The 70,311-nt window shown below is 46.9% G+C and overlaps 3 protein-coding genes and 2 long non-coding RNA genes across 8 annotated transcripts in view; 3 read left to right on the top strand and 2 right to left on the bottom strand.

Annotated features, from left to right (window-relative positions):
• LOC101934965 (NACHT, LRR and PYD domains-containing protein 12-like) overlaps positions 1–18,435 on the bottom strand; it is a 24,812-nt gene extending 6,377 nt beyond the window's left edge. For both annotated transcript variants that reach the window (XR_010600438.1, XM_065591857.1), the window contains exons 1-2: positions 16,992–18,435; positions 150–236 (exon numbers count right to left, since the gene is read on the bottom strand). Coding sequence is in view for 1 of the 2 variants with exons in the window: in XM_065591857.1 (XP_065447929.1) it covers positions 150–236; positions 16,992–18,406 (1,502 nt within the window). In the remaining variant the exon portion in view is untranslated. The remainder of the gene's footprint in view (positions 1–149; positions 237–16,991) is intronic.
• Positions 9,832–16,135, top strand: LOC135982943 (uncharacterized). Of its 2 annotated transcripts, none has more exons than XR_010600439.1 (3): positions 9,832–9,970; positions 12,095–12,175; positions 13,742–16,135. It is a non-coding gene; the product is annotated as an uncharacterized LOC135982943 (long non-coding RNA). The 2 variants fall into 2 exon arrangements; XR_010600440.1 differs by lacking the exon at positions 9,832–9,970 and adding an exon at positions 10,625–10,757.
• A 19,998-nt stretch (positions 18,436–38,433) lies between the features above and the next one.
• On the top strand, positions 38,434–41,638 carry LOC101934490 (uncharacterized). The gene is made up of 2 exons (XR_257314.5): positions 38,434–38,676; positions 41,413–41,638. It is a non-coding gene; the product is annotated as an uncharacterized LOC101934490 (long non-coding RNA).
• A 2,768-nt stretch (positions 41,639–44,406) lies between these two features.
• PSMD13 (proteasome 26S subunit, non-ATPase 13) lies at positions 44,407–56,589 on the bottom strand. The gene is made up of 13 exons (XM_005313128.5): positions 56,293–56,589; positions 54,750–54,828; positions 53,653–53,687; positions 53,515–53,570; positions 53,072–53,115; positions 52,692–52,778; positions 51,391–51,562; positions 50,678–50,757; positions 50,464–50,589; positions 49,647–49,709; positions 47,547–47,627; positions 46,965–47,081; positions 44,407–45,197 (listed from the first exon to the last, which is right to left on the bottom strand). Exons 1-13 carry the CDS (start codon positions 56,385–56,387, stop codon positions 45,102–45,104), a joined length of 1,131 nt encoding a protein of 376 aa, XP_005313185.1. The 5' UTR covers positions 56,388–56,589; the 3' UTR covers positions 44,407–45,101.
• A 2,042-nt stretch (positions 56,590–58,631) lies between these two features.
• On the top strand, positions 58,632–69,164 carry SIRT3 (sirtuin 3). 2 transcript variants are annotated; one of them, XM_005313124.4, is made up of 8 exons: positions 58,632–58,977; positions 59,786–59,966; positions 62,416–62,616; positions 63,425–63,657; positions 63,816–63,916; positions 64,165–64,326; positions 64,970–65,179; positions 67,063–69,164. In XM_005313124.4, the coding sequence occupies exons 1-8, from the start codon at positions 58,902–58,904 to the stop codon at positions 67,081–67,083; spliced, it is 1,185 nt and encodes a 394-aa protein (XP_005313181.2). In that variant the 5' UTR covers positions 58,632–58,901; the 3' UTR covers positions 67,084–69,164. The 2 variants fall into 2 exon arrangements, with proteins under 2 accessions (XP_005313181.2, XP_065447933.1); XM_065591861.1 differs by having other exon boundaries at positions 58,764–58,977; positions 62,416–62,690.
• The last annotated feature ends 1,147 nt before the right edge of the window (positions 69,165–70,311 follow it).

The raw sequence follows: 70,311 nt of genomic DNA, 5'->3' as shown, positions 1-70,311 counted from the left end.
AGAGATCATATGTTATGGCTGTTCTAACAAGTGACCTTCCCTGGTAGCCCCAACTCACTCACTAATTAGCATCTACACGGTTACTTAATTTCTGGGAAAATATAAGTAAAAAGAAGATTTTAAAACAGGGAAAGGAGAAAGTTTCTTACTTCAGTTTCTTTAACTTACAGTTTGGATCCTTCAGTGCTTGACACAGCAGGTAGACAGGTAAATTATTTGACTCAGCCTGTTCTTGCCTAGAAAAAAATGGAAAATAGATTTTTAATTTTTTTCCTGAACATGGCACTTTGAATGGGGCTTCTATATGAAGTATATGGATTTTGCTACATTTGCAGTTCATTGTAAGTTCCCCTGAACAAAAATGTATTTAGCTCAGAAAAATGCACTTTCAATATCACAGTCAAATTGTACAACCTGTTCTAAGTGCAACCCGTTCATTTTCTGACTTGCAGTACAGTGGTTATTTGGACATTCACATGTTGTATTAGGCATTCATGCAAGTTGTGGTCTCTGCAAAGATTATATGCTTTTGGGTTTGTGAATAAGGGTCTGGTTTTCACTGACACTGAGCAGCCGTAACTTCTATTGACATCAACTGGAGATGCTGACGCTTAGCACTTCTGAAACTCAGGCCCTAATTGCTTATCACTTTTAAAGATGCAATAAAAAAAATCAGAGGAATTTTGCTTAAAGTCTTATAGTGATTTAACTTGAAAAAGCACAACCCCAAGTACACTGTACTGAGTTTATCATCATTTCAGTTATCAGAAAGGGCAGCTATTTAGGTCCTGACACCAGAGAGCAGCATAGGTCACGGACATTTTATGACAGCACATGTATATAAGCAGTACAGTGGGACAAATTTTGATAAAAATATTTCTCAAAGTATGTGGAACAGTAACCCCCTCCCAGACATATGTAAGCGAAATATAGAAGTTATTTTCTTATTCTAATACTTTGTGTCTTATTGCCTTTATTTAATTCCAGCGTTCTGCCTTGTTGCATTTATTTAACGTATTTAGAAGCATACTAGCAGCTTTGCACAATTAAATTTTGTTTAGAATGTCTGCTAAATGCATTAGACTATTTCCCTCTGAAGAGGAAAATGCATAAAATATATTTGTAATGATTCTTGTAAGGTTTAATTAAATAGAAGAAAAAGATAGCATCTTTCAAAATGTCTGAATGGTGCCAAAAATGCACACCAGCCAATAAGTGATACCTAGGGGGTCCAGAAAGGGAGGAAAGAGTAAGAGGGACTTTGGATTCATATGACCACTGTAGGGAGCCGTATTGGCGAACCGGGAAGTGGGCGGGCTCAGCCGCCCACTACGAAAGGCCCCTCCCCCAGCCCAGCGGGAGGGACCACTGGACCCAGTACCAAATGATTACGGGGGACAACTAATAAAAAAACAGGGAGCAAGGTGACAATCATAGGTTCAAAATCAGGGAACCAGATGGGGACACCGAGCAGAGAACCCCGGACAGCGCCCACTGCTCCTCGAAAGTGGCAAGGGAGCCAGCGGACGCTGCCCAGTGAAACTCCGCCCGGAGACGTGAGACCAAAGAGGTACGGAAGTAGGCCCCACAGTCGCAGAGCACCCCCTCGTCCAACATCTTCTCCCTGGTATTATAGATGGTGAGTTTGGCCAGGGCCAGGAAGAGGTTGACGAGGAGGTCCCGCGACTTAGTGGGGCCACGAACAGGGTGCGCATAAATAAACAAGTGCGGGGAAAAGTGTAGCCAGAACCTCAACAAGAGGTTCTGGAGAAGCCGGAAAAGGGGCTGCAGCCTGGCGCACTCAAGGTAAGCGTGTGCCAGGGTCTCCCTAATGCCGCAAAACGGGCAGGCCTCTGGAATAGGGGTGAACCGCGCCAAGTACACGCCCGTGCTCACGGCCCCATGAAGGAGCCGCCAACCAATGTCCCCGGCGGGCCTCGGAACTAAGGTGGAATAAAGGCTGGCCCACCGGGGCTCCTCACCCTCCACAGGTAGCAGATAGTCCCTCCACTTGGTGTCGGGGCGGGACACGAGGGTGAGGTGATGCAACGTGTGGAGCACGAGCGTGTACAGGTGGTCTCTGGACGCGGTCCGAAACCGGACCGGCTGCAAAGTGTGCAGCCGGCTCGGATTATGGGAACGGGGGAGCCGGGGGGGCTCACGGAACAAGGGCCCGAGAAAAAGGTCCGGAGGGCCCGGGGTGAGGGGTGGGCGGGGAGCGCCCTCCCGCAGGGCCCGCCACAGGAAGCCGAGAGCAAGAGGTGACAATGCAGCGCCCACCTCCTGGAGTACACGCAGAGGGGTCGCGAGGGTGGAGAGCCCCATGCGCCGACCAAGCGCGCGGGGATCCACCCAGTCCCCTCTGGTGTAGTCCAGGAGGTCTCCGACCCTGGTGGTTTCCGCCAGGACCAACCTCCGGCTCACCGAGGGTGACTCCGCCACCTGCACACGGAGATCGGGATTGTGCAGCAGGGGCTCCGCGAGGAGATCCACACCCTCGGTGGCCACAGTGGACCTGGTCGCCGAGAAAAGCTTCCAGGTCCGGAGAAGGTCCTGGTAGAAGACCGGCAGCTCCGAGAGGTCTCGCGGAAGACCTCTTGGGTGAAGAAAAAGGAGCTGCCGGTCGTATCGGAGTCCTCGGAGGCGGCGGAGAAAGGCGTGCGCTAACGTGCCCCATGCCGGACTACCCGCACCGTAAAGGAGCCTCTGCAGGGCCTGGAGGCGGAAGACATGGACCTGGCTACGAAGGCAGACCAGGCCCTGTCCCCCCTCCTCCAGGGGAAGACTCAGAACCCCTGCATAGACCCAGTGCAGTCCAGGCCAGAAGAACTCCAGGGCTATCCTCTGGAGCCTGGCTAGGAGTTCCGGGGCCGGGCTCAGGGTGTTGAGCCGGTGCCAGAGCATGGACAGGACGAGCTGGTTCAGCACCAGCGCCCTCCCCCGCAGGGAGAGACACCGGAGTAGTCCCGTCCATCTCCGCAACCGCCCACGCACCCTGGCCTCCAAATCCAGCCAGTTCTCCGACGGAGAAGGATGCGTGGCAGAAAGATAAACGCCTAGATAGAGCAGCGGACCCGCGCTCCACCGAATGGCTTGAAGCGCGGGTGGGAGGGAGCCCGCCTGCCAACCGTCCCCGACCACCAGGCCAGAGCTCTTGACCCAGTTGACCCGGGCGGAGGAGGCGGCCGAATAAACGGCCTGGCAGGCCTCCACCCGCACCAGATCCGCTGGGTCCTGGACCACGAGGAGCACGTCGTCGGCGTACGCCGACAGGACCAGCCGCAGCTCCGGCTCTCGGAGCACCAACCCTGCCAACCTCCGACGGAGGAGGCAGAGGAAGGGCTCGATCGCCAGAGCGTACAGCTGGCCCGAGAGGGGGCACCCTTGCCGTACTCCCCGCCCGAAGCTGACCGGCTCGGTCAGGGTCCAGTTGAGCTTGACCAAACACTCCGCCTCAGCGTACAGCACCTGGAGAAAGCCCACAAACTGGGGCCCGAAACCGAACGCCCGCAGAGTGCCCAGGAGATACCCGTGGTCCATCCTGTCGAACGCCTTCTCCTGGTCCAGAGACAGGAGGGCAAACGACAGACCATCCCTACGTCCCAGCTCCAACAGGTCCCGGACCAAGTACAGGTTGTTAAAAATGCTCCGGCCCGGGACGGTGTAGGTCTGGTCGGGGTGGACCACGTCCGCCAACACGGACCCCAGCCGCAGCGAGATGGCCTTCGCTACGACCTTATAGTCCGTGCTGAGGAGCGAGACGGGACGCCAATTTCGTAAATCGCGGAGGTCCCCCTTCTTCGGCAACAGGGCGAGCACGGCTCGCCTGCACGAGAGAGGGAGGACCCCGCCCTGCAAGGACTCGGCCCAGACGGTGACGAGGTCTGGGCCGAGGACGTCCCAGAACACGCGGTAGAACTCCACGGTCAGCCCGTCCATGCCCGGAGATTTGTTAGTGGGCATGAGCCGGAGGGCTGCCGAGAACTCGGCCAGAGAAAGAGGCAGCTCCAGCCGGTCTCGGTCGCCCACGCTGACCGTCGGGAGCTCGGTCCAGAGCACCCTGCGGGCCTCGGCGTCGGTCGGATCCGGGGAGAAAAGAGCGGCGTAGAAGGCTCTGGCCCTGTTACGCATCTCCTCCGGATCCGTGAGGGGGACGCCGTCCTCCGCCAGGAGGCAGGTGACATGCTTTTTGGCCCCCCTCCGTTTCTCCAGGGCGTAGAAGAAGCGGGAGCCGCGATCCATCTCCCGAAGGAGACGGATGCGGGATCGAACAAACGCGCCCCGGGCCCGGTGGTCTTCCAGGGCCCGGAGCTCCTCCCGCTTCTCCCGGTACGCCGCGCAGAGGGGTGAATCCTTGGGGCCGGAGGCCAGACGCCTCTCCAGCTCCAAGACCTCCCGCTCCAACTGCCCTATCAGCGCATCTCGCCGCCGGCTGGCGCCCCGGGCGTAGTTCCGGCAGAAGAGCCGCACGCGGACCTTCCCCACGTCCCACCACCGCCGCGCCGAGGGAAAGGCGCGCCGCTGCCCCCGCCAGGCCAGCCAGAACTCCCGGAAGGATGCCACGAAGCCCACGTCCTCCAGCAAACTATTATTAAAATGCCAATAGGCCGGCCCCGGCCGCTCGGAACTGAGAGAAGCCGTCACGGTCACCAGATGGTGATCCGAGAACGGGGCCGGTCGGACGCTGGAGGCATGGGCCCGCGCCAGATGAAAGCGGGACAGATAGATCCGGTCCAACCGGGAGTGGCGCGACCGGTCGTCCTCCACCCGGACATAGGTGAAGGTGGTGTCGTCGTCCGGGTGGTGTTCGCGCCAGACGTCCACCAGGGAGTGATGGTCTACGATCTCCCTGAGGATGCCCGCGGCTGCCTGGGAATTTTCAAGCCCGGAGCGGTCCCGGTCCTCGAGGGTGGTGTTAAAGTCCCCGCCCAGGACCAGGCACTCGCGAGAATCCAGAGTGCCGAGGAAGGCCGCCGCCCGCTGATAGAAAGGCACTCGTTCCAGGCCCGCGTTCGGAGCATAAACGTTGACCAAGTTCAGAACCAGCCCCTCCACACGGGCCCGGACGTGCAGCAGGCGGCCCGGCACGACCTCGGCGACCCCCAGTACCTCAGGCCGCAGCCCCGGGGAGAACAGGGTGGCCACCCCAGCCGAATGGGCGCTGAGGTGGCTAAAATAAACCTCGTCTCCCCACTCCAGCCGCCAGCTAGCCTCGACGGCCGGAGCCGTGTGGGTCTCCTGCAGGAAAATCACAGAGTACCCCCCCTCCCGAAGGAAGGAGAGCACCTGGCTCCTGCGGAGACCCACCCTACAGCCCCGAGTGTTCAGCGATGCAAAGGTGGTAACTGTCATGCGGAGGGCTGGGGCAGATCCTCACGGGCGGAGGGACCATCGGCCCCCAGCGGGCCCCGCAAGATCCCGGTTTCGACTCCGAAGGTCAAAAGGGAGTCGCGGAATCTGCGGGCCCGCCGATAGGCCGCGATGTCCCACCGGCCGGACCCCCGCCCCTCCCCCAAAAGCGCCTGCACGGCCCGGAGGACGAGATGGAAGTCCCCCCAGCGCTGAAGGGCGAGCTGCACCTTACCCTGGGAACCACGGGAATCCGATAGAAAGAGGCGCAGCTCATCCCGCAGCGCGGAGGGGGAGGCAGCGGCCAAGCCGCCGCCATCCTCCGGCGGGGCCCCTGAAGGGTCCTCGCAGCCCACAGTGACGGACATACAAGGGGCCGAGTTCCGGCGCTGCTGCGCCGGACAGCCCGTCCCCATCCCCGGCAAAGGAGAGGGCGGCTGAGGGAACAACACAGCCCCCACAGTGGCAGGAAGGGGAGACACGAAAACCGCCCCCTGAGGGTTGTCTGCAGGCAACGGAAATGCGACAACCCCGGGGGCGGCAGTAACACCAGAGGTGGCAGAAAGAGACACCTCGGGGACAGGATCTGGGGCAAGGGCGGGAGTAGGGGCGGGGCTCGAGGCGGGAACAGGAACTTGGGCAGGAGAGGGGACAGGATCAGGGACGGGAGCGGGAACGGGCTCCTCATCTCCCGCTGCCAAGCCGCTAGACTGCGGCTCCCCTCGGCCAAGGTCAGCATCCGAGGGGACGGAGGCAGCAGGGACAGGGGAAGCCTCAGGGGCAGGAACGATGGAAGGGGCAGGATCGGGGGCAGGAACCGGCCGCTCAGCAACGGCTGTCGCCCCGAGGGGCTCGGCGGCCGTGCACGAGATGGTAGTCGCGGCCGGGCTGGCAGGTAGGGCTAAGGGTTCTCCCAGGACTAAGTCGGGAGCGGCAGAGTGGGGCGAGGAACCGGGAGCAGGAGAAGGGGGCGGGACTAAGCCAGCACCCGGATCAGGGCCCGCTGGCGGAGGGTCGTCCTCCCCCTGGGTAACCGGGGTCAGACCCAGGGCCTCGATCTCATCGAAAATGGAGGCGAAAGCGGTCCCCTCGGCCCCGGCCACCTCCCCGCCAGTCACAGGGACAAAGGCCGCCCCGGCATCGGCGGCGGCGGCGGGGGGCACAGACGGAGCAAGGGCCGGGAGAACCGCTGCTGAAGCCTCCTCAGGCGTGGGCCCAACAAAAGGGACAGAAGTTTCCCCAGCCGCTGCCACGGCATCCACGGTCTCCATGGCCGGCACCTCCTGCTGGGCATCGTCCGGGGGCGCGGAAACAGAACTAACAACGTCGGCCCCCCGCGGCATCTTTCGGGGGGCCTGCTCTCCCTCCTCATCAGAGGGGAGGGAGAGAGCCCGCGACCTGCGGGCGCCGCGCTTCCCCCGGACGGTCACCCAGCCCCCCAAGGTGGAAGAGGAGGTGGAGGGCCGGTCAGCAGGGGCGGGGCCAGAGGGCAAGGGCGATGGCTTCGGGGCTCGGGGCGGCAGGGGCGGAGGGACAGCAGGGGGGAGGGAAACCTCCCCCTGGGGCGGGCCCTTCCCCGCGGCCGGCGGAAGCCGCCCCGCCCCCTCCTCCACATGCCCCGCCGATCCAGGGTCGACGACGGCAAGGCCCGCCCGCTCGGCCGTCTCCGCGGCCAGAGCGGGAACCGCGGCAGAAGGAGGAGGGGCGGCGGCAGCAGCAGTGTCCGAACCGCTAGGGTTGCCGGCGATGACAGGGCCGGCACCCTCCCGGGCCCCGGGGGTCTCGGACGCCCCTCCAGGCCGGGCCAGGGGACAGTCCCTCCGGACATGCCCCTGCGCCCGGCAGAGGAAGCACCGGGCCTCCCCCGTCGAATAGTGGACCCGATAATGGGCCCCCCGGTAGGGCACCAGGAAGGACCCCTCGAGCGCCACTCTGGCACCCGCCGCCGGCGGCAGCTGGAGCTGGACCTGCCGGCGGAAAGACAGGATGTGCCGGAGGGCGGGGTCCTTACAGCCCAACGAGAGAGGGCTCAGAATGGAAATGGGCTTCCCCAGGGTGGAAAGGGCAGGCAACAGAGCGGCGTTGGGGAGGTAGGGCGGGACGGAGGTCAAGAGCACCCGTACGCCCAGGTCCTCCAGGGGCTCCAAGGGGACAAACACGCCCCCCACCGCCAGGCCTCTTTCCACCGCCTCCTGCGCGGCGGCCTCCGACGCCAGGAAGAACACGGCCTTCCCATACATTTTGGAGGCCGCCACGATGGCCGTAGGCCCCACCACCCTCGCCAACGCCCGCACATACGTTTCAATGTGGGGCGAGGCAGGCACCAAGTGGCAACGGACGCCGTGCCTCCTCGTCAGCGAGGGGAAGGGGCCGCGGTCACCAGGGATGGGTCCGGAGGCGGTGGTCGGGGCGGACGGCGTGGCGGCACGCAAAGAGGCGGCGGCCACCTGGGCGTATGCTCTGGGGGCCGGAGGTGGAGCGCCACCAGAGCTGGTGGAAGGGACGGCAGGAGAGGGAGGGGCCGCGGCCGGTGTCGGGGCCGCGGCCGGTGTCGGGGCCGCGGCGGGGATTGCAGCCCCGCCCGCAGGAGGCTTGGCTCCACGGGCGGGGCCCTTGCCCTTCTTCCTCCCTTGGCCCTTCCTGCCGGTGGAGGGGGCAGCAGCGGCAGCGGCGGTGTCCAGGACAGGGCCAGCCGAGGGGCCGGCCACTGGGGCGGACGGGGGTTCAGGGGCAGGGGCAGGAGCAGGGGCAGGGGCAGAGTCCCCCGCCATTACAACCTGCAGCCGCTCCTCCCCTCTAGGCAAAAGACAAAACGAGGGAAAGGCAACCACTCCCCCCCGCTAGGCTGCAGGCTGGGGAGGAGGGTGCCAATGGAGAGGGCACACAGGAGCGAAAAGAGAGGGGTGGGGCACAGGTACCAAAAAAAAGAAAGCCGGCTCCCCCGGCTACACTGGGGCGGGGGGGGGACTACAACAGTAAAAGGGGGGGTGAACAGTGCAAAAGGGGAGGGGGCAACAAAACGGGGGCACAAGCGCGCGCGGGGGGGGCGAAGGGGGAGAGGGTGCACCGGAGCAGCGGCTCGAAAACAGAATGGAATGTCCAGCCAGCTGCAGCCCAAGGACAAGGAGGGGTAGGAGGAAAAACTCCAGCCAGCCGCAGCCCAAGGACAGGGCCGGGAACACAGCCAGCAGGCTAGGAACCGAGGGGGGGGGGGAATGGGCACCAAAAAAATAAACCGAAGGGGCTCAAAAGGAGGGGGGTAAAGTAGGGCCAACTAATACAAAGGGGGCTACAGGGAGGGGACCCCACCAGCGAAACGTAGTTGGGGGGCAGGAGAAGTCCAGGGCGGGGGAAAAGGTGCACCCACAGCGTTCGCGAAGCGCAGGCTCTGCCGTTCACTGCTGCAAGTAAACAGTCCCGGAAGATGGAAATGGCGGGGGGAGCAAACAGCCCCGCCGAGGGGCGAAAAGCAGGTCCAGGTGGCACGCGGGGCGGTGGAGGGGTTGTCGGCAGCTGTCGGCGGTGGGGGTGGTGGTAGAGGGGGAGCAGATGGACGAAGGGGGGGGGGCACCGCACCCCCCCCCACACCCCCTTCAACAGTCCGCTACGGGGGACGGGATAGCAGGCTCCCAAGTCGACCTCGGAGCTTCCTGGCAAGCGACGGCTTCCAGTCCGAGGAATTACAAACGAGAGGCTCAGTACCGTCCACACTCCTAACGCGACCGGGGGCACCACCACCCCAGGAGCAAAGATGGCAAAGTCACTCAAAACACAGTCCTCAAACAACCTCCTCCACAATCTCCCGAACCAGGGACGCAGTCTCTTCGCACTCCGCGACGGAGGCAGCGGCTCCCACACAGGAACAGCAGCAGCAGCGAGCGGCAGTCAGCCGGCCGGGCAACCGGCCAGGCAGGCAAGCAAGCAGGCAGGTGGGCCCCCAGATGGTATCGGTGTTGGCGTTGGGGGGCCGATGCTTCTCCCTCCGGAGGCGAGGGCGAGGGGGGGGGGCAGGCCGGCAAGGCCCCCCCTCCGCACTCACTCACTCACTCACGCAGCAGCAGCGGCAGCAGCAGCAACAAGGAGAGCAGCAAGCAGCAGCTGGAGAGGGCCAGGGAAGGACGGAGGGAGAAGGGACCGTAGGGAGCCAGGGTGGCTTCCCTCCGAACCTGAGGGTAAAGTGCCTTTCCCTCAGCCTGAGTGGGCGGGGCCAGCCCAAGCTCGCTCCACCTCCCGGAAGGGGAGGGGTGGAACAGGAAGTATAAAGGGCGGGGCCCTTAGCTCAGTTAGGGCAGCACCAGGGAGGGAGGCAGACGCAGACCGCGGGCTGCTCCCTTCAGAGCCTGCTGCCACACCAGGGGAGGCCCTGGACCCGTGGAAACCTCACCTGGAGGACGGACTGGGGCTGCCAGGACTGCCTGCTGCCGAGTACCCAGAGGAACTGGAGGAGCCGGAGGGGGAGCGGGAGCTGCCAGCAGCCGAGTACCCAGAGGAGTTGGAGGAGCCTGAGCCTGAGGGGGAGCCGGAGCTGCCAGCAGCGGACTACCCCGACGCACTCACGGGACCAGAGGGATTCGGGCGAGCAATCGGGTAGGAAGTAGCCCAGGGACAGAGCTGCACAGTGGTGAGTCTATGTAGCGGGACGACCCCGCTGACCCAGTGGTGGGACCCTCGTTCTGCCACTGTCAGGGCCCTGGGCTGGAGCGCAGTGGTGTAGGGTGGGCCTGCGCTCCCCTACCCGGCAGAGCCACGCCGGGACCGTTGCCGGCGCTCCCCTGCCTGAGGGGCGCGCTACGGACCGTTGCCGGCGCTCCCCTGCCTGAGGGGCGCGCTACGGACCGTTGCCGGCGCTCCCCTGCCTGAGGGGCGCGCTACTGACCGTTGCCAGCGCTCCCCTGCCTGAGGGGCGCGCTACTGTCCTTTGCCGGCGCTCCCCTGCCTGAGGGGCGCGCTACTGACCGTTGCCGGCGCTCCCCTGCCTGAGGGGCGCGCTACTGACCGTTGCCGGCGCTCCCCTGCCTGAGGGGCGCGCTACTGACCGTTGCCGGCGCTCCCCTGCCTGAGGGGCGCGCTACTGACCGTTGCCGGCGCTCCCCTGCCTGAGGGGCGCGCTACTGACCGTTGCCGGCGCTCCCCTGCCTGAGGGGCGCGCTACTGACCGTTGCCGGCGCTCCCCTGCCTGAGGGGCGCGCTACTGACCTTTGCCGGCGCTCCCCTGCCTGAGGGGCGCGCTACAGACTCTGGCTGGCGGCCGCCCCGCCGCTAATTCCCCGCTGACGGTGGCGTGACCCAGGCCGGCCAGTGACCTCGTAGCTCCCCACCGCCCCCTAGCGGGTAGGTGGGCCGACACCGATCACACCACAAAAAGGAAGTGGGCAATAAGGCAGTCTAGTTGGTGCAATATTGAAAGGGTGAGGACACTTGTAAAAATATATATGGTGATGGAAGAGAACAGTATTATTATTAGCCAGATACTTGCAACACTGAGTCAATACTTAAAATCTTTCACTAGGATCAACTCCTGTTAAAAGACAGGGTTCTCAGGCAAACACTGCCGATCTTTTACATCCCAATATTTAAAAATGCATTGAGAGGGTTTTTAAGCTAGCTTTAGCACTGAAATAGCTGGGAGCTGAAAATTGATACAAGGCAAGAAAATACACCTCACTAACGAGAAACACCTTTACATAGTCCATAAAGGTAGGCTTTGATTGGATAGTCAATGACACCATGTCATATGACAGAGCTAGAGAATCACAGAAAGAATGAATTTCTTTTCACATTGAAAAAAGAACAAAACAAAACAATATTATTCCCATAGCTACTGTCTTTTTCTGCTTCACTGTAGATGTTCGCCTGGAACTTCCCCCAGTTCCCTGCAGCTGGCTTCCTATTACAGATTTAAAGAAACAATACATGTATACCAACATGCTAAAGCATTGTCAATTGTTTTTTAGATCTCTGTAGCCTAGGGAAATTGGTATGCTTTGGTGGGGAGTAATACTCCCCACCAACTTCTGTTGCCACCACCACCATGCCCTGACTTAGTCAGATCCTGGGTTTTCATTTGTGTTGTAAGAAAATATACTCATGCATCTTGATGACGTTTTTGGTGTAAAAATATAAAATGCTATATGTACATTTAATGTCATAGCTTTGTATCAGTTATTAGAGTTATAGATGGAAGAAACTAATCCTTAGACATTTTCAGGCATCTTTATAGCTTTTAAAAAAATACTTTTCTGGCTATAAAAGTTTGGGGTGTCAGCCAGCATGCCACATTTCAGAAAGTATTCTAAACCTGTTCTACTTTTATCAGACCTTTGGAGCGGAGCCCAGAGCTGGAGTGTGGAGCTGCAGGTTTTTGTCTGGAGCGGAGCCAGAGCACAGAAAATCTTGACTGCTCCACTGCTCCAGTTTTTTTTTTTTTTTTATCATTTTCAATCCAAAATGAATGATATTTAGTAAGAAAGTCCTAAGGGTGCCAAAAAGTTTCAGATTGATATTAACATCTACTTTATCACTTTACGTAATATGTGAGTTATTCTCACTTTGGCCAAAATCAAGATTTAATATACAGATACAAAATTACAAAGTTTTTTGGAGATATGTTTTATTAAAGAATCAGATAATTATCAGACATCCGGCAACACTGCAGACTGCTCCCACCCTTGTGCCAAGGTTAGGCGAGTACGTACTCACATAGATTAGTTAGATAGTTAATATGTGTTGATACTTCTTTTGTAAGGGTTGATCAACGAGACGCGCTGAGTGCTTCGATTACGGAAAAGTGTGACACAAGACGCAACATTTAAGATATCACAAACAGGTATATTGCAAAAAAAAATGTTTTTGTTTATTGATATATTAAGATATCGCAAGAAATATTAACCACTTAAGTTCATTTCTCACACGGGCTCCCATTACCGGTACATTTGTTCATTTGTACATGCTCCCGTATCACTCTGGTGGACTTATTTTATATGTCATCTGTTCAACGGTCTTTTGGTAGCGTTGTTTGTAATTTTAAACGCTTTAATATAAAGTAATGAAATTATGTCTGTGTCTTAGCGTTAGTATGTGCTACCATATTACATTATCCAAAATTATTTAAACCATAGGCGTCGACTGCCCCGGCTACAAGCGGTAATATTATGTTCCATAATAAGTTAATAATTTTTGGTTATTATTTATTATTACGTTTAAAATGTATAGTTCCAAAGTTGAAAAATAAGTAATAAGTAAAATTGTTTGTATCATTCTAAGCATGTAAGCAGATTAAAATTTTTAAACAATTTTCTCGGAAACAGTTAATTATACAAAATAAATTAAGAGTACCATTTTAATGCATGTTTTAGCATTAAATCATATTCCAGGGTCGTATCTGCAAAATAGTCGAAGATTTAAAAAATATTAAATAAAATTGGCCCAGTCCCCCCCCCCCATTTTCGACGTCTGTAGTTTAAATTATTTTATTTGAATGATTTTGTATGATAGAACGTTGGAAATAAACTTTATCACTTCAAAAGTTTTTTTTCTCTTAATTAATTGGCCTCTCAGAGTTGGTAAGACAACTCCCACCTGTTTATGCTCTCTGTATGTGTGTATATATATCTCCTCAATATTTATTCCACTCTATATGCATCCGAAGAAGTGGGCTGTAGTCCACGAAAGCTTATGCTCTAATAAATTTGTTAGTCTCTAAGGTGCCACAAGTACTCCTGTTCTTCTTTTAACAGGAAAGCAGATTCAAATTGCAAGCACAGTCCTTTTAGTAAAGAAAGCAAATTTTTAGAAATATGTTTTTCCTTCATCAGGCTGGAAACATTATACAAGATAGAACCTGTTATTTGCTGTATCTTGTATAATCTATTCAGGCTGATGAAGCAAAAACATATTTCCGAAAATTTGCTCTCTTTACTAAAAGGACTGTGCTTGCAATTTGAATCCACTTTCCTGTTAAAGTTTATTTTCAACCTTGTAATGTGTAGCCTCGTTACTTCCCAACAATTAATGTTGTAGAACAGCGATAGCACGTACTAACGCTATGGCACATACCAAATTTCATTGATATATCTATATTAAAGCGTTTTTGAGATATTAATTAAAAACTTGGAAAATATTTCAAATATTTTACTTCAAAATTTCATCAGAAAAACTAACTCGCAATTTATAATTAAAAAAATATATTAAAAATACTTCTTACTTGATTAAAACTGCAAGAAACATGTTAAAATATTAAAATATACTTTAATAATAATTTTGTGTAAAAAGAAAATGCGATCATTTTTGTCCAGAAAATCCAAAATAAATTTGAAGTACTTTAAGTGGTTAAGATATCACAAGCAGGTACATTATTAAAAAATGTAATACTTTTGTTCATTGCTTTTCGAAGATCATAACAAGAAACATGTGGATACAGTGGCAGCACAAGAAGATTTTGCCATGGCTTCAACAAAAAAATCAAATCTGCCCCCCATGATTGATAGCCGATTTACGGAAAAGGATCTCAACGACATCTTTACTTTTGAATTTGAAAAGCCCAAATTTGGGCTTTTGGGAAAAGCAAAGAAGAAGTCGGCAATGTGCAAGGTGGAAAAGGAAGTGAATGGCGAGCTCAAACCATGTAGCTTCAAGACAAGTGAAGCAAGTACCATGAAAAGTTTCAACTTTTGGCGGCAGGTAAAACATAACCATCCTGAAAACTATGCGGATCTGGTTACAAAAAGGGACCAGAAAGAAGAGGCAAAACAGAAAGCTGACGCAGCTAAACAATGTTCATCTGGCTCTTTGAAAACTCCTGGAGAAAAGATTTTTTGCGGCGCTTCATCTGAAAAGAAACCTAAAATTGAGTAAACAAAACTTGACTCATATTTTAAGTCCTCAAAGGTTACAGTCACCATGGATGCCAATACTTTCCGTGAAGGGCTGATGGAAATGGTTTGCTTGAGTTCAACACTGCTCACAACCTTCAGGCTAAAGAACAAAGGATTCCAAAAAATTGCAGGTGAAATGGGTTGGCAGCTTGGCGTTTCGATGGGGCACAATGCGGTTCGTCATTTAGTTGTCAGCACAGATGAGTCTGGTCGCGAAGAGCTTAAGAAAGCTTTGGAGCAAAAATTGTGCTATCTGAAAATGGATGCGGCAACCCATGGAAACAGAAATTTCCTTGCAATCAATGCTCAGTGCTACGAAGAAGGAAAAGATAAAGCTGTGGTAAAAACCTTGGCCATAATCGACACTGAAGGGCATCACAATTCTTCGTACGTGAAAAGTCAAGTAAAAGCTATTTTAGAAAAATTGGGGATCAGTGAAATGCAAGTGCTGAGCATCTGCATTGACAATGCAGCAAACATGACGTGTTCCGTCAAAAATTTCAGCAAGGACAATGAAACCATTTCTACCTCTGAGAACAGGGATGTGGACAGAACTGAAGCTATTTTGCCTGATGAAGGAACTAAAGGAATGGATGAAATCGAACTCAACATGGATGCTGCTGTGCAATGGGTTAATGACCCTAACCTCATACTTCCAATATGGCTTCATGACGATGACTCAAAAGTCCAACTGATGAGGTGTGGTATTCACACTCTTCAGGTGGCAATCTGGGATGGACTGAACAAAGAACATGCGAATTAATTTCTGGCAAAAATTCGACAAGTTGTTGTCAAACTACAAATCCCAAGTATTTGAAGTGTTCTGCTTGATCTACATGGGGTAACTCAATCATTGGATACTGTGACTCGCTGTGGTTCAACATTTGCGATGATTAATTGGCTTCTCGTTTTCAATCTTACTGTGAACAAGTGGCTCAAGTTAACAAAAGCTGAATGGGATGAAGTGAAGAACCTGTGAGACCTCTTGGCAAAGTGAAACCAAACAACCATGAATCTTCAAGCTGTCGATGTAACCCCGGAAGTTTTAATGAAGGAATGGCCAAAACTGTCACAATTCTTGCAATAAAATGGTGGACAATTTGCAGAAGGAATTTTATCCTCCATGCAGAAACATGAAGAGAAGCTTTTTGACAATATTCATTTCCTTGCTAGAGTTTATGTTGACCCATGGTATCGGATTCTTCTTACCTCAAAGGACATACCAAAGGCAAAGAAAGGTCTCCTTAATATTGCTCGACAACTCGAAAAACAAAATCTATTGCTACATTTGAACTCGGCGAAAGAGGTTGAAGAAAACAAAACACAACCAAAGGAGTCATCAACAATCAAATTTGCGGTTTTGGAAAGTTCACATCCTTCAGAAATAGCAGGCTGTTCTCAAACTTCCGTCTCCACTCTGAACTTGTTCGAGCGTCCATCCCTGAGACGTCTTCAACCATCACGGGGAAATGGAAATAATTCAAGCATCAATTCTTCAGAAGATGACAACTTCAAAAAGGAATTAGATAAACAAGAAAGATGCCGGCAAGTTTCTGCGATTCATAATTGTAATGAAGCATTATTCAAGAAAAACTTTCAGGAAGATTGTGAGGCGATGGAGTCTATTGGTAGGCTAAAAGTTAAGTCTGTTTTTGAGGCCATTCACAGCTACCCACACCGCATTCAGGCTGCTTGTAGAATTGCTTTGAGCATGCCAACAACTCAAGCTAGTGTAGAGTGACTGTTTTGGGCTTTAAAGTTAATTTTAAATGATTTGCGGCAGGCTATGAAAGACGACTTGATTGCTGCAATAATTTTTTACAGAATGAATTATGAATGATTCTAGTTTGTATCATTGTTGATGACATTTAAATTGTTTTAAGAATCTGAATAAAAATAATGTTTTTTCAAAATTACAGTATGCACTTTTTTATTTAGTTAAAAATTAATTTGAGTCAGAGTGCAGAGCAGAGCTGGAGCAGTCATTATTGGTGCAGGAGCAGAGCTGGACCGAAGCAATTCAAAAATTTGATTGTTCCAAACCCCTGACTTTTATTGTACAAAATTATATATCAAGCATACAGTGTACCTGAAACATTAGCTGAGAACTAGTTTATGCCTTTCAGCTAGCAAAAGTAACACTACTGTCAATATTAAAGCATAGAGAATAGGCCCCATTCCCATTTAAACTAAGTCCCCTCACTTTGAGTGTAAGGGTTGTGTATCCTTTACCACAGTGATGTAAAGTGGCCTTAATGTAAATAAGAATCAGGCTCAATAAATAAATCTCAGGGTTAATAGTCATATTTTTTTTTCTTTAGAATAGTACAACCTGCCCATTGCTCGCTATCTTATTTTATCAGGTACATGGTATGTATATGGAAAATGAAATAGTTACTAAGAGGGCAAAGACAAAAAAAAGTGTCAGGCAAAAGAATAAGGTAACTTTTTCCCCAGTGCTGCAAACTGGTCCATAGAAATGGACTCTTACACAGAGTGGTTGCCCCTTCTTCCCCCTTCCACCCTCCAATGCATTTAAAGGATGTTCTATGAGCACTGGGGTCTGCTTACAGGATCAGTGCGCTTTTGTTGATACTAACACCGAGGGAAGCCTCCACAAACATGTCACTAACTTTCTGAAATTAAAATTGAGGTTTTGCTTGTTGTGGGCCACTTAAGCCATTTGAGAGTTATTAAAACAAGAAAGAAACAGGTTTCCACTATTAAAGAAACTTTACAAACAATTGGTGGCACTCAGATAATACTTACAGACATAACCGCTTAGCTGGTGGTGGGGGTAATTCTTCATTCTTGTCTTCAACTCCAAATCTACATCCAGACAGCCAAAGTGACTTCAGTGTAGGAAAACTCTTTACAAAGAATGAAATAACCATTTGATCCATTTGGGTTAAGGAATAATTACTTATATCTATTTCAGTGAAATGATCCAAAGCACTTTTCACAAAACTTTCTTCTTGGATCTCGTACATACAGTGAAACTCTTCAAGTTTGTAAATCAGCTCATCGTGTGAAGAGGAAAACGACAAATTTTTTTGTTTTGTTTTTACCCTCTTCAGTAAATCTGGCTTTATATTAGGTGAAATCTTCAAGCCAATTTTTTTCTTCGTGTCCTTCATTGTCTTTTCATTTAAGAGACCAAACAGAAATCGCACTGTTAACATTAAATAATTTCCAGATTTTCCATAGTTTTCTAACAATAGTTTTGCATCTCTGTTGGGAGTCACTGAACATTTCATTTGTTCATCTTCCTCTAGTACATAAAACAAAGCAGCAAAAAACTCTTGGAAGCTTAAGTGAATGAAGCTGTAGACACTTACACAATCAATGTCTCTTTTAACAACACTCTCATTCAGAAAGAGGGGGAGAGAGTAGAATTCATCTAAACTGTACTCCTTTATTTCTTCCTCCCCAAACAGTATTTTCTGTTTCCAAATTCCATCTGCAGCCAAGGAACAAAGTTTCTTCAGATTATCTTGCATGTTTTGGTTTGGACTGTGGCTGTGTGGCTCTAATAAACTGTATAAGAAAAGCACATACACAGCAGTGAGTGTTTTTGAATTTTGTGCAAAATCTTTACCTGCCTCCAGCTGTTGTATCATAACAGTGCAGGTGATACAACACACAATGGGGACAAAGCACATGGTGAAAAGCATCTCATTTTGTTTCACAAAGTCAAAGGCTATTGTTGCATCAATATCCCCAAAGAACTTGTGGAAATATTCCTTCCTGTCCTCTTCAGAAAATCCCAGGATCTCTGCATAACGTGAACACTCCAAACACTGCCCAAGTTTCTCCAGAGCAGTGGGTCTCGTAGTGACCATTAAGTAGGATTTAGGAAGTAGCTTTTTCCTAAATAAACTGCTCAGTGCATCTTCCATTGGCATCTCCTTCCAGGGATCTGTGCACAGACTATCTTCCTTTCGATCAAAGGAAAACCTCAGTTCATCAAAACCATCAATCACGAAGAGAAGTTTTTCTTGATTTAACAAAATCTCATTAATTGGTACATTTTTGTCAGGGCAATTTTTCCTAATCCAGTCAACCACTGTTCCTTGCTTACTCCCATAGTTTATTTCTCTACAATTTATGTAGAAAATGTATGCAAATCTGTTCTCATAAACTTCTCCAGAAGCCCAGTATAACATGATCTTTTTTGCAGTCATTTTTCAGAGTAGCAGCCGTGTTAGTCTGTATCTGTAAAAACAAACAGGAGTACTTGTGGCACCTTAGAGACTAACAAATTTATTAGAGCATAAGCTTTCGTGGGCTAGAACCCACTTCTTCATATGCATCCGAAGAAGTGGCCCACGAAAGCTTATGCTCTAATAAATTTGTTAGTCTCTAAGGTGCCACAAGTACTCCTGTTCGTTTTTGCAGTCATTGTTTTCCCAATGCCTGCTGCTCCCTGCCGAACAACGATTTGTGGTGTTTGTCCATGTTCAGGATCAAATAAGGAGTTTATGGTTACAGAAGAGCGAGCTCGTTCAGTCATGATTTTTGCATGTCTCCATCTGGAGGCCATTATTTCATGTTCTCTCTCCTTTTTGCAATGAAGCTTGCTTATAATAGTCAGTTTTGTATACCTTTTGCTTAGATTCACAGTCTCACCAAGACGAGAGTTCCTTTCTTTTATTAACTGGTACTGTTTTTTAATATGTTCTTTATACTTCACCCTGTAATCTAAATCAGTGACAAGTAGTATTACAGACAATGAACTAAAAGCTGAGAGAAAAATATTAATTTGTTAAAATTAAGCTATTTAAACAATAACAATAATAGTATATAAAATGTATAAAGTACCTTTTATCCTAGAGGATCTCAAATCACTTAACTATGTTCCAGATTTTGCAGCCCTAATTTAAAACTATACATGTGCATATACAAGTGTTTTGCTGAATTGGGGCCATATACAAGAATCCTTTCAACTACAACTGAAATGCAGCCACCTCTAGGGTGAAACCTGTCAATCAGCAGTGTGTGTAACAACCCCCATATTATGCACCATCAGCAGGTTCTGAAACCTGAGCCTTTTGCACTGCAGCACAGATGCAAGTCATGTGATTAGGACTCCTTCTATGTGAACTCATTAAAACATAAGCTCCTGCCTTCACACTTTTTGGGGGTAGGAAAGGGAAAGTCTCACACACAAGCAAGCATAAGGGAAGGCCCATGGAGGTGCAAAATCAGGCCATTCTGAGTTCTAGTCCTCACTCTTCTACAGACTACTGTTAGTATGTCTATGCACTGCACAACCCAGGCTTCATATTGCTACCTTAGGGAAGGTATGAATCATTCCCCGACTTTACAGATAAGACACCCAAGAGCTTGCACAAGGCCACTTCAAGAAAGACTAGGCATAGAAACCAGCTATCCAATATCATAGATCCAAGTCTCATCCACTTTGTCACAGTGACTTCCAGAAGAATGTAGCCAAGTTATGTGTTTGCGTAACAGGATAGCTCTGTATCACCTTCATAGTGGTGAGACCATATGTAGAGATTTATGAGTACTACTACCGTCATGTAAAGAAGATTGACCCTTTAACTGAAGTGAGGAAGGTTCAGACATTTATCTATCTAAAGGTCTGGTGTTCAATCCCCACAGATGACCACCATGGTATTACACTTGGTGATGCTGTCTGTAACTATTAGGCAACACGGTACTCACAGAGCCAGGAAAAGAAACCAGGACCACAGATGCCCATCACTTCAATGCTGTCTCAAATTCTGTAACCAAGTGACAATGTGTGCATTTTCCTCCATGCATGGGCTTATCCACACAGAGGATAACAGCATGCTTTTCCACTGCCAGTTACTCCTAGGGCAAACGTTGAAGTACAGAAGCATAGGACTGGAAGGGACCTCAAGAGGTCATCTAGTCCAGTCCCCTGCACTCATGGCAGGACCAAGCACCATCTAGACCATCCCTGACAGGCATTTGTCTAACCTGCCCTTAAAGATATCCAATGATGAAGATTCCACCTCCTTAGGCAATTTATTGCAGTGCTTAACTACCCTGACAGTTAGGAAGTTTTTCCTAATGTCCAACCTAAACCTCCCTTGCTGCAGTTTAAGCCCACTGCTTCTTGTCCTATCATCAGAGGTTAAGGAGAATAATATTTCTCCTTCCTCCTTGTAACAACCTTTCAGGTACTTGAAGACTGTTATTATGTCCCCTCTCAGTCTTCTCTTCTCCAGTTCTTTCAATCTTTCCTCATAGGTCATGTTGTCTAGATCTTTAATCATTTTTGTTGCTCTTCGCTGGACTTTCTCCAATTTGTCCACGTCCTTCCTGAAATGTGGCACCTAGAACTGGACACAATACTCCAGCTGAGGCCTAATCAGCGTGGAGTAGAGCGGGAGAATTACTTCTTGTGTCTTGCTTACAACACTCCTGCTAATACATCCCAGAATGATGTTTGCTTTTTTTGCAACAGTGTTACACCGTTGACTCATATTTAGCTTGTGGTCCACTATGACCCCTAGATACCTTTCTGCAGTACTCCTTCCTAGGTAGTCATTTCCCATTTTGTATGTGTGTAACAGATTGTTCCTTCCTAAGTGGAGTACATTGCATTTGTCCTTATTGGATTTCATCCTATTTTCCTCAGACCATTTCTCAAGTTTGTCCAGATCATTTTGAATTTTCATCCTATCCTCCAAGGCACTTGCAACCCCTCCCAGCTTGCTATCATCTACAAACTTTACAAGGGTACTCTCTATGCCATCATCTAAATCATTGCTGAAGAAATTGAAAAGAACCAGACCCAGAACTGATCCCTGCGGAACCCCATTCGTTATGCCCTTCCAGCCTGACTGTGAACCATTGATAACGACTCTCTGGGAATGGTTATCTAACCAGTTATGCACCCACCTTATAGTAGCTCCATCCAGGTTGTATTTCCCTAGTTTGTTAATTAAAAGGTCATGTGATACCGTATCAAAAGCCTTACTAAAGTCCAGGTATACCACTTCTACCACTTCGCCCCTATCCACAAGGCTTGTTACCCTGTCAAAAAAAGCTATCAGGTTGGTTTGACATGATTTGTTTGTGACAAATCCATGCTGACTATTACTTATCACCTTATTATCTTCTAGATGTTTGCAAATTGATTCCTTAATTATTTGCTACATTATTTTTCCTGGTACAGAAGTTAAGCTGACTGGTCTATAATTTCCTGAGTTGCCTTATTTCCCTTCTTATAGATGGACACAATATATGCCCTTTTCCAGTCTTCTGGAATGTCTCCCATCTTCCATGACTTTTCAAAGATAATTGCTAATGGCTCACATATCTCCTCAGTCAGCTCCTTGAGTATTCTAGGATGCATTTCATCAGGCCCTGGTGACTTGAAGATTAACTTGTCTAAATAATTTTTAACTTGATCTTTCCCTATTTTTGCTTCTGATCCTACCCCGTTTCTACTGGCATTCCTTGTGTTAGGCATCCAGTTGCCACCAACATTCTTGATGAAAACCGAAACAAAGAAATCATTAAGCACCTCTGCCATTTCCAAATTTTCTGTTATTGTTTTTCCCTCTTCATTGAGTAACGGGCCTACCGTGTCCTTGGTCTTCCTCTTGCTTCTAATATATTTGTGGAATGTTTTCTTGTTGCCCTTTATGTATCCAGCAAGTTTGATCTCATTTTGCGCCTTGGCCTTTCTAATTTTGCCCCTACAGACTTGTGTTGTTTGTTTGTTTATATTCATCTTTTGTAATTTGACCTAGTTTCCACTTTTTGTAGGACTCTTTTTTGATTTTTAGATCATTCAAGATCTCCTGGTTAAGCCATGGTGGTCGCTTGCCATACTTCCTATCTTTTTCCTACGCAGTGGAATAGTTTGCTCTTGTGCCCTTAATAATGTTTCTTTGAAGAACTGCCAACTGTCTTCAATTGTTTTTCCCCTTAGAGTTGCTTCCTATGGGATCTTACCTACCAACTCCCTGAGTTTGTTGAAGTCTACCTTCTTGAAATCCATTTTCTTAATTTTGCTATTTTCCCTCCTACCTGTCCTTAGACTCATGAACTCTATCATTTCATGATCGCTTTCACCCAAGCTGCCTTCCACTTTCAAATTCTCAGCCAGTTCCTCTCTATTCATCAAAATCAAATCTAGAACAGACTCTCTCCTAGTAGCTTTCTCTACCTTCTGGAATAAAAAATTGTCTCCAATACATTCTAAGAACTTGTTGGATAATCTGTGCCCTGCTGTGTTATTTTCCCAATGGATGTCTGGGTAGTTGAAATCCCGCATCACCACCAAGTTCTGTGTTTTGGATGATTTTGTTAGTTGTTTAAAAAAAAAACTCATCCACCTCTTCTTCCTGGTTAGGTGGTCTGTAGTAGACCCCTACTGTGACATCACCTTTACTTTTTACCCCTTTTATCCTTACCCAGAGACTTTCAACAAGTCTGTCTCCTATTTCCATCTCAACCTCAGACCAAGTGTATACATTTTTAATATGTAAGGCAACACCTCTTCCCTTTTTTCCCTGCCTATCCTCCCTGAGCAAGCTGTACCCTTCTATGCCAATATTCCAGTCATGTGTACTATCCCATCAAGTCTCTGTGATGCCAACTATGTCATAGTTGTGTTTATTTACTAACATTTCATGTTCTTCCTGCTTATTCCCCATACTTCTCGCATTAGTATACAGACATTTTAGATACTGATTTGAATCCCCCCCCCCCAGTTCTGTCTTGTCTCTCCTTGATCCCTGCTATTACAGCCAATGCTCCCCCCAATTTCTGACCCTTCTCCCAGTTCTCCATATTTTTTACTTACTTCTGGACTTTGGTCTTTTGCCCCCGTCAAACCTAGTTTAAAGCCCTCCTCACTAGGTTAGCCAGTCTGTGTCCAAATATACTCTTCCCCTTACTCTTAAAAGTGAATTCTGGTGTTTTAATATTTGTGGTGATGTATTTTTAGTGCTTACATTTTGGTTAATGGGAGCAGTCCTATTAAAAATAGCCTGTGACTCTTGATTGTAGACTCTGTTTTCAGGAGACAGAGAGCTGTGCATGGGAGATTTTGCTTGTGTGTCCAGAGAATGGAAGACCCTGCCTGTGTAAGCTCCAAAGGAATCCATATTTGACTTAATAAATGTATATATCTAGAAAACAAGCTTTTATTTTCAAAGGTGTAACATTAGTTTATCTAGAAGTCTGGATGCTCTAGGGCATTGCTGATCAACTACAGAGTCTTTCCTCTTTAGGGCACCAGTTTAAGACTTGTCCAGCTCTATAGAGATTAAGTCACATTGAAGTAAATGGATTACATCTTAGTCTGTTTACATCAGTGTAACTGAGCAGGATTTGGCCTCACATCTCTCCCAGATGGGTTTCCACTTCTTCAGTGTGTGCATACATATTAGCCAAAGGGGAAAGACTCAGAAATTGCAGTAACTTTTGGTTTTCTTACCTTTCTCTGTAGCCTTTCTGGGTTTAGCAGCAGAATCTCTCACACAGATCTTATTAAAAAAACTCAGAGTTGCATTCACTGCATCTTCACTATAGAATTCTATCAAAAGTTGCACAAGATCTGTGACATGAACAGCCTCCTCCAGCTGATGTTTGGAGATAGTCCCTTTTTCTTCAAAGTTTGTATATAACAACATGAATTTAAATTTTGTAAGGTTTTCCGCTGAGAGATTCTCAAGAGCATTTAGAAGGAGTTCACCCATTTTCTTTGCTTGAGTTAAGGACACGAGAAATAATCTGGAAACATAGATAGAGGATGAGAATTAAATTACTTGAGGTTCACAAATTTTGTTGTTCACATAGGCCAACCTGTACACCCAGCCAGGACTTCAGCCCCACTATAGCTGGACCCCTCGCCCACCCATGCTGATCAGAACCCTATTGATTTGGGGGAAGGAGGAATCTGAAAATCCTGATTTCCACTAAAATCAGGCTTTCCTAGTTTTCAAATTTCTCCCCAAGCCAATAGAGTTCTGAGCAGAGCAGTAGGATAGGGGTCCCAGCTGGGGGCATGGGGGCACGTTGGCCAGAGTTAGGGAGTGACAAAGGAAAATGCTGAAATTAAAAAATTCAGTAACACAAAATAATGTCTATCACCAAAACCAAGCATTAGCAGAGTTGACCTAGGGCAGAAAGTTTGACTCAAGGTTTAAGATTAATCTAAATAGTTCTGAAGGAGATTAATTTTATTTTCTATTGTTGATTACTGGCTTGTATTCTTGGGTATGAGAAAGGTTTAAAATGACAAAGAAAGGGAGTTTTGGAGTTAAGTCATGCAGCTCTTGGTCATCCAGTTCCTAGACAAGGGGTATGTCTACACTACGGGATTAATCCGAATTTAGATAATTCGGATTTGAGAAACAGGTTGTATAAAGTCGAAATGAGTGCGGCCACACTAGCACAGTAATTCGGTGGTGTGCGTCCAAGTACCGGGGCTAGCGTCGATTTCTGCACCGTTGCACTGTGGGTAGCAATTCCATAGCTATCCCATAGTTCCCGCAGTCTCCCGCGCCCATTGGGATTGTGGGTTAAGATCCCAGTGCCTGATGGGACAAAAAACATCGTCGCAGGTGGTTCTGGGTACAGCCTCACTTCCTCCCTCCCTCCCTCCCTGCATGAAAGCAACGGACGGCAGACAACCATTTTCGCGCCTTTTTTCCTGGGTGGGTGAACACTGCAGACTCCATACCACGGCAAGCATGGAGCCCGCTGAGGTCAAGACAGCACTCATGAATATTGTAAACACCTCGCGCGTTCTCGTGGAGTTTATGCTCAGCCAGGACCAGAAAAACGAGGAGAGGAGGCAGCGGCGGCGGCAGCGCAGCGACAAGCATGATGAGGACCTGGACACGGACACGGACACAGAATTCAGTGAAACCACAGGCCCCGGTGCTTTGGAGATCATGTTGTTAATGGGGCAGATTCTATCCATGGAACGCCGATTCTGGGCAAGGGAAACAAGCACAGACTGGTGGGACCGCATAGTGTTGCAGGTCTGGGACGATTCCCAGTGGCTGCGGAACTTTCGCATGCGTAAGGGCACTTTCATGGAACTTTGTGACTTGCTGTCCCCTGCCCTGAAACGCCAGAATACCAAGATGAGAGCAGCCCTCACAGTTGAGAAGCGCGTGGCGATAGCCCTGTGGAAGTTTGCAACGCCAGACAGCTACCGGTCAGTCGGGAATCAATTTGGAGTGGGCAAATCTACTGTGGGGGCTGCTGTGATGCAAGTAGCCAAAGCAATCACTCAGGTGCTGCTACGAAAGTTAGTGACTCTGGGAAATGTGCAGGCTATAGTGGATGGTTTTGCTGCAATGGGATTCCCTAACTGTGGTGGGGCGATAGACGGAACCCATATCCCTATCTTGGCACCGGAGCACCAAGCCACCGAGTACATAAACCGCAAGGGGTACTTTTCAATGGTGCTGCAAGCACTTGTGGATCACAAGGGACGTTTCACCAACATCAACGCGGGCTGGGCGGGAAGGGTTCATGACGCTCGCGTCTTCAGGAACACTACTCTGTTTAAAGGGCTGCAGCAAGGGACTTACTTTCCGGACCAGAAAATAACCGTTGGGGATGTTGAAATGCCCATAGTTATTCTTGGGGACCCAGCCTACCCCTTAATGCCATGGCTTATGAAGCCATACACAGGCAGCCTGGACAGGAGTCAGGAGCTGTTTAACTACAGGCTAAGCAAGTGCAGAATGGTGGTAGAATGTGCATTTGGCCGTTTAAAAGGCCGCTGGAGATCATTATTGACTCGCTCTGACCTCAGCCAAAGAAATCTCCCCATTGTTATTTCTGCTTGCTGTGTGCTCCACAATCTCTGTGAAAGTAAGGGGGAGACCTTTATGGCGGGGTGGGAGGCTGAGGCAAATCGCCTGGCTGCTGATTACGCGCAGCCAGACACCAGGGCGATTAGAAGATCACACCAGGAAGTGCTGTGCATCAGAGAAGCTTTGAAAACCAGTTTCATGGCTGGCCAGGCTACCGTGTGAAATATCTGTTTGTTTCTCCTTCATGAAAACCCTCCCCCTTTACTGACTGATTTTCTGTAAGGAACCCACCCTGCCCCTTCCCCCAGCTTTCTTTCAAACCAAATAAAGTCACTATCATTTAAAAATCATTTATTCTTTATTAATAGATTAGAAAAAGAGGGAGGGAACCCGGGTGGTATTTGGGAGGAGGATTGCTGGGAAGGAAAAAGCCACAAAGAAAAGGTTAAAAAAATGACAGCCTTTTGCTTGGGCTGTCTACTGGGGTGGAATGGGAAGGTGTACGGAGCCTCCCCCCCCGCGTTCTTACACGTCTGGGTGAGGAGGATACGGAACATGGGGAGGGGGGAGGGTGGAACAGGGGCTGAAGCGGCAGTCTGTTTTCCAGCAGCCGTTCCTGAACCTCCACCAGACGCCGGAGCAGCCCCAGCGTTGCATCCTTCATCCTCTGGTCTTCCTGCCGCCATCTCTCATCTCGATCGTCTCTCCTCTCCTCACGTTGGTCCCTCCTCTCCTCACGTTGGTCCCTCCTGTCCTCACGTTCACTGACTTCTTTCCTATACTTTGAAACTGTTTCCTTCCACTCATTCAGATGAGCTCTGTCACTCCTGCTGGATTGCATAATTTCAGAAAACATCTCGTCTCGCGTCTTCTTCTTACGACGCCTTATCTGTGATAACCTTCGGGATGGAGGAGGGAGGCTTGAGGAATTTGCAGCTGCTGTAGGGAGGGGAAAAAAGAGAGAATTGTTTTAAAAGCTACATTTTGCAGAACAATGCTTATACTCTTTCACGGTGACCAACACTGTTCACATTACATAGCACATGTGATTTCTGTGCAAGGTCGCATTTTGCCTCTTAATGCTGAGTGCCTGTGGCTTTGCTGCTAGAGATCACAGGTCTGGGCAACAGAATTCGGCTTGCATGCGGCCATGGTAAGCTTCTGCGCCGTGCTTTCCCACATACCAAGCATAGCTTGTAGAGTGCTGCAGAAGCCTGGCCAATCTCAGCCAGTTGGGGGGGGGGCAGTGTGGTGGGGCTTGTCTGGGCCCCTTCAGGCAAGTAGAGTGCTGCGGTTTTTCTGTTAACATTCAGCAGCACCAGAAAACAAACTAACCCCCCCCCTCGCCATGAATTCTCTGGGATGATCACGGTACCCTTCCCCCCACCGCGTGGCTGGTATCAGGGAAGATCCCTGCAGGCACCAAACTACCCCCCCCCCCGCCGCCGACCCCCCCCCTCGCCATGAATTCTCTGGGATGATCACGGTACCCTCCCCCCACCGCGTGGCTGGTAACAGGGAAGATCCCTGCTAGCCAAACGCGAAAAACTCAGGGCCAATTTCCCATCTGCGCTTGGCTAACTGCAGGGAAGGATTTATTTTCCGCCACAGGCAAACAGCCCAGTAGGAACGGCCACCTCTGTCCCCTTAATTAAGTTCCCGTATTTCAACCAGGTTACCAGGAGTGATATCACTCTCCTGAGGATTACACAACAAGATAAAGAACGGATGTTGCTTGAATGCCAGCAAACACCGGGACCATACGCTGCCAGGCTTTGTCAGGCAATGATACCAGATTACTTGCTGCAAGCATGGCGTGGTCAAGTGTCCTACCATGGAGGAGGGAATAAAGATGCACTGCCCAGAAACCTTCTGGCAAGGCTTTCGGAGTACCTCCAGGAGAGCTTCATTGAGATGTCCCTGGAGGATTTCCGCTCCATCCCCAGACACGTTAACAGACTTTTCCAGTAGCTACAGACTTTTCCAGTAGCTGAACTGACCACGAATGCAAAGTCAGGCAAAGTAATCATTAAAAACCGTTTGCTTTTAAAACAAGTTTTATATTTTAAAAGGTAAACTCACCTGAGGTCCCTTCCATGGGGTCAGAGTCTTGGGTACTGGCTTGGGAGGCTTGGGAGGGTACTTCAGTCGGGGTGATAAAAAGATCCTGGCTGTTGGGGAGAAGGGAGTGCTGTGTGCTCTCTGCAAGCTCATCCTCCTCCTCCTCCTCCTCCTCTACCCCATCGGCAGAATCCTCAGGCGTCGAGACTATCCCCGACCCAGAATCCACGAACAAAGGTGGGGTAGTGGTGGCAGCCCCCCCTAGAATTGCATGCAGCTCGGCGTAGTAGCGACATGTCCGCGGCTCTGACCCGGAGCGACCGTTTGCCTCCTTTGTTTTTTGATAGGCTTGTCTGAGCTCCTTGACCTTCACGCGGCACTGCTCAGAGTCCCTATTGTGGCCTCTCTCCATCATGCCCTTGGAAATTTTTTCAAAAGTTTTTGCATTTCGTCTTTTAGAACGAAGTTCTGCAAGCACTGAATCCTCTCCCCATACAGCGATCAGATCCAGTACCTCCCTCACGGTCCATGCTGGTGCTCTTTTTCGATTATCAGCCTGCATGGTTACCTGTGCTGATGAGGTATCTGTGGTCACCTGTGCTCTCCACGCTGGGCAAACAGGAAATGAAGTTCAAATGTTCGCGGGGCTTTTCCTGTCTACCTGGCCAGTGCATCCGAGTTCAGATTGCTGTCCAGAGCGGTCACAATGATGCACTGTGGGATAGCTCCCGGAGGCCAATACCATCGAATTGCGGCCACACTAACCCTAATTCGAATTGCTAAAATCGATTTTGGCGCTACTCTGCTCGTTGGGGTGGAGTACAGAAATCGATTTAAAGGGCCCTTTACATCGAATTAAATAGCGTCGTTGTGTGGACGGTTACAGGGTTAATTCGAATTAAAGCTGATAAATCCGAATTAAAGTCGTAGTGTAGACCAGGCCAAGACCTGGCTGTGTTTGTGGGCAGCACTTCTGGGTGATCTTCAGTAAAACCCTTGTGCCTGTTTGTAGATGCACATCCATCTGTGTGCTGGTGGTGATAGGAAACCATTCCTTTTCAATCATTTCCCCTGCTGATCCACTATGCACAAGCAAAACTGATTTAGTTTGTGCCAAAAAATCAGGCCTTGTAATTAGGCTATAATATATGCTAAGACAAAGCTGTAATGAGACTCTCCTTTCCAATTGGGTTAGCCAGGCTATTAATTACTTCTTCCTTTCCACTCTGCTACTCAAACCAAAAAAGGAACAAATTAGGGTTTGAGCCTTTAGTCCCTATTCACACAGCATTCCATTGACATTAGTGGGACATCTGTCTGAATAAGGACTTCAAAACTGGGTCTTAAGTTTGGAAAATGTTTAAACACATTGACAGCATGCACACAGAACAAGAACAGAATCAGAACAAGAACAGTATGCACACAGAATCAGAACAAGAACAGTGATTTTAGGTGTAGATTCATGACTAGTTCATGATTATTAACAATCTCAACCTATTTAATGTATTTTCAGTAGAAAACTTCACAGCATATTGTCATTAATAACTTAAATGGCCCTGGCTAACCATTCCTCCCTCACATCAATTTTATACTGATAACATTGTCCTCAAAATATAAAACTAATATAAGTGTAGAAATACACCCGATATACTAATCACAATGATAAAGTACAGTATTGTATCCCATTTAGACGTCTGTTCTGAAAACAGTAGTTTTAACATATGCTCTGCTTTAAATAGAATCAAACTAGTTTTGTCCATCAAAGCCTTTATGTATTTGGAAGACCATAACATGAAAGTACATATTGCCTGTAGTAACAGTAGCAAATATTTATATCCAGATATTGCTCAAAAGTCCTGATAGGGATTGGTACCCCATTCGCTGAATTTTACAATTATAAGCCTGGATGCAACAAACTAATTAAGCATCTGCTTAACTTAAACCATACAAATAGTCCCACTGAAGCCAATCAGGCTATACGTGTGACTAAACATAAAGTATACGCTACATTTTAAGTACCAATTAAGTATGTTGCTGAATTTCAGCCTTAGAAAAGAGACAATCTCTGCCCCAGAGGACTTACAGTCTATAGGAAGGAAGTTGAGATAAAGTGAACACAATAGTTATAAATGTACCTCTTACTAATTTAACATTTCCCACAGTTATGGGGCACAATACTCCATGGGCACTCCCATCTCCAACAGATTCTGTAAAGTAATACATACCCCAACTTCATCGAATATGCACTGTCATGCAAAACAACAACTGTAGCCTCGAGTGTAAAAGCAGAATTACTTTCTAGTGACCTGACTGCTCGACAATCAGATGTGCCAGTCTGTCAGTACAAGAAAGTATGAACCAGCCCCCAGATCTGAGAGGATAAACATATCCTCACCTTAGATGGCCCTTGACTCCACAGCAAATGGCAGAGCTCGCAAATGTATCTTATTATGCTTTTGAGATTCCATATTCTCAAATGTAGTCACTATCTTCAGCATTGCTTTGCCAAGTCCCTTTTTGTGTGTTGTAATCAGTGGTTTGTGATCAGTTTCTGCTTTGAAGCAATGGTTAGCAAGTGGTAAAATCTTGTACATTTGTTATTCCTGACCTAATCATTTTTTCAGTCTGTGCATACATTATCTCTGCAGCAGTCATCACTCTATCTGCATTAGACTGGCACCATAATAGTCCTGCTGCCAGTGCCAGCCCTCCTTCTGAGGCATCTGTGGAGAGCTTGATGTCTTTCCATGGGTCAAAAAATTGCAGCACTGGAACGGATATCAGAAAGTGCTTTAAATTGCTCAACTCTTTTTCATGCTCTGGCCTCCATGCCCATTCAGTGCCCTCTGGAGGGGATGTCTTAGGTGAGTTGTGCGAGCTGTGTAGTTAGGTATGAACTTCAACATGCCTAGCAGCCTTTGAATTTCCTCTTTATCTTCAGGTCTTGGCATGTTCAGTATTGCCTGAATCTTTGATGCATCAGACCCTTTCAGGCCAGTCCGTCTCCCAAGCATGTTGTTTGAAGTTGACACTTGGCCTTACACAGTTTAAGGTCATCAGCTCTTACAATTTCTAATACTCCCCTCAGTCATGCCTGATGTTCAGTGGCAGTACTGCCCCCAATTTATGATGTTGTCAGTGCTCACTTTCATGCCTGCTAGATCTCCTCACATCTGGCTATTCTATAGTGAAACACTTCTGGGGCTGAACGTATTCCAAACAGCAGTCTTAGAAATACCAAATCACGTGCAGAAAGTGCAGATCTTGGTGCTCTCAGTGTCTAAAGGGATCTGCCAAAATCCTGCCAATGCATCTAATTTGCTGGAGAATTTTGCTCCTGCCTTCTCAGAGAATAGTTTGCTTCTTGAGAGCAAGTGGAAGCGTTTTCTTTTCATGGTTTTGTTCAGCTCCTTGGGGGTCCATACACAGATGTAGTCCCTGTTATTTCTTCTCTACAGTTATTAAGGAGTGAACCACGTGTGGTGGCTCTTCTATATGCCAAATTATACCATTTGCTGTCATGTGTCTTCTAGCTTCTTACGTCTTGTGGAACTTTTTCTTTAGCATCTACCACAGGTTCTACATCTGCTCTTAATTGTATCTTGTGTTACTGGAAGGTACCCATTTCCTGTGCACACATCTTTCTACGAGGCTATTGATACTTTCATATCTGGTTCTATGTAGTATTTCTGTAAGGTTACCATACATCTGGGTTTTCCCAGACATGACCTCTTTTTTGGTCCTCCGGTCTCCATCCAAGCAGATTTTTAAAATAACAAATGTCCATGATTTTTCCTTGCTCGTCCTTTTTCTAACGTCGATTCTTGTAGAACTGTGATTCCCGGTGTGCCATAATAGCAGTGTGCATGTTTACTGGCTTGCCACCCTTACTTCTGCGCTGCAGCTGGCTGTGGGGCTGACTTCAGAGCGGGGCTGCGAGAGAGCACTGTCTGGAGCGCTCTCAAATGTGCCTGGTGCTCTATGTCCCCACTGAAGTCTTAGCATAGCCGTGGAATAACATCATTTTACAGAGTCTTTCCACAGAGGAACAGAGGCAGCAACAGATCACAGCAGCTTAATAGAGACTGATCAATATGTGTACAACCACTCTGCTCTCCTTCCTTATGTTATTTTCCTTGTACTCTCCATCTCATACTGAACAAGCAGCTGATTAACAATCAAAGAAATATCCTATGACTAAATCCTGAGGAACCTGCTGTGATGGGTTCAGTTGGGGACCCCTTGGGGACTGTCACTTGATGTGCTGAGATACCACTGAGCCTACCTTTCTTCCTGTATGGGCACCCTTAAGTCTGTCTTGCTGAGCCAGGCCCTCCAGCACAGACCCAGAGATAGGGCCACACCCCTCTGCAGAATACAGATGCTGAGATCAGATCAGCTCTGGAAAAGCTCAGCTAAAGGGATTTGCCTCAGCACCCAAGTGCACAGCCCTTCTGGGAGCCTGAATCCTAGATAAATGTGTCTTATGCTGCATAGAAAACTATGCAGCATAAGCGCATAAGAATTCGTCCTTTCTCAAAGTAAACAGAGATATGCACAGACTCCTTGCCAACCCCCTTCCCTCCCACCCCCCAGTCACAATTACTTACACTGGGTTTATTAATAAACAAAAGTGATTTTATTAAGGATAAAAGGTAGGATTTAAGTGGTCATAAACAGACAGAACAAAGTAGGTTACTAAGCAAAATAAAACAGACCATGCAAACTAAGCTTAATACACTAAGGAAACTTGTTACATGTAGTATCTCACCCTCACAGTTGTTCCAAGAATCTTTGCACAGACTGGATACCCTTCCAGTCTGGGTCCAGGGCTTGTCCCCAGTTCAGTCTTTAGTTGTTTCCAGCAGTCATCTTGGGTGGGGTAGCCGGGGAGCACTGATGACCAGGATTACCTCATTCCTCTCCCTTAAATAGGATTAGCATAAGGCAGGAATCCTTTGTCTCCCAAACATAACCCCCTCCCTTCACTCCGAAAGTTACAAAAAGTCCCAGGTGGTGTTCAGTATCAGGTGACCAGACCATGTGACTGTAGTATCCCGGAGTCCATGAGTTAGCAGCATGGAACATCGGCAGGAAGGTAAGCCAAAATGTTTTCACAGCCTGTTGTACTAGCTGATGAGTCATTAGCACTGTCTGGCTTTTCCATTATTGTACCTGAAGTGTTAGCAGTGGGAGAGACCCAAAGCAGCAAATATGAAATACAGATACACAGGTCAATATTCCTAATTTCAGCTACAGAAATTATACATGCATACAAATAGGATAAACACATTCAGTAAATTATAACCTTTCCAATTATATGTTACATGAAGAATTTTGCATAAAGCATATTCCAGTTATGTCATATTCATATTCATAAGCATATTTCCACAAAGAATATGGAGTACAACATCACACCTGCTTTTATTATTTTACATTTATAGTGTGGTAGTGCCTAGAAACCAGACAGGCTTCAGCCCCATTGTGCTGAGCACGATGCAAACATATAGTAAATGAAAGTCCCTGCCCCTTACAGATAAGGACTATGACTTGACTCATGAGCATATTGTCACCTGAGTTCTAATTACAGGGGATGAGGGCTACGAGCCATGTATGTAAGTGAATTTAGTGGTGGTGAAAAGTGCCAGATTAACAAGCTGGGTGACTGAAGACCTATTGTTAATCTACAGAATTAGTACCACACCAGAACTGACCATACAATTTCCCCATGACACCATGTGTGTTCCCCAGCAATGACCTGGACATTACACCTTCAGGGGTTAAAGAACAGGTCATTCTGCATCCCCCGTTCCCTCCCTGTTCTTTCTATGGAGAGTGTTAAAAAGGGGGATAATTAATGACAGTTGTAATAATGGTCTGTGGCGTGGCCATCAGTCTGCTGGCCACGGAACAAGCCCCAACTAACTCATTTCATGTGTGCTGCTGATCAGCCATCCCACTGTAACAGTCAGTAACTGAGCCACTGTACGCCATATCCCTTCCATCGCCCGGGGTCAGGACTGAACACAGCCGCTATAACCACCACCCACTGAGGAATCACCTGGACGGGGAGACTGACAATCATCCACTTTGCCACTGTCAGGGAATCCATTTTCCCCCCAAAACAGAACTAATCTAAAACCCAGTGAAGTGAATGGAAAGACACCAACTGATTTCTATGGACTTTGGCTCAGGCCCTCACTGTACTAACTCACATGCCACAGAAATGAGCTCAGTCTAAGTAGACTAGACAGAAAGCCTAAATTTTCCATTTGGGTTCTTCCTCTTATCTATTGACAGGAAGGGCTCTGGCTTTTGTCTGCTCTTCTGGGAACTCCACCTCCAGTGACTGAGCTGCTGCTAACAAAACCCACAGACAGATCCGTACATTTCTGCGAGCACAAATCATTCCCATTTACAAGGGCCCAATGCTGTGAGATGCTGAGTATCCTCAACTCCAAATGAAGTCAGTGGGAGTAGAGAGGACTCAATGTGCTTCAGGATCAGGCCAAAAATACACATTATAAAATATTTGAATTAATCAAATATACAGCACCCTATGAGATAAATGGTAAAACTGGATTATTAGCCCTTCTACTACTATTATATGAAAGGGTTTTTTGATGTATTGTATTGAAAGGTATGTAGGAGGAGTGCATATCCAGGGAAGGAGGGTGGCTAGGAATAGATTAGCCAAGGATGCTGAGAGGCCAGAATGGAGATGAATTATCAATGTGGGTGGGTATAGAGAGGTTAACTGCAGTAGGAGTGAATCGTGAGAATTCAGATCAGCTCCCTGTGAATGGACAATCTCAGTAGCAAGGGTCAGATTTAAAAGTTCCTTTTGAATAAATAAAACATTTGAGCCCCATCTACAACCGTACTCACATGTACCACTCTTGGAAGTTCAAATATAATTACCCTAGTCACCATTAATGTTGTTTTTCTTCCCTTTGCACACACACATGCAGTCTTGGTAAATGGGGAACACAACCAGTGTTATTTTGGGTAACCAAACAAATCAATCACCAAACGAATTGATCATCTGGGTTGTGCTCAACTACCCACAATTCTGGTTCACAGCAAAGCACCAGCAGTGCCTCACCCTTAAATCCATCCCCATCTAACTCAAATTAATGCAGCAGGTTCGCTTTGCTGTAGATTTACTCCAGCCCACTGATATTGGCTTCTTCCAGTTTGCTCAATTCTCCCACTTCACCTGTAGAGGGAACCAAAGAGCTCTCATTCCAACAACATTGCTAGCTCAAAGACAATACATTCATCTATTAGCGTTGGTTTTTTAAAAAATCCTATTTTATTGCAGTGAAAATTTTGTTAATAAAACCTTCCAGACAATTTTGATTTTTCAACAAAAAAATTAACTGAAAATGTTCATCTCATTTCAAATTGAAATGTTTGTTTGTTGTTTTGTTTTTCAAAAAACAAATTGAAATGAAAATTTACATGAAAAGCTAAATTACAGATTTTATTTAGTTTTGGTTTGAATATTTTTCACGGAAATACTGAAAACATAGTTGAAATTGAACTGTTTTTACTACACATTTAAATGAAACTGCATTTTTCAATGCAAAATCATTTTAACCAGCTCTCTGTTCTAATCTATCTGCGCATGCTATTTATAGGGTGTCAAGCTGAGCCTTCCAGTGCTTTATGAAAGCAGCAGCTCTCTCTCTCCCTCCAAAGACAATGTACAAACATGTCCCACAAACTGCAGAGACAGAGATACCATGAAATCATAACTGGTCTCCTAGCAGCTGTTAGGTGGAGGAGTTATGCAAAGCAGAGGGTAAGGGAAGGTAATTGAAAACAGACAGCATTCTTGAGCCCAGAGGGGAGAGCTCTGTGTGGATTGTCAGCAGCTAAACAGACAGGGCTGTTTTGTACCTTGACTTGTTTTAACACCTCGCTGCAGGGGAGTGGGGAATAGAAGACTGGGGATTGCCTAATAATCGTATGCACTTCTGGCCTTTGAAAGTTACAGGGATGCTGTTCCCCTTTCTCAGCTATGATCTTTGAGTTTATAGCTTCCTTTCTTAATCCTAAAAGTGCGCAGGGACTAGGCTCGAGCCTGGGGAACTTACCTCCCCTTGCAGTGACTTCTGTAGATAGGTTGGGGGCCAGTGTGGGATCGACCCTGAAATCGCTAGCACAGCCTGGCTCAATGTGATTAACAAAGCAGTGCTTTTCCAGCTCAGTAACCAGAGTTCCATTCCAGTCTGAGCTCCCATTAGACAGGAATTTGAAGGGGAGGGTGCCAGTGGGGAAGGTGATAGCACGGACAGTGAGCAATGCCTCATACACACAGGGAGCCTTCACTGAGTCTGTGCAGAGAACATCACTTAGCTTCAAGCCTGAATGTTTCACTACTGTGAAATGCAAACCTAACACACATAAGGGTAGGAACCCGATACATGAAATGGCTAATGGTGACCATCATGATGGCTCTGGGGATCCTGTCCCTGCTCAGAGGCCATTCAGGGAAAGAGGGGTCTGAAAGAGAGGAAAACCTCTAGGTCACTAATGACCAGTCACTGTAACCAGACAGTGGTTGGTTTTTGGCCAATAGGAATGAGTTCAAGGGCTCAGTTTTTCCTAATGGAGCAGTGTTCACGTCGCTCAGTAATACCCAGCACGGCTGGCACTCACATGCAAGGATACAACAGGCCTGGAAACTCAGACCACCAAGTAGTTCTGCAGCTCAGCACGTTAGCGGAGCAGTGAGGGGAGAAGCTCAGATTGCCACTGCCTCTAGGCTGTGCCCTTTCCGTGAGCACAGGATTTCTCAAGTCCAGCACGAAACCCACTTTTTAACCATGAAACTTGGAAAAGGAGAAGAAATTCAGGGTAAGCCAGAGGGAGTGACAGCAGCATCCTAGACACAGACTTTCCTGTGAGTGAAGGATCAGCCTTGAACTTTGGCTTTCCGACTAGTCCTTGTTTACCCAGCTCCAGTTCTGAAAGTGCCTGTTCATCGTACAAACATTGAGAGTGCTGGCAAGGCCGAGGGGAAGCAAAGTTCAGCTGCAGGGAATGCGAGAGGAAGGGTGGTACGTCAGCTCTCCTGGCAGCAGCTCAGGTCGTTAAAGCAAACAGTTCTGATCGGCAGCAGGGTGGGAAGGAAAATGGTGGGTCCTCCACCTACCAAAGCCTGGGTCGCTATGTGCTCCTGGCCATAAAAACTGGGGCTGGGCAGAAATCCAAGCCCTCCCCACCAGCCACATTAAAAGCTGCTGACTGACCCCTAACAGTGCACATTCACTACAGCACGTCCAGGGTTGCAGTACCATCGGGGAGATTATTGTGTCACCAGGTTATACTACAACTGTCTTCCCACGGCGCCACATGAGAAGAGGCTCAGCAAGGGCCTCGCTGAAGGCTCCAAAGCCCCTGCACTCTGGGGCCTGGCCCAGCACATAAGCTGAAGGAGGATGGGTTCAGGTGCAGCGTGCTCTGTGGTTGACAGCTAAGCACTCATTTCCCTGTATCCACTCGCTCCTCCTAAAAACTGTACCTGCAGCGTGTTCTCAGCTAACTCCCTCCTGTTGACTCATTCACAGAAGTCAGGTTTCAGACCCATCCCAGTACAACATGCTCCTAACAGAGGGGTTTGTTGCAGAAAGCTCCACTGTGTTGTGGACTATATTTGGGTTTGGCACACAAGCAATATATTTAATCCGTAGGTCAGGTCCGTTTTCTATTGCTTTTTCCCATCTGAAACATGCTAACTCTGGTGCCGTTCCTCTGAGGAGCTCCAAGCACCTCACAAACATTGGTCAACCATCCCACCACCCCTGTAAGGCAGGTAGGATTATCCCCATTTTACAAAGGGGAAAACTGAGGCTCAGTTACCCAAAGTCCCACAACACACCAATGGCAAAGCCAGGAACAGAACTCAGGTTTCCTGACTCCTAGTCTCCCCACTTTAATAACTAGACTACACTCTTTTTCTTCAGAAACATTAATTCTGTTTTCTTTAAAAGGACTTTATTCTATTTCTGTAGGTTAAATGCTTTCTTTAAGCAGATCTCTCCCTCATAGAGGTGCTTTTCAAAGGTCTGCTCCAATGCACTTGAATGTTTCCATCATGCAGCCTTTATTGTTCCCCTTTCAGCTGTGAAATAGCACTAATCTCACACAGGCAAACTCACAAATGAAGCAAGTTCAGACATTGTCATCCAGAAGTCCCCCTGTACTAAACTTAGGAAACCATATGTGGCTGCCTGTTCTTATCAGAGGGTGTGACCAAGCAACTCCCCAGCCAATCAGAACCAAATTAATTCTGCAGGCATGAAGCAACTGAACTTGTTTATCACTTTGACATCTGGCACCAGAGCAAAAACTTGCAAATCTTAAACTGCCTTCACACAAGGAACTTGTGACACAGACAGCTGCAGCCTCACAGCCCACAGGCTTGGACTAGCTACACTCCCTACAAAGGGTACAGAGCCTGGATTGGAAGAGAACACAGTAGAAGGGCCATGTTGGGTTTTCAACGTGCATTCAGGTTGCTCAATGCAACAGTGAGGAATCAGATTGTTCCCAGAGCAAATATTGTTTCTGGAGCACCAGAGGAGATTGTCACTCCAGCTGTGAGTAACCTTTTGTTTAGGGGAATGGTGATAATCTATTATTGTAAATGTAGCAATTTATTGTCTTCTGGGCACTCAAAATTGATTAAAAATATAGCTGATATCATTGGGATCATCTAAAATGACAAGTATCTCCCTGTGTGTGACAGCAAAAAGGGGCTCTGATGGAAAAGAAAATATAAATAATGCAGCGAGAAAGTTAAATACTGACATTTTTTTAAGAAAAGGAGAAACTTAAGTAAGTTTTCCTTGGGGTGGGGAAAGGAGAAGCTGCGACTGGTGTTTTTCCATTTGTTGAATTTCATTAGGACGTGAAAGTAAAAGTATAAAGAAAGAGGGAAATGATGAGTTTCACTCAGGAATAAAACCAACCCTTTTCTTACAAATTGCCGATCAGGTCACATGATGGATCAAATTCTGCTCTCAGTGACCGCACAGAAGTCAGTGGGGCTGTATGGCTGTAACTGAAGTTGACTCACTTTGATTCCCAAGGGTTATCTTTCTTTATACTCTACTTTTTTCTCTCATCAGTCAAATGACAGAAAAGGGCCTCTTTTCATCTTGTGGGCAGTGCAGAGACGTTCTGGGTGCGAATGCCCAGCAGGCCTGAGCCTGTAACAGGCCAAACCACAATCCCACTTCTAATCGCAGGGAGAGTGGAATCTAGACCTGCACTGTGTGGCTTGGGCTCAACTCTGCTCCACTCAGTGCCATCACAGAAGCTAATGCTGCTCCTGATTTTGATAGGAAATGTTCTTTCCCTGCAGAGGCAGTTCCCTGCTTTGTGAACTGCTTTGCATAGTTGGTAAGGTGAAGACCCCAAACAAAGACCTCTGATCCTGCAGAGATCTCCATGGGTGATATTGGAATCAATGGAACATTGCACAGATGCAAGGATCTGCCTACATGGAGCTCACTGAGGGATCGGGGACAAACTGTGTGAACAGAGACAAAAATCTCTCTACTTTTTACTCAACTTGGCATCTACTGGGTTAAAAAAAGAAGCCTCTTTGGAGGCTGTGACAGTGGTTAAGTCAGAATCCATTGTTGGTCAGATCTGTTACACGTACCAGGAAACAGTGGTGATCAGTCACCTGCAGGCTGACTTATGGTATAACTTTAAACAAACAGACAGTGGCAGAAACTAAACTCTGTTTCTTCCATTAAAATAACCCAGCTCCCTGTTTTGTGGAGCCTGCCAGGAGTGCCATGTTCATATGTGAACATGGGCGCCTCTTTCTCAACAGGCCAATAATAAAAAGAAACTTTAAAAAAAAAAGTCATATGGAAAGAAGTCACTGTCTCATTCTGGCTATAAAAAACATTCCCCTTGTTGGGGGCGGGGCAAGAAGGGGTCATACTGCAACCGCCTACCGTTTTAGCTCTAGCTCTGAGATCTAGCAACAGGGTATCTGGGTGTCTCATAAGAGGTTGTGTCGCAGTTTGCTTCACTCTACTCTTGTTTTGTTTGTATTTCTATAGATACCGTCTAACCCCTCCCTCTCTGTCAGATCGCCTCCACACAAACCCTCATTTTAGTCAAGCCTGTAAAATGGGAATTTACCCAGTTGAAATTGCATCTGCTACCATCAACGTGTAGCTGTGCAGAATCCCGTTCTTTTCCTAGTTTTCTCTCCTTTTCCAAGAGATTATGTGTGAGCTGGGGCCCAGGCCTATACTAAACTTAAGAGAGTCCAATCCTGAGATGCTGACTTGCTACTCAGTTCCCCATTCCTTACTCAGGAGCCCCAGAGAAGCTTTGCCAGAGTAAGGTCTAAATAAAAATTGAATAAGAGCCTCAAACTTTGGTCCAAAGTTTTATTCTATTAATATGCTTTGCTCTCAGGAACAGAGCACAAAGGGTTAATGTATTACAGCTGTATGTAGAGTTAACTTAAGACTGTTTGCAGCCAGCCCAGATAACTTGTTACTAGGTGAAACTTTGTCCAGGCCATTGCTACTGTTCTTGGCACCTCAAAGTGATTTGAAAGTCAGATTGATTGTCACTGTGCCCTTCGGGAATGCATTCCCAGGCCGCAACCTTCTTGCTGAATCTGAGGAACTGGTGGGCTCATGGCACTGAGCAGTGACCTTGGAAGGCCGAGAGTGAGCAGTTATTGCTGGGTTGCTTTGAATACGTCCTACGCCTGGAACCTTGCTGAGACATTAGACCGAGCCCTGCATGTGTGGGCTGAATTTTATGGCCTGGGATTTCTTGAACTATGGGAACTAACCAAACCAGAACAGGGAAGCTCGGCTCTATGCCAGTAGGTGGTGCTGGGAGGAGTCCTGTTTTTCGAAGCAGGTGCTTATGAACCATGTTGTCCCAAACCAGGTCCCAGCTAATGGCAGGAGCTGGGCTAGGGAGCTGGGTTACTTTGATTTCCATGCCCAAAATGAGATGCAGAAATACACAAACATGCAGTGACAAAAATAAATTGACATATCAAACCACATTTAGTCCAGAGCTAGTGGGAATCAGTGCATTTACCCATAGCTCCTCCTCCTCTCCCCATCTTTCTGTGAACCTGGCCCCACGTTCCCTGCATGCCCAAACTTCTGACTGAAGTCAGTAGGAGTTTGGGGTGCACACAAAATGGAGACACACTGGAACCAGCTACACAGACAGTTTGAATCCCTAAATCCCAGCAAGATGTCCCATCTCTATACTGATCCATGACACATGGGGGGCTGCAGAAGACCCTATATGACCTCTGATTTCTCTCCCATTGGCAGGATCAAGCCATCGCACTGACTGTGATGTTTGCAGCCTTCCTAATCCCCTCCGGCTGGATTCTGGCACATCTGGAGGACTACAAGCACAAGCCTAGCGAGTGAGACACAGGAGGAAGCTGCATCCAGCCTAGTTTAGGAGAATGGGAAGAGGAGACTATTGAACGAACCCCTTCATGGCAAACTGACCTTTAAGGATTTTATAATTAAAACACGATGAAAAACACAATGGGCTCAGCAGGTTTTTGTTTGGGTAGAAGAATTGGATTGTATATGTTGGTTGGGGTAGACCCTGATCTGTACTACACCCAGCACAATGGGATTTTCCTCTTAAGCCGGACATTTCATGCATCCCCACTCACCAACTTTACAGTGTAGCCTTAAGTCAAGTCCATGAGGAACAACTTACTATGCGCTCAAGTGCACTCAGGGTGCAAGCCCAGTCACTAAAGTGCAATAGAGCAGAGATACTGGCAAGAATATGCTACATGGCCATTCACTGTCCAGTGGGAAGCTGTTAAGTGGGGGCTACTTCTCAGGAGTGCTGCACATTTATAGTTACAGACTTTAGCTGTTGTAGATGCTCTCTGAAAAATCAGGCCCATTGGCCCAGATCCACAACACTATATAGGATCCTAACTTGCACTGAAATCAATGGAAGTTAGGAGCCTAAATACTTTTGTGGATCTAGGCCACATGTCGTTTCTCCCCCCGACCCCCCTCCACTCCCCCCAAATAGCTAATGGGGAATTGGGAGAATTAGTGCCAAGCAAACACAGCCAAGGCTGTTCCAGGAAAGCCGATTGCAAGGGTAATTCAAAAAGGGGGCAGTAACACCGCTTTTATCATTACAACCCGGTCACATTCAAACAGGGATTAGTTTCTTCAGTGAATATCATGTCTATGGAGCCTACCAGAGTTATTTGAAAAGGTTAATACAGTAAAAGCCCATGGTTCACTAGGACAGGGGAAACTCCCTAATCCACTTCTGTGGTTCCCCCCGCATGCCCATCTCACACCAAACCTAGCCCTCTCACCACACTACTGAAAGGGCTGTAATGAGGTCTCCTGAGCTCCATTGCTTTGAGAATTAGGAACCTATTAAGTATTGCACTTAAAACTAAACTGCCAAGTGATACATTAACTCGGTTTTATGATGTTTGTTCCATTTGGTCTAGACAGTATTTGGTCCTGCCATGCGGGCAGGGGACTGGACTCGATGACCTCTCGAGGTCCCTTCCAGTCCTAGAATCTATGATTCTATGATTACTCTCTACTTTCCAGTGGCTCTCGATCAGCGTGAACTAGTGAGGTTCTACCTTATTTTTAAAAGCCCTCCACTTAGCCCAACCCTGAAATATGACAGAAAATATATTCCTAACCATGGTTATTTGCTCCTTCCCTGTGCATCATAGACTAAATCATGAGAGTGTTTTAGGAATGAGGTTTGTGAGCAGTCTTACGTATATTAATGACTTGGAGCATAAATACAGGAAATTCTCAGATTGCACAAGGTTGGGAGGAGGAAATGGACCATGACACTTGCAAACATCACAGAATTATTTCAGTGGCTAAAACAAGGGAGGATGCAGAGATTCTCCAAATAGAGTTTGACAGAGTGGCATGGCTAGGGAACATGATGGTAGATGTGAAAACAAGGGGCCACTTGCTGAAATTAAATAATTTAGAACCTATAAAGAAGGAAATGCTATTTATGCAGGAATTCCCTGTCAGGCAAGGTCATTGAACTGAACACAGAAGTCAGAGACTAAAAGGATTAAGTCATTTTATAACCTAACTACAAACTCCACAGGTGAAACTGGTGTATATCTAATCAAGTCTCACACCTTCAGATCTTCTCAACCTCTGTTCACCATTGTTGCACTAATATGTACCCTATTTTGTGGTGCGCTTGTCACGAGTGTAAGGAAAGACTTGAAGACCATATGCAGAACTACAACTGTGGGAAATCCTACTGTGGTGGCTGGAGTCTTTGCCTGGTGAAGAAATACGACTTGTATACTTTGATGAAATATAGGCACAAGCACTGGTGAATAGCATGCCAGCTTTCAGAATAAGCCAGTCCTAGGATACTGTCCCAAGCACATGGTGCAAGAATATAAATATTTGACCTTCCTGTTTAAAGCTAACTTTATAAAGCTTCCTGGAAGTTTGTCACTATAATTTATTTTTCATTTGACACCATCTGCCCAACTGATGTGAGTGCCACACTCAAAAGAGCACCAGCAACCTAGTTGAGATTAAAGACCTGCTTGGGTATCATCCTGACTAGTGTTTATGCTCACACACCACATTTCCTTTGGCGCTTGTACCATCATAGCCTAGGGCAGCAGGCAGCCATCTCCTGGATGTGGCACCTGTGCCCCACCCCCACAATTGCTCTGTCAATTCCCCCAGCTGAACTAGTAGCCCAAGAAAGGTGTTTTTTCAAATAGACTGGTCATGGGCCCCTTTACCAGCTTTCTCTCCTGGCTGTATGAAAAATCCACCACCCCCATGAAAGACCCAACCTGGCCATACTAATAGTAATACTATGGAAAAGTGACTATCATTGAACTGAAAGACTATTTAACTAAACACTGGTATAAGAGCCATGGACAGTGCCAGAATACGAAGGCAACTAAACCAAAGCAATGAAGCTTAAACTGTATTAGAAAAACGTTCATTATCTGCAGCCTGGTTCTGTCACCTTTCCTCACAGAAAATTGCTACTCCATGTGAGTATGGGTGACAGAGTCAGAGATGTTGAGAAATGTGTCAGAAACACAGCTCCTAACAAGACAGAACCTTGAATGCTGCTCTTGGCAGTCACCAATGTTTCAATTCATTGTTAAAATGTATTGATCTGTAATGAAGACTACACCTGGCATGCTGTGTAATATCTTACGTTATTCAATTAGATTTTAAAGAATATTTCAGTTCACCCCTTAAACAGGACACAACCCAAGAGTTATCACAAAAGCATGTGAACAGAACTGTAGAAGAAGGAAGGCAGAGAAGTTTATTCCAGCAGTACTGCTGCACTACACTTCACAATAAAGTGTTCATGAAAGACAAGAATAAACCCAAAAAGGATATAAAACCAAATGCACTAAATTAATGATTTTATTCCTGGCAAACCCACTGATGGGGTGAGCAGCTCCCTTTACTGCCAGCTGTGGGGGTGGGGTGTCTTGGTAATGCTGCCTTTGGACTGTTGGGAGGAGGGGCTACGGGGCAGAAAGTCATTCTCTCTCAAGTCCAATCACCACATCAGCAATGCCTGATAGTGGGAATATGGCATCTCTCTCTAGCACAGTTTAGGACAGATGCACCCATCTACTGGGCTAATGACTCTACCATGTAGCTACCACCAGCACCCTCCAATGCAATAGTTTGACACTAAGACTGATTCAACCACCATTATTGAGCCCTTATCCCCTTGGTGACAGTAGGACAGGAGCTCCTATGGTCAGTGTTAGCAGACCGTTGGCGCACAGGGAATTCCTGACTTAAGCACCAAAGGGTTACACAGTAAAGGCCACTTACTCCTCTGTACAAGCATCAAAAAGTAGTTCTTCCCGACCTCCCCTAGCCCCCCCCTTTAATATAATTCTGTACAGAGACAGTGGTCTGAGCACCACCAGTTTCAGCAGCAGCAAGAGTTATTTGCTCAGGCAGTGCAAGGTCTTCTATGTTAGGATATCGTGGGCTTGGTGCTCCACCAGCATTTCCATGCTCCTCACATCTGTGCACCAGAACTCCAGACGGTCCTTCATCCCCTTGATCTGGAAAGCAAATCCATAACAGCTTTAGGAGCCTGGACATAGAAGGGAAAAGTAATTGCACCTCCCCAGGAATGGGCGCTAGAGTGAGACTGGGCATGCTGCACATTGAATTCAACTAATTTGGAGCAGAAGATTTCTCACCACATCCACTAAATTTAAAGGTGGAACATGAAAGCAAACATGGCTAATTAGAGGCAGGGCTCCAGGAAAAGCATTACCAAGAGTGAAACCAATTCAACATGGGTAGGGCCCTACCAAATTCACAGCCATGAAAAACGCATTACAGACCGTGAAATCTGGTCTTGTGTGCTTTTAACCTATAGTATACTATACAGATTTCATGGGGGAGACCAGCGTTTCTCAAACTGGGGGTCCTGACCCAAAAGGGAGTTGCAAGGTTATTTTAGGAAGGTCACGGTACTGCTACCCTTACTTCTGCGCTGCCTTCAGAGCTGGGTGGCCAGAGAACGGCAGCTGTTAGCCGAGGGCCCAGCTCTGAAGGCAGCGCCCCGCCAGCAGCAGCAGAGAAATAAGAGTGGCAATACCATACCAAGCCACCCTTATTTCTGTGCTGCTGCCTTCAGAGCTGGGTGGCCGGAGAATGGCACCTGCTGGCCGAGGGCTCCGTTCTGCAGGCAGTATTGCAGAAGAGTGACAATACCATGCCATTCTTTCTTCTACACTGCTGCTGGTGGGGGCTCTGCCTTCAGAGCTGGGCTTCCGGCCTGCAGCCACTGCTCTCCAGCTCTGAAGGCAGCGCCACCACCAGCAGCAGCGCAGAAGTAAGGGTAGCAGTTCTGCAACCACCCCACAATTCCTTTTTGGCCAGGATCCCTACAATTAATTACAACACCATGAAATTTCAGATTTAAAAAGCTGAAATCACGAAATTTATGATTTTTAAAATCCTATGACTGTGAAACTGACCAAAATGGACTGTGAATTTGGTAGGGCCCTAAAGATGGGACATTAAGATCCCAAACTTGACCTCAAGTGTGGTGAGGATAGGACTGTCATATGGTGTGATAGGACTCCAAGATTCTAAGTATGTGGGTTTCTGAGAAAGCTTTTAGAAAATGAGGATAATAATGGAGGAAATTTTAAGGGAGAATCATTTTAAGTTTTATAAAATGAAGCAGTCCATCAGCTGTGATATTGTCTCATTAGGACAGCAACGTGCATTTCAGTTTCACTCAAAGCAAAGTCATAGGCCCCAAATGATGAGGTACCAACCCTGGGAGACTATTTAGCTCTTAACCTTTCTCCCCAAATCAATCCCTGTTAGATGTAAGGTCTCAGATATAGAGGATGTGCAACATGGCATAGTTATTAACCTGAAATCTTAAGTTTTCGCTTCATTAAATTTAAAATTTGTTACATTAACCCAAGTTTTTGTCAATTTATATGAAGTGTGCATGTGTGATGTGCCTATTGTTTGCATGGCCCCATTCTCAGAATCTTGCAGACATTTATTCCATCCATCATGTTCCCAAGGAAGACTTGAGAGTACAACTGCAAAGGTTAGTTATGGATATCTGGGTTGAAACCAAGGTCTTGTTATTTTGTGAAGGGAGAACTTTTCAAATAATGTTTTCCTCTGGAAGGGGAACCTTTGCTAACTCTCTTCTCCAAACCATTGCAAGAAATGGGCAGAGCCAAGGTCTGAGAACTACAATCTTATTAACAGCTCTCATGTCAGTATTCAGGCCAATCACAGATTGAAAAGAAGGTGAGTTGCCATTGGTTAAATATTTCAGCTGACATTACCTGCTGTAAATCCAGCACACGCGGTTGGACCCAGGTCATGTGCACTTTCTTATCCACTTCATCAATACTGCCCTTTACTAACCCTACTGAGAGAGCCTTCATCACCAGCAGTTCCACCTGAAGATAGGAAGAAAGGGATTAAGAACTAGTCACTTTTCACAAAGACTTCCCAATTCTTTTAAATTGAGTCATTTTATAATCCAGTCATTAGACTACTGTTTGCCACAGCACAAAATGAAACTGAAAAGTGGCACAAGGCAACTATCTCCACGACAGATCACTCTGACCAAGCTGGGCAGCATTCTATACAAACATCTGGATCCACAGGAATTAAAACTGTGTGAGCTTGTTCTACTAAGGAATGCGAGGGCTACCTGTGTCTGAGACAGAGGGCAGGAGATGGCAATTCATTCTTCCTCTACAGCCAGAGGATTCTTTGCAGTTAATTCACAAACATTAATGCAGTGAATTTCGCCCCTCGCACTATTTGACAACATATAGAAATGAATCTGTTCCTCGGATACTGTTAGGAACCGCACATTCAAGTTACTTATTGTCATCATTAGCATTAACACAACTCACCTCATTCACGGTGACTTTGGCACTTTTAGCAATCTCTTCAAAAGTGAGCTGTCTGTGATTGGCTGGTCGGGTGAAAGTCATCTAAAGGCAAGCAGAAAATCAGCACTCTTCAGATTTCTTCTCCCAAGATGTACTGAGTCTCCCTAGTACTGTCCTCCAGAAGCCATAGGGTATGTCAACACAGCAATTAAACACCCATGGCTGAACCAGGTCAGCTGACTTTAGCTCCGGAGGCTCAGGCTGCAGGGGTGTAAAATTGCTGTGCAGATGTTCAGCTGGGGTCTGAGCTCTGGGATCCTGCAAGGGGGGAGGGACCCAGAGCCCAGACTCCATCCCAAGCCTAAACGTCTACAGAGCAATTTTTAGCCCCACAGCCCAAGCTAGCTGACCCGGGCCGGCCACAGTCATGCCGCAGGGTCTTTTATTCTAGTGTAGACGTACCTGCAGATTTGAACCTCATTTCTACCTGTGCAAATCAGAGGCAGGCCCTAACAAAGGGCCAACAGCAGCTAGTTCTCCCTCTATTTTTTAAAAAAAAGACTGCTTTATTGAAGATGCTAAAGTAAGCAGCAGTCACTTCCCCACCCCGCATCTACCTCCCCAAACAGTAGGCTCCCTAGGAAACAATCACTCAAAGACAAAGTAGATTCTAATCCTAAAGATGGAAATTCTCCATGCACATCATGTTATTGGCATAGCTGCAAGTCCTTAAGGACCAGTAGACCAGTGGTTTTCAAACTTCTTTTCTGGGGACCCAGTTGAAGAAAACTGTTGATGCCTGTGACCCAACGGAGCTAGGGATGAGGGGTTTGGAGTGTGGGAGGGGCTCAGGGCTGGGGCAGAGGGTTGGGGTGCGGGGGTGAGGGCGGCGGGGTGGGGCCAGGAATGAGGAGTTCAGGATGTGGGAAGGGGCTCGGGGTTGGGGTGCAGGAGGGAGTCAGGGCTCTGGGCTGGGGCCAGGGATGAAGGGTTTGGGGTTCAGGAAGGGGTTTCGGGTTTGGGAGGGCTCAGAGATGGGGCAGGGGATTGGGATGCAGGAGGGGGTCAGGATGCAGGAGGGGGTCAGGGCTCTGGGCTGGGGCCAGGGATGAGGGGTTTGGGATTCAGGAAGGGGTTCCGGGTATGGGAGGGCTCAGAGATGGGGCAGGGGATTGGGATGCAGGAGGGGGTCAGGGCTCTGGGCTGGGGCCAGAGATGAGGGGTTTGGGGTGCAGGAGGGGCTCCAGGTTGGGGAGGGCTCAGGGCTGGGGCAGGAGATTGGAATACGGACTTATCTACGGCAGCTCCCAGTCAGCGTTGCAGATGGGGTGCAGAGGCAGGCTTACCTCCTGTCCTGGCACCGTGGACTGCGCTGCACCCTGGAAGCAGCGAGCAGCAGCTCTGGCTCCTAGGCAGAGGCGCACAAGCGGCTCCGCGCAGTTCTCGCCCCGCAGGCATGCCCCCCCCTCTAGTTCCCATTGGCCAGTTCCCAGCCAATGGGAGTGTGGAGTTGGTGCTTGGGGCGGAGGCGGGGGCCGCACGCAGTATCGGAAAAGGTAGGCACTAGCCTGCTTTACCTGGACAGCACCACCGATGGGGCTTTTAACGGATTAGGGTTACCCGTACCCATTGGTGATAATGAAACCAGGCCTTGTACGTGGAAGGAATGCCAGAACAAGCATTTCTGTGTCTTAGATGTTAAAGGATTTCCTTGCATGGGGAGGGTTTTCAACCCTTATCCATTTGAGGTGAGAATTTGGGTGTTCTTTAGGCAGTTATGTTTGGACATAGTTTAAGAACTATCCCTTCAGATGCTGTCTTTGGAAACATAACCTTTTTGGCTCTTGCTGTCTCTTACTAGCATCTCCTGGCACTTTCTTCCAGCAGCACTTGTCTTTGAGCACCATCAATAGGCAAAATCATGTAACGCCACCATTAGTGATTTATATCTAAAGAGCAACTATATAAAATAGCAGTAGACTGAAAGCACCATGCACACAGCTCTCAACTCACAAACAGAATCTACTTGGACACTACAGGGAAGTTAATCATGGGGACGCCTTCCAGACCCATATAACAGACAATTGGGGTGCCCTATCAGGGTCTCAGCTAGCAGCTTACCTCCATGAGGCACAGCAGCTGGATCTTCTTCAGGAGAAGAGCTTCATTTGCAGCCAGGTCTGGCTGTGAGATAACGAAAACATTAAGCAGCTGTTCATGAATAAAGTTAGTTTTCCTTCTGTTTCTTTCTAAGTTACATCCTGTGCACTAAAAATGAGCCACACAGAGGGTAAATACCCTCTCATCTGTCTTGCTTCTCTGCTAAAAAGCCCTGGATTCAAACCCAATACTGGCTGACCACTCCATATAGTGCTAACAAGGAGATGGTGTACTGTTAAATGCTATCCTCTGCATGATATGCAAAATCATGGTCCTTAACTAAGGGCTGTCTAGATGGACAATAAAGATCTCTGGCAGCTATTGCCGTATTGACAGCTTCCTGCATAATCACTGAAATATTACTATTGACAATCATTACTTTGCAAGTGTTTCGGGAATGTGAGAGGCATTCTCTTTAGTGTTTTCCATAGTACCTTCAAAATGATATTTAAGTGTGTCCCAGGTAAGTTAGATTGGCACAGCAAGAGCCCCAACAGACCCCATGAAATCTTCCTTGGTTACAGAAGACTTTTTCTTTCATCCTTTATATTTACTTTCATGTATTTATTCTAATCAATTAGTTATGGTGGGAAGGTGCTGTTAGAAACGTTATGGTGGAGATTTTATATGGACTGAAGTCAGGAAAACTAGAGTTATGGATTGTATATTATCCTTAACTCTGTCCCTTTGTACTCCCACATTATTTTATTATTCTAACTGATGTCTATGCATTTATCAGGGCACCATGAAGTTGCGTTGTGTTTCCCACCTCACTCACCTGCTGACCCCAGGCAGTCTTCAGAGCCTGGAATTTCTCTACATTACCACTATTGAAGGCATAAAGTGTGTCAATCAGCCACTGTCTGTCAGTGTTTCTCAAGGACTCCAGCACAGGGTGCATGAGCTGTGATAAATAAGTCAGGACAGCGTTATTGACCGACTATAACCAATTTCCATCATTCAACAGCTGAGACAACCCAGAGTCTACTTACCAGCTCCCCAAAGTTATAAACTCCTTCTCCTAGGAGTCCTGCCAGCCCCAAGGTAAAGGCTCTCTCCTGCTGCTCTGACACTGAAAGGAAGAATAGTGTATGTAAAGCGACAGCTTCAACCCTATTGCTCCTTCCTCTTTCAGTAGGTGTATATGATCTCTCAGATTTTTTGGTCATCACCACCTCCACATTTACTCAAGACTGCAAACATGATCAAATCTAATCTTAATCCGTGTAAAATGCAATTCCATGCCAATACTGGAGGCTGCAAGAACCAGTGTGTGACAGAAATCCACTCCGGTGCAGCCTGAGGGTCTGAACTACTGGAGGTCAATGACCACCTCAGTGATCTGCTTGCAGCAGAGCCCCTCCCCCCGGTTGGAAATTCAGAGGAATACCATCATTTACCATATCAGCTACACAAAGGAGATCACAAGATTTGGGAAACGGTCATTTACTCTCCCCTACCTTACTGACAGTCTCCCCACCCCCATACATCTTGGATACCATAGCCCTGAGATGAATGAGCAAGCAGAATTCATCTCTCTGGGTGCACTCTACTAGGATAATGGTGGAGTTATATAATACAACAATGCTGAGGAAAGCTGACTTCCTTATGTGCCTACAGCTGGACTCCACTGGTGGAATAGGCCAGGACTGAATGAACATGGAAACTGCAGTTCCCTATATCTGGCACAAGGAGGCAGACTTACCTGGCAGATCCTTGACATCAATACAGCCCAGGAACCGCAGTGCATCCTTATAGTAAGAGGCATGATTCCCAATTGTCTGGTAGTACTTGCTGGAAAGGTCGTAGAAACGGCTGTGAACAGATGTCACCCCAGGGAGATTGTTCAGCATCTCCTCAACATCCTCTATGGTCTCCTAAAGAAAGGAGAAAGTCCAACTCTTGACACACAGACATTTTATACACACCTGTACCTTTCACCTCTGCCAGTCACTATTTTAGTTAGTTTTGAAATTTACAGCTTATCACAAATTATATTCACACGTTTAGTACAGAAATCCCATCCAGAGTGAATCAGATGAGAGTGCAGCTGAGAACATTAGTAACAGCATTTGAAACAAAGCAAGACGACGCCCTTTCTCCCAAAAAGTCTCGTTCATATTTACAAACACTGGTCAGTGAGTGCACTTTGTGACCCTTGAAACTTCATATTTCCATTAATACAAGAACATGAACAACTGAAGGATCCCCATTTGGCTCATGTTGGTGAAAATAATATATCAACTTTGCCTAATAATCATAGAAATGTAGGGCTGGAAGGGTCTTTGAGAAGTCAAGTCCAGCCCTCCACGCTGAGACAGGATCAAATAAACTTAGACCATCCCTGACAACATTTGTACAACCTGTTCTTAAATACCTCCAATGATGGTTTTTCCAAGGGAAGTTGTGGAATCCCCATCTGTCAAAGTGGATTCCCTTTTACCCTAACGCTCCAACCCCCAGTTATAATGTCAGTAAGCTCCCTCCCCCCCAAAAAAGGTCAACCAAGAAGCTAAATACAGATATACAATACTTCTTAGCTCTTTGCCAAACCACATACATGATGCTAAATTCGTAGAACCACCCCAAAGTTGCAGTCCGAGACACAGAAGGGTTAAACTCAAGGGTTTTTCTAGCCCTTCTCAGAGGCAGCTGCTGATTCACACCAGCTGAAGATCTGGCTTCATATGGGTCATTAGTGAGGATAGTCATACACTAGAAGTATATGCCACTAGCATCTCAGTTAAAGGAACAACACTAGAAGTAACAGCCAGTGTTATCAGAACTAAGCAAACACTTTCCAGCCTTCCAAATAGAGCTGGATTTCCAGGAGACCTGCCCATGCTGCCTAAGAGAGGTTACAGATGAACTTAAATTCACAAAATTCAACAGACACAGAGAGAGAGGGGCTGCCTCCAAAGGCTAAGCAAGTGCCGAAATACATGGGCATCCAGATGAATTGAATGCGCTCAAACAGACAAAACCTAAATGGCAACATAATCTCACCTTTGTGACCTGTAGGTCGCCAATGTTTAACTTCAGAGCCCCAATGGCTGTTTTACATAAAATCACAGCCTCATCACTGCTTTTCACCTGCAACCACAAAACAGTTACACATCAGAAAAACAACTGTTCCAGCCACGCAGACAACTACTGACAGTCAAAGCATAACAAGTGCTAATTTAGTTAGGTTGTGTTTCTTGCTGTGTTCCCAAATCCAAATCCATGTTGGCTTGTTCACAGAGAATTGTATGTACTGAAGAATATGCCTTCTCCAATATAGACACAGATGTAAACTTATCTACCCGCACAGACCTACAATAAAAAGCAGCAGCTATTTTATTTAACTGTGCGCCAACAGGAAAAAACTTGGATTTCACAAATACCTTTTCTCGAGTCTTTTCCAGGAAAGTAAGGGCCACATTGGGATCTAACATGGAGCAAGAAGGAAAGCATATTAAGGATCCAAACAGCAGAATATTTGAACCTACCACAAGAAAGTACCTTGATTGGCTCCACAGAACTCAGAGCCAGATTCTCAGCCGGTAAAAGCCATCATACCTCCACTGAAGTAAACGAACTATGCTGAGTCACACCAGCTGAGGATCTGGCTCCATATGCATCAGCCATCTCTCCAGCAAGGTCCCTTCTGCAGCAGTAATTTCACCATTAGTTGTAAAATTCTATGCGTTTATGCTTTTTACTTTCAATATTGTGCAAACCAGTTGCCTCATTTTCACACTGAAGTCTTGGCTGTTGCCATCAGCCAGTTAAACCCTAGGCCTAATAGCCCTAAAAAGTCACCATTAATATTAGAAAAGTTACTCACCTGTCATCTGTCTAACTACATGAAGAATGATTTCTACCAAGGACAAAGGGTTCACCCTGAAATGAACAACATGGCATCAGAACAGTTAAAATTAAGAGTGCACAAGCTACAAACTTATGTACAAGTAGTCAATCTCACCTGTGTTCAAACTCACTGATGAAGTTCTCATAAAGCTGTGGGCGGTAAAAAAAAAATTGTGACAGCCAGTTAGTGACAGAATATTTCATTATAGTGAAATAGGCAACTTGCCCATCATTAAATATAAACTCCTCCCTCAAAGTAATTTTATACTCATAGGTGGAGGTATCTAAAATGTACTGACACTAGACTACAGAAGCCAAAAATTGCTCATCTTATGGAGAGCAGTCTCCAGGATCTCCTCCCAACTGTGGAGAGTGATTCACCAGTTAATAGATTCATGAGACAAGACTAGTCTTTACCAAGAGGGGGTTACCTAGGTCTGTTTAAACCTCTCTGTTGTGAGGAGCCTCTACTCCACTAAGTATCCATATAATCAATGGAAGCCTAGCTATTTCAGATTTCTCTACACACCCCACTCTAAACATGTACAGCATATCCATAAGCTCAGGGCTTTCCTCACTGATGTCAATGTCTTTTTGGTGAATCATAATTTGATATAAAAATGCAAAGAAGACGGAAATGAGCAGAAATGAATCACAGGAGTACGTAGATTCATGCAAGTTCAGATATTTGTGTGCTACATTCTTAAAGATGACAATATGCCTAAATTGGAAGAGAGGAATAAAATCTGCACTGATACCTGAGTCTGTGAACTCTCAGGGAAACCACTCTGCGCACACACACAGTTAACCACTTTGTTGCCAAGACTGAAGAAAAGCCTTTTTTTAAAAACATAGGTGAACCAAACTAAGACCTGTGAAGACCTGAAACTCATCTCATTCCATTCCCTACATTACAGCGCCATTATTTTACCTAACCATTTCACACTTTAGAATGTTTATAAAACATGGCCAAATTATGCCCAAAGTCCAATCCATAAACTTCTAATACTAATAAATAGTATCTATTTGTTGACATTTTTTATAAATATTCAGACCCTTCCAAATAGATGGGGTGCAGTTAGGAAGTTTTAAAGCATATTTTCCGATCCCACAATGTTTTGGCAGGCCTTTGCACACCTATTTTATATCAGCCCAAGAATGCTCACACTGTCATCTTTGCACTGACACTTGCTTAAGAATCAACCTATTCACCTTGATGAGGCCATCTCCTTTAGCAAAGCAGGGGTCCTGCACAAAGTCCAACACCTGCAGAGTCAGCTGGTGCCAGAGTCTGAAAAAACAAGAACAAAGAGGCCCCTGGCATCAGCAAGCATCAGTACAATAAGCAAAACTATCAGACAGACACCTACTGAAATACAGAGGAAAACATTATAAAGCTAATTTCAATTAATCCATAAGGACCAATATAAAGGATCATTTATGACTCAATTCAGCACTAGTTCTGAAAAAGTTAAAGACCTCAGCTGGCCAGGACCATCAGCCTGGTGCTTATAACTATTCTAGACCAGACTTCAATTAAAAAATATTGTGTTCAACTTTTTCCGCATGTATAGTTCAGAGAAATAGTAAAAACTGAGTGCAGCTTTCTGCAAAAGATCTCAAAGCACATAAGTAGTATGAATCAACCCTCAAAACATCCTCCAAGGGAAAATACTACTTTCCTCATCTTACACATGAGGAAACAGGCAGCAAGAAATCACAGGGAACCACCAATTTCTAGCCTATTTCAAAACCCTGTCAATTATTTTTAAAAAGTTGAAGTATGGTTTCATGTTCTTCATGCATTCCTCAATCCGTGACAATTTTTGTAGTTTCAACAACCATATTTTCCTATATTTTAAAATTGGGTTTCTCTCTGTTGTTGCTGTGAGCAAGGCCGACAAACAGGTGAAAATCACTAACAGAGAAACAATGAAACTGACTGTGTATAAAGTGCGGTCAAACAAAATAAAACTGAAAAAGCATCTCAAATTTGCTATAATTATCCTAGGCGTTTTTTGTAGCTACTATAGGTAAAAGATATCAGATAAGTGTGGTTTTTAAGTCAAAGGTGTCTCTTCAATATGACATCAACTGAAGAGTACTGGATGGCATTACTACGAGGGGGATTGCATTTCTTGAGGACCATCATTTCCTGTAACCCAGCAGTTCTCAAACTTCATTGCACCCTGACCTCCTTCTGACAACAAAAATTACCAGGAGGGGGGACTGGAGCCCGAGTCTGCCCATAGCCCGAACACCCCGTGCTGGGGGGGTGGCAAAGCCCAAAGGCTTCGGCCTTGGCCCTGGGCCCCAGCAAGTCTAGCACCAGCCCAGGCGACCCCATTAAAATGGGGTCACGACCCACTTTTGGATCCCAAGCCACAGTTGGGAACCTCTGCAGTGTAACCCATTTACAGTGGAGATGTCAGAGCAAAGGGGCGCTTCTGACGCTGCACTGAACCCCCCAGGTAAGTGCACCGGGGGTGGGAGGGCGGTCTGCACAGAGGTGCAGGATTTGCTCCCCTGGGGGGGTCTCCTGGCGGAGGAGGGCAGAGCCCCAACACCAGCTCATAGAGCAGCCCTCAAGCAAAGCGCTCGAGCCTCTCAGCGCTGGGGCAGAGCGCAACCCCTGCTCCCAGCGGCCGCCAGGCCCCAGCTCGCCCGGCCCCAGCTAGCAGCCCCCGGCCTCCCCGCAGTCCTCTCCCCCGTGCGGGGCTCCCCGCCCCGCTTCCCTTGGTCCCGGCCCGCTCACTTCTTGGTGTAGAGCTCCTCCAGGCGGTGCCACACGGCGGCCTGGCCCGGCCCGGAGCTCTGGCTCTGCTGCAGGAAGCCCGGCACGTCCTTCATGATGGCGGGCGGGGAAGGGGGTGAAAGCGGGGCGGGGGGGAGCGAGACGAGAGAACCCCAAGGTGCAGGAGGCTAGGCCACCCCGCTGCTGCCGCCGGAAATGCACACTCACTTCCGGTAACGAACCCCCGTCGCGTGCGCGCGCGGCATGACGGGTACCGTATGGCCTCGCGTAGTGCAGCCCCGAAACCCCGCCCTGATCGGGGAGGAGCCGCTGCCCGTCCTGGGACCGCTGGCCTGGTGCGGGCGCAGGGGAGCTCGCTGGTAGCCACGGCAACGGGCGCGGCCTAGGCCTAGGCCCTGCAGCGCGGAGCAGTGATGGGAGCTGCCTGGAGCGGCTCTGACCCCCACAGCTCCAGGAAACGTGCCACGGGATCCAAGGGACACGAGCAGCCCATGCCCACAGGGCGGGTGTTTCCATCTCCAGCAGCCCATCTCCCCTCCCAGCACCATCACAGCCGCTCCTCCACGTGCTGCCATGGCATGGCCAAAGGGCCTTGCGCCAAGCGCCGTTGGCCAACACTAACTCGTGGCCCGTCCTTCCAGTGTGTTGCATCGAAGTGCCATGGCGTGGGGATGCCGTGTTTCAGCGCCACGACATTTCGGAGATCTCTAGACCAGTTGGGACCATGTCACGGACACGGCTTTGGGGCTCTCGGGACTCCCTCCTCCCCCTGCTAAACACGCATTACTGCATTCAACAGTGAAGTAATCCTACCCTCCTTCCCCCAAAAGTGTAACCGTAGCAATTTGGAGTCACCACTGATTCTGTTTCGGGTAGCAATGTTTCTCAAAAGCCCCTGAAGGACGGTGCACTCACCAGTGCATACAGTGTGGGGGGGTCACAAGGGGTCACAGACCTGCCCCCCTAAAAAAATTAAGCTGAGCTGCTGAGGGTGGCCCTTTATGCACCGTCTTACCAAAGCTGCTTCTTCAAGATAATGATAGAGCCACACTTTTTTCAGACCACTTTAAGCACTTCACTAAAGTACCCCATTCTCATCTATCCCTGCCCAATGGGCACCCTGCTCTGAAGGCCAACCACTACCATGGAGATAATTGAAAGTCATACTAAAATAAACAAATTATAGGGTTTTTACTTGAAAATCCACATTTCCCCAACTTTGGGGGAGGTGACCTCAGAGAAACAGTTAGTTTATTTGGCCTCCATCCCTTCCTTTGCTAAAAAGCAGGAAATCCTAGTGCATTTATTAACAATTCGATGGATGGAGGGGAGAGTATAGTAATGGCAGCAGTGGACAAATACAAAGATGTTTGAAAGGGCAGCAAATACTGTTGTATGACAGAATTAAAATAGAGTAAGAGCTAAATAAATTTTTTAAATGGCATAAAATCAGTAAAATGAGGTTCAGCAATTTCACATAGGGAGAGAGAATCAAATACACAGGTTTACAGTGGGAAAATAATGGCTCAGCAGGAGAATTGCAGGTGGGGATCTCTGAGTAATTTCGGTAGATGATAAAATGGATAGGAACCAATGCAAGGGGAGCTATTGGGGCACTGATAAATAGGCTGCGTAATTTCAGGCCTAAATTAGGAATGGTGACAGTGATACCTGAATGATAGGAACAGTGCCCAATGCTACAGTATGAGGGCACTGAATTGCTGGAGCTGTCACCGTTTAGATAACATCAAGGTTCAGAGCACGCATGGTCATGAAAGATCCATGGCACATTTTGAAAGATTTGGTGTTAATTACAATGTCCTGGACACTTTCCCATTCAGGATATCGCCTCTTGCAGGTCCTATATTCGGGATTGCCAACTGTACATGTTTGAAAATCATAAGCTGGGCCCCCAAAATCATGAGATTGAAAACAAACCATTTTGGTTTCTTTTTAGTTGCCTTTTGCTTTTGGGGCTTTTACGGTGCTCTCAGGTCAGATGTTCAAGCCTTTCTCCACTACCATGAGGGCTAGAAATGTATTTTTAAAAAAAGCTGAATTTTCACCTCATCACTTGTCTCCAGCAACTGGGACTGCTCAAATATCCCGAGACTTGCAATAAAATCATAGTCATTCCTTGACCTAAAGACACTGTTGTATAGTGTAGCTAGAGATGAAGGCTGCTGTGCTCTACTCCATTTCAGTGGTTAGGTGTACGATCCCACTATACACAGTTTGTGTATAAGTGACAGCAACTATAAAAATACAAGCTACGGTTATTCTAGTGTGAACTGCTGTGGGCTCTTCTATTATGGACATTGTGGTAAACCCTTTCAGCTGTTCTGCCTGGCTCAGGATCACCTTAAGCAGACAGGCCGGTGCTTTGCCCTGTGCCCTAGATCCCCCTTCTCCAGCCTCCAGGTCACTAGTGCAGCGAGTCCCAGGGGGATGCAGGAGATAGTGGCCGCCCTGTGCCATGCTCCCTGCAACTAGACAGTCACTTAGTCGTCGGGGTGTGGGGAAAAGCAGGGAAGCAGCCACAGCACCTCACTCGTTCTCATCCACATCGCACAAGACTCCACTTTCTGCTACAGGGCAAGGGCAGGGGAATGAGCCTGGGGTTACGGTTCAGAGTCGCGGCTGTTAGAAATGTGTTTCCTGCTGCGAGTCTTCAGGGATTCACGGGTAAGCAGCATATTCGGGCTCGGAGGGGGGGAGTGTGAAAATGATCAGAGGGAAGGGGGCAGGCGGATTTGGGAAGACTTCAGATGAGAGGGAGGGGAACGGCAGGGTAAGTTGGCTGGCAAAGTTCAGAGGTGGCTGGGGCCTGGGGGAGAGTGGAGTGGTTTGGGCAGCAGAGTACAGAGGGGACTGGGGAGAGCAAAGTACAGTAAATGAGTTTGTAGCATGTAGGGAGGGGAGCTTGCTGGCAGTGGCATACTGTGTAAGGCAGAGTGTATGTTACATCTGTAGCCATACCTGGCTGGTCTCAGGCTTTTCATCTGAGACTCAGGCTTTTCAGGGGTTTCTCAGTGATAGAGCCAGGCGCTGAGTTTGCATGGCATGGGCTACCGGCTTTGCTTGTACCAAGTGTGCCATTAGGAAGCTCTGTGGATTTGGAGGTGCCCTCTTTTAGATGAGATGTAAGAGTGATAGAGAGACAAGGTGCGGGAGGTACTTTTACTGGACCAACTTCTGTTGGAGAAAGAGACTAACTTTTGTGCCACATTGAGCTCGTCTTCAGGTCTCTTTCACCAACAGAAGTTGGTATCACCTCACCCACCATGTCTCTCTAATATCCTGAAACCAACATGGCTACAGCTATACTGCATGTAAGAGGGATGTCACTTGTAATGCCATAATTCCTGGTAAATGCACGGAGCTGACTGTTCTTTCCATAACTCTGGGTAGATTCCTTTAAACCAGTCACCCCTGGCCTTGCCTTTCTAAGGGACCATTGTCAGCTGGTCCAGGTTGTTATGTTTTGTTTCAGCCTGGCGGAATCTCTGGATATGCAGTCAGAGAAATCATCCCAGGAGGCCTGTTGGCTCCATGGGGGGCAGAAATCGTCCCTTAGCTTCCTTGGGATCTGGTTTTATCCCCACAAGTGGAACTTCCCTGCAGAGGGAGCCTCTGGAATGCCATGGAGAGATGGCAATTGCCTGTGGAGCAAGGTACAGCTGTTTTCTCATTTTGTGCTGTTCCCTGTCACTCTCAAACACAATCCTGATAATTCTCCATAAACCAGGGCTCTGTTATCTTATGGACTCATCAGACTCTCTCACTGTCTCAGAAATACTCACCCCCAGGAAGGAGAAGATGAGGCTGTTATAATTAAATTCACCAGATACTGTAAAGAATACTGAGAGCTTGGAGCTAAGAACAGTGTTTACCATCTAAATGCATGGCTCTCTGTCTCTGTGAGCCACGCTGGTGCAGTATCTGCTGCCATGGGAACTCTTTGTGAGTGGATCAAACAGCAGAGAGGCTTTGAAGAGAAATATTGGCCACTGCTAGAGATGGGACATCTAGTCTTATGCTGCAAAGCCCATGCTCTTGCGAAGACAATGTTCAACCCATGGAGGCCACATTCAGTGATTCTGTGCCCTAATAATCACCACCACCAGGAGTCACCAAGAACCTCTGGGGTCTGCTCTCATGTCTGGATTTTGCCCTGATCAGAGTCAGTGCCCTGTGTGACGGGTTGGGTCACAGAAACCCTCTTGGGACTGCCACCTGAGGTGCTGAGACAATCTCTGAGCCCGTTTTCCCTGCCAGCTTGGGACTTCAGTACCCTGTCTTGTTGAGCCAGACACGCTAGCTTGCTGCAAACACAGACCCAGGTCTGAACCACGTCCCCCAAAAGCTGCAGACTCAACTGAAAACTGCTTAAGAAGTGCTCCTGTCTCTAGCACCCAGACATCCAGTTCCCAAGGGGACCCAAACCCCAAATAAATCCGTTTTACTCTGTATAAAGCTTATACAGGGTAAACTCATAAATTGTCCGCCCTCTATAACACTGATAGAGAGATATGCACAGCTGTTTGCTCCCCCAGGTATTAGTCACTAACTCTGGGTTCAGTAATAAGCAAAAGTGATTTTATTACGTATAAAAAGTAGGATTTAAGTGGTTCCAAGTAATAACAGACAGAACAAAGTAAGTTATCAAGCAAAATAACATGCAAGGCTAAGCCTAATACATTTAAGAAACTGTTTACAGATGAAATCTCACCCTCAGAGATGTTCCAATAAGCTTTTTTCACAGACTGGACTCCTTCCTAGTCTGGGCCCAATCCTTTCCCTTGGTACAGTCCTTGTTCCAGCTCAGGTGGTAGCTAGGGGATTTTTTATGACTGCAGCCCCCTTTGTTCTGTTCCCATCCCCTTTTATAGCTTTGGCACAAGGCGGTAATCTTTTGTCTCTCTGGCTCCTCACCCCTCCTTCTAAATTGAAAAGCACCAGGTTTAAGATGGATTCCAGTACCAGGTGACATGGTCACCTGTCCTGTGAGACCCCCAAGCCTTCATTCTTCCCGACCTGACTCATAGGAAGGCTTGCAAGTAAACAGAGCCATCCACAGTCAATTGTCCTGGTTAATGGGAGCCATCAAGATTCCAAACCACCATTAATGGCCCACACTTTGCATAATTACAATAGGACCCCAGAGTTATATTTCATATTTGTAGTTTCAGATACAAGAATGTTTCATTCATACAAATAGGATGAACACTCAGTAGATTATAAGGTTTGTAATGATACCTTACAAGAGACCTTTTGCATGAAGCATATTCCAGTTACATTAAATTTACACTCATTAGCATATTTTCATAAAATCATATGGAGTGCAACATCACACCCTGGATGAGCAAACATTGCTTAGGTTGTTTGGGGCAATATTCTTCTCATGTGATGGATTGTAGATTCTCATTTCCTCTTCGGCACTTAAGGCTGAGCAGTGATTCAGTTAGGTGTCTGCCATCTGCACAGGGACTCTACTAAGGGCGGGAATCCTGGATGGGATTCAGGGAGGGCTGAGGTTTCTTCAGTCCTTAAACTGGGCAGCCCTGTCAGAGTAGCATAGAAACACAATCCTAAGTGCTTTCTGGTTGCCAACCAGGATGCAAAAGGGGCTCCCGTGTGCATTAGCCATGGGGAATCGTATACTAATTTGGAGATTAAAAGCTCCCTTAACCCCAGTGCCTTGTCCATAATCCACCCAAATACACACATGGTGGTGCTGTGATGCTTACTGTCTTATTTAGATTGAAAACATCTTTGGGGTAGAGACTGACGTTTTGTTCTGCGTTTGTACAACACCTAGCACAGTGGGGTCATGGTCCAAGCCTGGGTGCTAGCACAATAAAACAATAGATAATAAATATCTGTTAAGTGCTTTGATATCCTCATATGAAAGGGGCTGTAAGTGCAAAGGAATATATTGTGCTCCTGGGGGCTTTATACTAACTGCTACTATGTTTTCTCCCCTGAATTACCAAACAATAGCACATGAACCTACAATTGAAAGATCAGTTCCTGGCTTCCTAGGAAACACTTGGGATGTTTTTCTCCATCTGAGCAGCGTAAGTCCTTTTGTTACCTGCTGCGTTTCCTTTCTGCTCCTAGAAGGATCCAGGGGGCCAGACTGGTCTCCTTATCCACTGCTGCCACGGGCATCTTTGGGATCGGCCGAGGAGGAGATGGCAGTGGAAATCGGAAGCTCACCCTGCAGGACGTGGCAGAATTAATTCAGAAGAAGGAGTGTCACCGGATGGTAGTGATGGCTGGAGCTGGGATCAGTACACCCAGCGGCATCCCAGATTTTAGGTAACACCTCATCACTCTCACAGACGCTTATTGGAGCCAAGCCAGAGCTGGAATTGATGATATTCCAAACCTAGGTAATACCAGGGGTCTGCCACTTACCATTCCTCTCCCTCTCACTAGTACTGGGGGTACTGATCCCAGCTCCAGCCATCACCACCACCTTCTCATTAGTGCTAGTTTGTGGCATGCCAGCAGCATTCTAGACTTCATTAAAAAATCACCGTGTCTGCTGCTTCTCCTTCCCTGGCATGCTTGGACAATGCCACAGTTAAGATGAGTGCTCTCTTCAGCAGCTCAGACTCCATATGACACCTTGATCCAGATCCTCAGGCCCAGTTGAGTTGTGCTTATTGCTTGATTTTGCCTCTGCACTTCCCCAGTTCTGGGGCTGTCCAGGAGCCAGTCTGGCCATGGCATAAACTAGAGTTGAAACAGGGGCCACTCTGTCAGCCCAGGATCACTGGAGCACAGTGCACTTGCTGTGGCCCTTCCCATCCTCAGCAAATCCTGAACATGCCTCATACATCAGGGGATCTGGAGTTGGGTGGTGTAGAGCCAGCGATGCCAGTTTGACATCACCTGAGGGGGTTCCTCTTACATGCAAGGGAAATCCTCAGCTGCCCACTTAAGGCTCCTTTGCCCTGCCTCAGCTGCAGAAAGCAACCAGATAGGGCTCAAGAATTTGGTCATTCTCTCTCTGAGAGAGTGTCATGTCACGCTCTAGGGGTAGGTGTCTTTAGAAACATCTGTGCTGGGTTTGTTTTCCTGTGGCATTCTGACTGATAGGCTCCCTTTGTCCCCTCTGCAGGTCTCCTGGGAGTGGCCTATACAGTAACCTTCAGCAGTACAACATTCCCTATCCAGAAGCCATCTTTGAAATTGGCTACTTCTTCCACAATCCTAAGCCCTTTTTCACTTTGGCCAAGGAGTTGTACCCTGGCAATTACAGGCCCAACTACTCCCATTACTTCTTGCGACTCCTGCATGACAAGGGGCTCCTTCTGCGTCTGTACACCCAGAACATTGATGGGCTGGAAAGAGGTGAGTGTCGCCTTCCTGGCTTTCCTTGATGGACTGCAGGGAAAAGACAAGATGGGATGGAATACAAGAGTGGGGCTGTTGAAACATCAGATGAATTTGGGGCCAGTAGGTTCAATTTCCTTGTACTGAGTTGATCTTCTCTCCATCTTGTGTTCAAGTTGCTGGGATCCCTCTTGATAAGTTGGTGGAGGCTCATGGCACCTTCGCCACTGCCACGTGTACCGCCTGTCGGAGATCCTACCTGGGTGAAGACTTCAGGGTGAGTGGCAGTTGCGGGGGCATCAAACACAGAGACGACAGAAGCAAATTCAAAGGGAGCCTGCAAGCCAGTTACCTTGTCCTCATGGCCAAGAGACAAGGTTCCTGTTCCCGGGCAAATTTTGTTTTGTTGTGATGTGATATGATGGCAAACCCATGTGTGCTTGTGGGATGGATGGAAGATGTAATGGTGGCATTGCTATGCTGCCTGGTAAAGCATGTGGCTGCTGATGGGTTTTCTTGTTTCAGGGAGATGTGATGGCAGACAAAATCCCCCACTGCCCAGTCTGCACTGGACTCATCAAACCTGACATTGTGTTCTTTGGAGAGGAGCTCCCACACCGGTTCTTCCTGCACGTGACAGATTTCCCCATGGCAGATGTGCTCTTTATCATTGGAACCTCCCTCGAGGTCTGTGACATAGATCATAAGAGGGCTACGGGGATTCAGCACTTTGGGACTCAGGCAAATAGTGCAAAATTGAACAGGGCGTTGGGGGAAATGGGGGGGCGGAATTCAGGGATCAGGAAAACGAAGAGAGGAATTTGAGGACATAGGGTGAGAAGCGGAGTATTCGGACTCTGTGGGGGGGGTATATGGAAACAGAAGGCAGCTAGACAAGGTCCATGGAGCTCAGGATAAGGATGTGGGGTTGGATCTCTGGGGATGGAAGAGATGAGTTTTGTGGATACTTGAGGAGGTAACAGTAATAACTGGGGTAGACTCTGCTGGAGAGATGCCCCCTGCCAATTCAGTGATGTGCCAGCAGGGGGTACAGTAGATAATAGCTTTTGTCTGGGATATTCCTCTCAGCCAGTTTTCCCAGGTTATGAGATGCAGCGTAAACTTTGTTATTAAAAGAGGGTCTGTGTAATACAGAAGAGTCAAGCTGCGAGGTTTGGGGCCCTCTGAGACCCTGCATTTTGAGTCCCTGAGGTTCAGTTTGTGGAGTGCAGTGAATTCATTTTGTGTGGGCTTTGGACTCCCCTACTGACCTCCACTCCTGGGATGAAGCTCTCTGTTTCTTTGCTCCTTGTGGGGGGATTTTTTTTAGGTGCAGCCCTTTGCCAGTCTGGCAGATGCAGTCCGCAGCTCTATTCCTCGTGTGCTGATCAATCGAGACCTGGTGGGACCATTTGCGTACCAGCCACAGTACAATGATGTGGTCCTGCTGGGAGACGTGATCAGTGGGGTGGAGAAATTTGTGGAGCTGATGGACTGGAAGGAGGAGATGCAGGAGCTAATCCGGAGGGAAACAGAAAAGGTATGAAAGGCTCATGAAGGCCTCCCTCAACCTCGTTATTCTTTGTTTTAAAAAATATTCCAGTGCCAACAGGTAATAGGAATTGTGGGGACCAGAAAGTCAAATAGAAGCCATCTTCACGTCTACAGTCTGTACCTCGAGGGAGGAAGGGAGAGCAAATTCCAAAGGATAAAAGAAGCCACTAGGGTATTTAACAACGAATGCAGAGAGTTTATATCGGGAGACAAGAAAGTAGCCAGGGTTGTTAAATACATTTTAAGCCAACATCAGACTTGTCTCAACCAAGAAAAGAGAAGACCAAGACTGTGGAGTATAGTTCCCTAATGATGGAATGGTTTAACAGTATTTAACTGAATATCAGGGTGATCCTGATCTAGAATGATGTGGATATTTAAAAAGTACAAGCTGTTTTAAGGGAAGTCTGTTCTGTTTATTTACTGATGCATGTCCAGATAGACTTTTCAACCCCTAAAGAAGTGAAGAGGGTGATGGAGACTTGCCTAAGCCAGAGATCAGTTTACCAGAGAGAACAGCTGTGCAGTTAAGAAGCATACAAAAAACAGAAAGGGTTAGGGTTAGATGCATTTAAAAGACAAATCATCACAAGCCTGATCCAAAGCCTATTGAAATCAATGCAAAGACTCCCATTGACCTCAATAGACTTTTGATCAGACCCCAAGTCCAGGATAACATGCACTCCAGGGTGCAGACTGCAAAAGTTCCATAGAGATTCTGAAGGACTGGAAAGTTACCAGTATCACTCCCCATGCCAAGAGAAATACCCCTGCCGTGTGCCAAACTAATCTGCACACATTATAAACACAAAAATGTGGTGGCTTTTTTCCTCCTCTCAGTTTTCAGAGCAGAGACTGTTGGGAAGTCTCAGTATTAAACTTCGTTCATTTTAGAATATTCACGGTGGGTCAGATCCTCAGCTGGTGTGAACTGACATCGCTCTCTTGATTTCAATGGAGAGTCAGTAGAGCTAAGCTGCTTTGTGCCAGCAGAGGATCTGGCTCTGTAATTGTATTGATTCCTTCTAAAGTGTTACCATAAATAAAATTAACCTATAATTGCCAAAATAAATAAGGTATTCTCTTTGCTTTTTCATGGGTTTGTTCTCTTATTTGCGGATTTATAGAATCATTTCATTCGCAATGACTCTCCCATTCATTTGTATGAAGTAATGAGGTTGTGCAGTCATCCCTGTTACTAACAGGAGTAAAAGCATTTGTCTAGTCTGATAGTAATGAAATGCTAAGCGCCTAATCCTGCAAACCCTCGGTCCTCTGAGAAGTCCCATTGACACAGGTGGTCCTTTGAGATCTTCAGAAGAGATTATAAAAGAGCAAGCTATTAATTATTTTATTTTACACTAACATTAATTAGGGACCATTAATAGTTGTATTTTATTTTAGTCTAGTGGAGCATTTAACTCCATGGATCAAACTCTGCTGGTATAAACGGGTGCAGCTCCATTGGTGTCCGTACAGTTTTGCCCATTTGCACCAGAAGAGAATTTGGCTCTGTATTTTTAAACAAAGTGCTGTGAGAGGGATGATGTAGTATGGAGATCCCAGACCCCATTTTAACATTGCTGTTTCATTTTTCACTATCAGATTATGGGTCATCTACAGAAAGGATGATTAGTCATTTGTCAGAGGGTTTTTCATGGTAAGCCATTTGAGGGTAACACGAGAGCGCACAGCCCTTCATATCATGGTTGTGCTACTGTAACTCAATGAAGCAAATCCAGTTAATTGTGGCATGCACGCTCTCTCTCATCACCCTGGGCTTTTGGCCTGAATGTCACTAGCTGAGCTGAGGAACACTGGAACACGTGAATCACGTTGACGAGCCATGAACGTTCTTTCTATTTTTAGCTGGATGCAAAAGACAACTAGGACAGCTGCTCTCCTGCTGCTGGGAAATGATGTTCACCTTGAAAAGGGGTATATGTCATCCCCAGCGAGCTGTGACGAGGTTACAGAAGAGAGCTGGGGAAAATGCTCTCCAGCTTTGCAGTGGCTACTGAGGACCCCTTTGGCTGTATCCGAGTGCCCTGCCGCAGCACAGAAAAGACCATCACACAAGACTCTTAGGAAGTGAAGACCGAATGGCAGGCTGTGGACTGACTATTGCAGGAGATTTTCCCAATCTGACACCTCAGCCTGGCACATGTGCCCACTGAACGCTGTGACCTCTACCTTTTCCTGTCTTCCATTCTCCCAGATCACACATTTGGAGAGACTTTGCCTCTCCTTTTCTGTCACATAGATCCTTTAACAGCTGTATAAACTATCATCCAACTTTGTGATGTTCACTATTAGACTGGGCCAGAGTTTCATTTCCCTCCCACCAGGCATACTGGACTCCCACCAGAAATTCAGGATCAAATTTTAATAAGTTTCTTGTGAGTCTGGGTGTCCCAAGTTTTGGGTGCCCAACCTGAAATACCCTGGAGCGGACTGTCAGAGGGCGAGAGCTCAGAATATCCTGAAAATCATTTTATCTTGAAAACCTATTTATAGTACTTCAAGTTGGGCACCCAAAGTCACTAGTCCGCTTTTGAAAATGTTAGTTGATCTGTCTCATTCTAATGCTGCTGGGATAAGTACCCAGCTCCATCAGACAGGTTCATAGAAAGTTTCCGGCTCCCTGAACCAGCTCTTTGAAAGAGCAGGTTTCGAATGCAAGCAGGGTTTTTTCAATTATTTATTTGTTGCAAATTTGTCATGTTTATTATATGGGTGAAATTGCTGCTAATCAGGAAGTGAAAGGTGTCAATGTGTCTAGAGATGATGCCTGGAAACCCCACTCCTGCTGAGCAAACAACCCTATGGGCCAATTTAAGCTGCTGTCTGAATGGAACGTAGTTTGATATCTGCACAGCAATAATAATTATTAATACTAGTAAGCTTTAATGCCTTTGCAGATGTCTATACATGGCATTTCAATGTCTGTTTCACACATTTCCCAGGGTCAATGCTTTGATTGCACTTTCCCCAATTTGGTTCATGCCCTTTGTTATCCTTCATTTCTCTTAATTATTCACTTAGCAACTATTCACCCTTTAAATGCTGGCTCAGTTCCTGGCACAGATTTACAGCTCACAGAATGCTCCAATCAAGGGTTTATTGTCTATTCACTGAGCCTTATAGGGAGGGAATGTTTGCCAGGACACCAGGGTTATTTCCTCCTCTTCTCAAAAGGTGCCATGGGATATTTAATTTGCCCATCACCAATGGGCAAAAGGGATCCATGTTTAATGTCTCATCAGAGAGCACTACTAACAGTGAGAGGCCCCTTCCCCCTCACACTAGAGAGCTATCATTGCACCTGAGCCCAAGTCCCAGCATAGGATTTGAAATCACACCCTTCTGGCCTAGAGGCGAATGCAGCAATAATTAGCTCGTCTATTACAATGATTTTTCTGGATGTGACCTTTGACCAATACTACGTCTAAAGAAGCACAACAGAGGAGATGCAAAACACCTTGCTCAATGTGGTTATGGTTAATATTTTGAAATGCACAAAAGTCAAGGAATTTGAATGTTAAGGCTTCCATAGCTACTGTAACTCTGCGTCTTTGTACATTTCTCTCCCTTTATATTGTGTTAACTTTTACGCCTTAATATGTATGTGGCTAATTGACGGTTGCGGTATGAAACCTACCTTTGGATTATCTGTCTTCTATGCATTTAGAAACTTCAGGCCAAATCCTCAGCTGGCAGAACTCAACAGCACTCCATTGACTTCAATGGATGTATGCTGATTTACACTAGCTGAGTTTCATTCCTACCACTGTAGTAACAGAGTTTTTTGCCCTTGCACTTCTTTTAAATGAGGTCTGTGATTGAGCTCACAGTCAGATGAACAGACTTGTTTATCTGAATGTGTGATTCAAATATATTTGAATGTTCTTACATGGCTGTGGGTTCAGCCATTGAAATAAATGTCATTTGAATTGATAGCCTAAATAAAAGCAGAAGTGTTTCTTTCACTTTGCAGCGCACCAGACACTTAGCCTAGCTGGAGTTCTGCCCATTTGTACACAGTTAACATTTTACTACAAAACAGCATATGTTGCTTCTCAACCGTATTTCGTTATACACGTCAAAGGTGCTTTTCTTGACTTGAGCCTCAACTCTGCAAAACCTTATACACAAGATTTACACATATAGGCAGCCCTATTAAAGTCAGTGGGACTACTCATATATTTAATGTTGAGCACATGTGTGGAGCTTTTGTAGGATCAGTGCCTAAGTCCATTACAAGATTGAGTTTTAAACATGGCCTATTTCTGAGGAATTTGAAAACAAGGAAATGGGCGAGAGGTGAGTAAAATACACCATGTTTTTCTTTAATTCCTTGAGCAGGCAAGGTTTCTGCCAGATCTAACAAGATCAGAGGTTTGCACTGAAAGTTTACTATTATTTTTTGCCAACTTCTATCTTAGAAAAATAAATACAATAAAATGGCTTGGCCCAAAATCTCCACACTTGATTTCTCCTGTTCTCCTCAGGGAACCTGCTGTCTATTAGTGAAGATTAGTGGATTAATTTTTGAGTTATTCAATTTTTTTTCTCCTTTTAAACTCCTTAAGAACTTCCACAAAGTTCTTCAGTAGGTGAAGAACTAAACATGCATTTTTAAAGAAGTAAATCTCTAGCCTTTTTCCCTTGCAGAAACAGCCTTTAAAATGTAAACCAATTGCTAAGTATATTTAGAATTGTTTTTTTCCCCTTAAAAATTCACAGTAGGAGACATTTTTAGAAAAAATCCCCAATTCTCCAGTCCCCCCCAACCGCCCTCCACAGCTGCACTTCTGCCCGCCAGGGCTCCAACACTACCTTGATTTCCTGGACCACAACCTGTTCAGCGATAAGCCACAAGGCCCAACCCTTCCTGTCCATCCTCTCTGTACAGGAGAGAAACACCACTATGCTTAACCTACTCTCTCATTCAATATGGGTCAGAAACCCCACTATCTACATACAAGCAGGTAACCATTTTGCCCAGGTCCACTCCACAAACACTAGCTGAAAACCTCATTCTGCAATTCAGTATATGCCCTTAGATATTCTACACAGAGCAGAAAAGGGAACTAACATACATGGACTCTATTACTT

This window comes from Chrysemys picta, chromosome 4 (genome assembly GCF_011386835.1).
Source record: "Chrysemys picta bellii isolate R12L10 chromosome 4, ASM1138683v2, whole genome shotgun sequence".
NCBI classification, from domain to species: Eukaryota; Metazoa; Chordata; order Testudines; family Emydidae; genus Chrysemys; species Chrysemys picta.
Note: the sequence above shows the minus strand (reverse complement) of the source record. Positions and strands in the feature narration are given on the sequence as shown.

Coding starts and splice junctions, on each gene's coding strand:
- PSMD13 (XM_005313128.5), bottom strand. CDS start 56,387: ATGAAGGACGTGCCGGGCTTCCTGCAGCAGAGCCAGAGCTCCGGGCCG. Junction 53,571..53,652: donor ATCAGTGAGTTTGAACACAG/GTGAGATTGACT, acceptor TGTTCATTTCAG/GGTGAACCCTTTGTCCTTGG. Junction 47,082..47,546: donor CCAAAGTCACCGTGAATGAG/GTGAGTTGTGTT, acceptor TCCTATCTTCAG/GTGGAACTGCTGGTGATGAA.
- SIRT3 (XM_005313124.4), top strand. CDS start 58,902: ATGAGCCTGGGGTTACGGTTCAGAGTCGCGGCTGTTAGAAATGTGTTT. Junction 63,658..63,815: donor CATTGATGGGCTGGAAAGAG/GTGAGTGTCGCC, acceptor CTTGTGTTCAAG/TTGCTGGGATCCCTCTTGAT. Junction 63,917..64,164: donor ACCTGGGTGAAGACTTCAGG/GTGAGTGGCAGT, acceptor TTCTTGTTTCAG/GGAGATGTGATGGCAGACAA.